This window comes from Notamacropus eugenii, chromosome 4, assembly GCF_028372415.1.
Source record: "Notamacropus eugenii isolate mMacEug1 chromosome 4, mMacEug1.pri_v2, whole genome shotgun sequence".
NCBI classification, from domain to species: domain Eukaryota; kingdom Metazoa; phylum Chordata; class Mammalia; order Diprotodontia; family Macropodidae; genus Notamacropus; species Notamacropus eugenii.
Window position 1 is genome coordinate 258,052,256 of NC_092875.1, and position 72,089 is coordinate 258,124,344.

The 72,089-nt window shown below is 36.7% G+C and overlaps 1 protein-coding gene across 1 annotated transcript; it reads left to right on the plus strand.

The window, feature by feature from the left end:
- The first annotated feature begins 3,996 nt into the window (after positions 1-3,996).
- On the plus strand, positions 3,997-39,709 carry DSG4 (desmoglein 4). Its single transcript, XM_072606610.1, has 16 exons — positions 3,997-4,067; positions 5,344-5,419; positions 5,725-5,856; positions 9,717-9,872; positions 10,764-10,908; positions 18,186-18,352; positions 18,665-18,799; positions 20,374-20,559; positions 24,833-25,104; positions 26,504-26,643; positions 27,987-28,205; positions 29,345-29,656; positions 31,288-31,427; positions 31,637-31,700; positions 33,697-33,914; positions 38,945-39,709. The coding sequence occupies exons 1-16, from the start codon at positions 3,997-3,999 to the stop codon at positions 39,707-39,709; spliced, it is 3,198 nt and encodes a 1,065-aa protein (XP_072462711.1).
- Positions 39,710-72,089: the final 32,380 nt, after the last annotated feature.

Here is a 72,089-nt window from a genome sequence, read left to right on the forward strand (position 1 = left end):
AATGCTGTAAAGCAGTGAGTCACTACAATGATACTAAGTGTAAGAGGTCGTTGTACTATTGAGAAGACAAATGGAACATCCAGGAGTAGGGAATGACGCATTTCTCCCTGTCATATGTATCAGTATGTATATATAATACCTAAGATTTATATAGTACGTGAAGGTTTACAAAGCTCTATATATATGTGAACTCATTTCACCTTCATAACAACACTATGAGGCAGGTGTTATTATTATCCCCATTTTCAAATGTAGAAACTGAGGCTGAGAGAGGTTAAGTAACTATATTTAAGTCACCAAGTTAGTAGGTATCTGAGGCAGGAATTCCATTTGGATCTTCCTGATGCCAAGTTCAAGTTCACACTATCAACTGTGCTATAAGGGAGAGGCCATTCTCAAATCAAGAGGATCCTAGGCTGTTAATAACAGAAAACTACTTTTTTAATCCAATCATATGACTGACTATATAAATGAAAAATCATTTATCACACACTAACCATGTGCTAATAATCACTGATAACAAATCGAGAAAGCAAAACAGTTCCTGCTTTCAATAGCACAAGCATCATAGGAAGTTCAGCTGCAGGAAATATGGAAAGTCCCAGGAAGTCCTAAGGGGTACTGTGGGGCAGGGCCAAGGCCCAAAAGTCCTTAGAGTACATAAGTAGGTCAGATAAAATCAGGGTAAAAAAGGTAAAAAAATCAGGGTAAAAAGGAGGGCAGATGCTGATGCCTGGTGTTCCTACATCTCCTTAGGAGGAATACAGCTGTTGATTCTCATCTCATCCAAGGCCTTTGGACAGTTATGCAACCAAAGCAAAGGGTGGAGGGAGCAAAGGGAGAAAGCATGGTAGGTAGGGGTAGTGGCAGGTCTTTCTTTCAGCCATTCTGGCCACAATCACATGGATTCTCCAAAATGTATTATTCTAGAAGGAGTTTATTGATTTCAAGTGATTATAACCTTATTTCAAATATATACGTGAGTGTATGTACGTGCGCATGATGGTAATAAAGGCATTATTTCCACTTCACAAAGAAAATAAATTGAAATCCCTTTCTGAGGCATATATAGCAATATAATACACGTGCACACACACACAAATACATGAAGGATCTGTGATTTCATCAATATTGAAACTCCCTCCTAAAAGCACATTACCACTTGTCTATAACTCATAGATTCACAAAACTGTTGACCTAGAATAGAAAACCATGTAGTCCCATCCTTCATTTTACAGATAAGGAAATGGAAGCTCAGAAGGTTAAGGGACCTTACCAAGGTCACATAGATAGTAGAAATCAGAGGTGGGATTTCAGTCCAGGTCCTCTGAATCCAGAGGCAGTGTTCTTTCAGCTGTACCATAATGATTTCTTATGTAAGTGCTAGAAAATGACTTGAGGTACGTAGAAGTTAAATGACTTCTCCAGGTCATAATTAGTTAACAAGCTCCTACTATGTGTCAGACACATTGCTCAGCACTTAGAATACAAGGAAAGGCAAAAGACAAGCCCTGCCTTCAATGAGCTCACAATCTAATACTTCTCAGAGAAAGATCTGAATCGAGGTCTTACTAGCTTCAAGTGAGCCCTCTCCTCATTATGCCATACTGCCCATCTCTATAGTATCTGTCACATAGCAAGTGCTTAATAGATGTTTTTTAAATTCATTTTAGATTGATTTATACTCACACGTATGTACATACACAAAAGATCCTAAATTTATTAACTGCTACTTTCAAATTATTTGAAATATAATTACATGATCATGTAGAACTCTCACCTACACACATAACTTCTGCTGGAATGATAGACAGCAGAAAAAGACATATCAAAGGTACACAAAACTAGATTGAAGGCCTTTTTATCTGTTTTTAATAAGGCAGGAACCTATTGATTTGGAATTTTTTCCTTAAAATGGGTTTCTAGCATACAGAAAAGGCAATTTTGTCCCCCAACCTTTAAAGAAATCTGAAGAATATAGCAAGAAGCAAAATAATTTTGGGCAGATTCTCTTTCATATGACTAGCCTAGATCAAAAGAATTATAAAGGTTAAGGAGAACATAGACAGATACACACAGATACATACATACATACACACACACACACACACACACACACACACACACACCCTTGCACAGTTAGGTTAATTTTGTTGTAGGAGATTCACCTCATCATAATGTTTTATTTGTCAAATGCTGAAGAACTCAGTAGTCACTGAGTAGATAAGAAAGTAAAACTGAGCCCTAAATACCCAGGGAGTATGTCTATGTAATTGGGAAAGAAAGATTTTGTTTTTCTGTTCCCTTGGGTTGAACAGAAAACAATAATATGATGTAAGGTAAAAACAGACCATGAAGCTAAAAAGTAGTATTTTTTTGCTTATATTAATTGAAATGCATGTTAAATGGGAGAATACTCAGGAGCTGAAAAATGATTCCATTTTGTTGTGATATATTTACAGTATGGAAATCTATGTGTAAATCCAGTGGAGTTGCGCCATGTTTGCAAACCAAGAGAAGGAACTTCACTGTGCTATTTTCCTTATAGAATAGTGCTTGCTTCAGTTAGTTCATGGATACTGAGAAGTCATTGTCCATTAACATTTTTGGTTTAGTGAAAGAGAGGAAGAAAAGAAGAATGTGTCTGCCCAAAGAGAGGAAAATAGAAAAGGGGAGATGAGAGAAGGGGAGGGGAGGAGAAGGGAGGAGAGGGGAGGAGAAGGGAGGAGAGGAGAGGAGCAGGAAAGGAGAGAAGAAGGAGAGGAGAAGAAGAGAGGAAAGGAGAGAAGGAAAGGAGAGTGAAAGAGAGGAGAAGAGAAAGGAGGGGAGGGGAAGAGAGGTGAGGAGAGGAGAGGAGAGAACGACAATGGGAAATATGAAAAGAAAGATATGTATTTGGTGTAGAGTTACCAAAATTATTTCAAATGCCACTCAGCAATACATATGCCTACCACATTTAATTATTCATTTCAATTTAATTATGCTACCTGAGATTGTATATAGTTCTCATTGCTTATCTTTTCAGTGAATGGCATATATTTTTCAACCATGAGCATTCATACTTAACAAAGAATTATACAGTTTGCAGAATGCTTTCCTCCCTATAAGATAAGTAATGCAAGCTTTATAATCCCTATTTTTATAGATGAGGAAACAAAATACATCATTCAAGATCTTTGATGACATGACTTCGGTCTACCCTTCTGATCTTCTCTATCACAACTATACCACACGTCAAATTAAACATTTTTACCATTTCTTGAGAATATATTCCATTCACCCCCTCCTTACCTTTCCCTTCCCCTAGAATATCTCCTTTTAGCCTGTCTTTACGTGTTGAAATCATACTCATCCTGCAAGAACCATCTAAAATTATCTCATCTATGAAACCTTCCTTGATGCTGCCACTAAGTAGTTCTCTCCTACCGAGCAACTATGTCACCTTGTTCATACCTCTCTTACTGATCTGATCACATGATACCTTGTATTATAGTTATTGGGTATGTATCCTATTTTCCCTATTCAATTGTAAGCTCTTAAAAGCAGGGATCATTCCTTCTTAATCTGCATTTCTCACAATGTAAACATAGCAACCATTCACTAACTATCTGTTGACTGAGCATTGCCAATATTTATGATTTTATACACTTTTCAATGCCCTAGTTTGTATTAACCTTCTGTATCCATTCACAGGTCATGGAAGAGGTTACCAGTGAATTCATTGTGGAGGTAAAGTATAATAAAATTATTCCATTAAAGTTAATTTTTAATGTATAAACACTACAATTCATTAATCAGTCGGGTCAGGTTGCTATCACCCTTAAGTAATACAGAACACAACCAGAAAACAAACACTTTGAGTGATTATGAGGTTAATCTTAAACTCATGCTCTGAATGACTTATAGTCAATCTACCAGGAAGGAGAGCCCAAAGTCTACTGACTTTCACCATCACACAATTTTAAGATTAAGGACATAGTTTCTAAATTTAGAGTTATGATTGGAAACAGCATGCTCATTGGAAGAGAAAGGACTGCTAGGGACAAGCACCCTGATATCACTGAAAAGTAAAAGTGCCTCTTAACAGAGAAGTGATGGACTTAGAATGGTAAATAGATGAATATTTTTGAATAAAACCAATATGGGTATTTATTGTGCTTGTATATGCATATTTCTGACAAAGGCTTAGTTTTTCTTTCCCCATCCCCCAGTGGAAATGAGCAGAGGGCAAAGAAGGAAAGGGTGGCTTTAAAAAAAAAAAAAGAAAAGAGGGTCACTGGAGGATTTTTTTCAATGCAAAAAAAGAAGGAAAGACAGAAGAACAAAGAAGCAGTAATATTTTTAAAAGCTGTTGGTTGAATCTATTATATACTTTAAGAACAAAAGTCTCCTGCACATAATAGAGATCTGTCATTTTATGTACAATCTTCTTTTTCTATTCTACTATGAATATGTCTATTTTATTTGGTGTTTGGTTCAGACTTTTTATATTAAAAAATATGTAAAAAAGGAAAAAAGAAGAGTGAAAATGAACATGAATAGAAAGGCTAAATCTGAGTTCTGAACTATAATATCAAAGGAATTTAAGGCTAGCATTTCATACTTCAAATAATTTAAATTAGTAAAGATAATATGATGTATGTATATATACTGCCTACATATATGCAATGACTTTCATCCCAGATGCTTTTTAAATGTCATAGAATCATAAATTTAGGGCTGCTTGTGTAAAAAAAATTAAGATTATTTTAGCTCTTATGTTGAGTTAGCTTTGATTATATTGAAAATGCACTCGAACATTTCAAAGATGCTGGAAAACACTACTGTACATAAGAATATATATGTGTATATCAAAATTTCTTTAACTTCTACTTTAGTAGTCTGACATTCTTAAACACCTATCCGAAAGATACTATTATCAGCCTACAATTGAGGATAACATAGCCTAAAAGCAAGCAAATAGCATATCACGAGAGGGTAGATAAGTAGTCCCAAAGCAGATAATTTGTAGAATCATAGATATAGATATATGTTTAAAATATCATTAGTATATTAACTAGTCTTATTAGCATTGAATAATCAAATTATGTTAATATTGAATAACTGATGTAAATTGATATTACTAATATAAATCACTATGCCTTTGTTCTCTGCCATATTGTAGTTGGATATCTAGAAGAAGCACTGTTCTCATGCTAAAATATCTCTTGCTATTTTCCATAAGACCATGTACAAAGAGATGAATAAAGTATAAACCAGGTGTGTTCAGGTATACCAGTTTACCTAGCCCATGTTCCAGGCACACCTATGTGTACATTTAAATATATGACTTATTCACTATAGAACTCAGGGCTGTGGTGCACTAGCAACTGATTGGCTTGGGCACTCAAAAAGTCTGGTCAGAGTTGAGGATGCAAAGGTGAGTAGGGTAGGAAACAGGTTATATCTGGCAACTTTTTTTAAAATGCTAGGTACAGTACCACACACTTTGGTAGTGCCACCATTGGTATCATCCTCATAACCATATCATTAAATCTAAACAATCTTTCCAAAGATAATTTGGTTGATGGTATCTAAATTATATTTATCAACATATAAAAATTAGGCATTACCTTTTTTTGTCCACCAAATTCAATAAAATTCCTCTCTTCAAAGCTTCTTTCAAAAACCTTTTCAAACTTTCTTTAATAAATATGTTTTTAAACTGGATCTTTTTTGCCTAAGGTGAAAGAGCTAGACAGTGAAAATGGAACTGCAAGATGGCAAACCGTCAGACGACAAAAGAGAGAATGGATTAAATTTGCTGCTGCCTGTAGAGAAGGAGAAGACAATTCAAAGAGGAACCCAATTGCCAAAGTAAGTGAGTGACCAATGAGTTGATTATGTACTGAAGCAAACCCTTCCACAGAGTTAGGGAAACTTTCTACAGGACACATTTGTGGGAATCTTCCTTATATAAAGCCATAAACAAAATGTAAAGTATCAACCATCCTCATTACAGTCCAATCTATAATGCATAATTATAAGGCTTGAAAAAATGTTAATTAAATATGATAACAATCCAAGTGAGGAGGAAGAAGAACAGGAGGAAGACTAGATGAAGTAAGAGGGCAGAAAGAAGGAATGAATCTAGCCCTGTTCAATTTCTCTTCTTTATCTCAGCTTCATAAACTCTTCTAGGCTCCTGAGCAAGAGTTGGACTACAATGATGCCTTAAAGTAATAAGGAGGAGCTCATTAAACTCTATTCTATACTTCAAAACACACATACATGCGCGCGCGCATACATACACACACACACACACATACACACACCATAAAGACCAAGGTATGTATAAAAATACTTTTTACCCCTAGTTCAGAAGAAGCAAAACAAATAATTTTTCTAAAAGACTTTTTACACAGAATTCAGTTTAATTCAATGAGAATTTCTGAACCATGTATTATATACATGTGAAAATAGTAGGTAGCACAATGTGGAGAACTTAGAAAGGCAGACAAATGAGTTTGAGCTACACTAAGCAGGCCAAAGAGAACCTCCAAAGATTTCTGAATGTGTTGGCAGGATCAAAACGACATATAAGGAAGATCACTCTGGAAGATGTAGAAGACGGACTGGTGTAAAGAGGGAGTGTAGACAGGAAGACTTGTTAGGATGCAGTCACACTTGTCTGGGCAGGTAGCAATGATGGCCATGTATTAGACAATAATTACTAGGCAGTGGGAATTGGGAAGAGAGGATGGATGAAAGAGATGGAGGCAGAATAAACAGAACTTGATAACTGGTTTTGAGACATGAAGGTAAAGGAGGCATCAAAAATAGAACCAAAGTATCAAACATGGAAGTTAGTGGCAAAGTTAGTGGCAAAACCAATGAAGTAATAAAGTGGAGTTTATAGAAGAAAACAATAAGTTTGCAAAGGAACATGCTGAGTTTTAAGAGTACATGCAAGTGAAGATGCAGGTCTAAAGCCCTGGGGATGTAACTTGAGAGACATCTGTATAGAGATGAGAGTTAAAGCCCTGAGATTAAATAATATTGACAAAGTACAGTTTAGTAAAAGAAAAAAGGAGAGACAATGTCTAAAAGCAGAATAGGGGGACAATAAACATGAAATCTTAGAAAGAGCATAATTTTCATTGACGTCTTTTTATTCAAATATAAATTATATCCTTAGATTAGCTTGGATAGTGTAGTCTACAAAGCATCCATCCTCCAATGCTTGTGTCAACTTTTTCTGGATATTACTATAGGAAATGCATTTAGGAGCATAGACTTAGAGCTGGAAGAGTCCCTAAACATCAATTACTTCAATTCCCTCATTTTAGAGATGAGAAAATTAAGGGTAAGAAAGTTTAAATGGCTCCACCAAGAATGTATAGATAGTAAATAAAAAAACTAAGGTTCAAACCCTGGTCAATTGACTCCAAATCTAATATTCTTTCCATTGCCCCACTCCTGCTTATCACCCCAGACAGACTTCAGTTGATGCTACTGTCAGAACTGTTAAGATCTCCCCAGATGCCACTTCTCAGCTTTGCCACTAGATAAGCCTCCTTACTTTGGCCTTCCACTGTACTTTTACTCTGTAGCTACTAATCTGAATGTAACAAGTTAGAAGTAATCGATCAGTCAGTGTGCTATGTGCCAGACACTGTGCTAAGCACTAGAGATACAAAGAGAGGCAAAAATTAGTAACTGCTCTCAAAGAATCCATAGTCTTATGGAAGACACAACAGGCAGAAAACTGTACAAACAAGAGGTACACAGAATAAACTGGAGATAATCAAGAGGAAAGACTCTACCTTTAAGGGAGATGGGAAAAGAGTAGTCTACAAGAATTCTATCATTATAAATCTGAACTCCAACACATCTTAAATGCACAACTATTCTAGACATTTTCATACAAAGCTTTAAGAATGTTTAGTCTTAAATCTGCAATATCGTCACTGACATCATTCAGCTGACCTCACTACTACATCACCCACATGATATCACTGGTCCTCTTCTAGAACAAAGGACAAACACCAACAACCTAGCCTTTAACCACTGAACGGTCATTGTCTCAGACCAACTGAGACCTGGGAAAGATCTTAGCTTAAAAGGCCAGGGTCTCCCACTGCACCCAGGGCCATTGCTAGTCATCATGACTTACATCTTGCCCCTAGATTCTGAAGACTGTGGAGGACAGAGTGAGGCTGATGACTTTGCACAGCCCTGACTCACTTAAATCCAATTCACTTGCAACTCAAGACATCACCTTCCTGATGTCATTGGTCCTTGAGAGCTAAGGACGAGCAACATGTTACTCCAGTGCTATTTCTGCCTATCCTCTGATTTCAGGGGTTTTTCCGACTTGGGATTAATTAAATGATGTCTTGTGGCCAGATAAGAAGAAACTTGAATAGCTCTACCAGCTAGGTTACGTAGTGGATAGAGTGATGGACCTGGGGTCAAAAATATCTGAATTCAAATCCAACCTCAAACACTAATAGCTATGTGACCCTGGGCAAGTCATTTAACTTCTTTCTACCTCAGTTTCCTCATCTGTAAAATGAGGATAATAAAAGTACCTACCTCCCAGAGTTGTTGTGAGGATCAAATGAGATAATCTTTGTAAAGCAAAATGCACACTGCCTGGCACATAGTAAGCATTATATAAATGTTACTTATAATAATATAGTCATAAATTATGTAATTTGGGGGCCAGTAATAGTAATATTTTATGAAATCACATTCTTCATAGCCTTTCCATGATCATTCCTGCTCTATGGTCTAAATAGTCATTACTAAAATCTATAACATTTGAAGCAGAAGATGTTAGGTACAAAAAATGTATAAACAATCATGAGATTGACACTTCTGGATTGTGGATCTATAATGTTTGGTTTTGTCTGGGGAGGGGAGGCATTAAAAAATATCCAGAGCAAGAAAGGACATTAGAGATTATTTTGTTCATTTCATTTTACAGATGAGGAAACTAAGGCTTGGGGAGGGTGGGGGGTGAAGTAAGTTATCCAAATTCACAAAGGTGGTAAGAAACATATGTTCTTGTGTTTTGACTTCAAAACAAAGCAAAGTAAAACAAGGAATGCTGAGACAGTTTGTTCATGATTCTCTTTTCCTTTGCATAGTTGCTCCTGGCATTCCCACTTCAAAGGCTAGTCAGGCACGTGAACTACATAATATATCCTATTTTTAAAGGGAAGTAACAGAACTGATTTGTCACACTGTGTGTGTACATGTAGAATAAATCAGAAAATTGAGACAATTATGCAGATCACAAAAGAAAGAAAGAAAGGGAGAAAGGAGGGAGAGAGGGAGTGAGGGAGGGAAGAAAGGAAGGAAGGAAGAAAGGAAGGAAGGAAGGAAGAAAGGAAGAAAAGAAAGAAGCCTTTGCTTCTCTTCCCTGAATATACCAGAAGAATCACAGCTTTCCATTCCTCTACCATTCTCTTAATCTCTAGACAGGATGGTCAATTCAAAACTACACATTCATTGGGAAAAAGAGCCTTGGTCAAAGTGATTTATTTGAATCAATTCTCTCCCAAAGATAAGGTGCCAATTTTGTATAATCACAGCCTGTCTCATCTGCACTTCCTTCTAAAAGATTCAAGTTATCAAGATTTGTATTAGAAGGATGGAGTAAGCACATCATGAGTTATGTTGATATATGTGTTCTATCAGAAATCACAAGCATAGCTCTTTTCTTACAGATTCGATCAGATTGTGAAGCTCACCAGAAGATTACATATCGTATCTCTGGGGTGGGGATTGACCGGCCACCTTTTGGAGTCTTTACTATTAATCCCAGAACTGGAGAAATTAACATAACATCAGTAGTTGATCGAGAAATAACCCCAATGTTCCTGGTAAGTCAAATCACTGTGCTTTGGATTGTTTGTTTAAACTTTCCTCACTAGGGTTTTCCCAATACCAATGAAATCATAAGTCTGTACCAAAACAGAACAAAACAAAAATTCCCTTTTTACAATGTAATTCAGACACATTTTCTAAAGGTCAATTCTGAGTGATAATGTTTCACTCAGAAATTGAATAAATAGTCAGCAGTAAAGGAAGGTGTAAAAATACAGGAGAACACACAATGAGGACTTTCTATTCTACTAGAATGCAAGAAGTCAAGTCATTCACCAATATATAAATTACTGAACACAGAGAGTCACAGAATCTCAGTTTTATAAAGAATTTCAAAGGTTATCCAGTACAACCATGCCTGAATAGGAATTCGCTCTACAACATCTCCAAGAAGTAGTCATTCAGTTTCCAGTTGGAGACTTCCAGTGATTAACTTCTCTGTCACTTCATTTCATGATATTTTTCCCTAGTATTTCATTTATGCATTCATTCTTTTCTCTTTTTAAAGACTGGGTCCCCATATCTCTCTCAGGTTGGAAGTACAGCAGTCACACAGGTCCAGCCCCATTGCTGGATCAGGGAAACTTTGACTTGCTGTTTCTAATCTGTTCTGGTTCCCTCCTCTTTATGGAGTCTAATCATCTTCTACTCCGAGAGGATCCCCAGATCAGTTCCAGACTTAATACAAACACCCAGTAGGCCCTACCACAGCTCAGAACTCCCAGACTCAAGTGATCCACCAGGCTCATCCTCTCTAGTAGCAGGTACTAGGTACACACTCAGTCATTCATTTATTCAGTCAACATTCTATAGGGAAAATATTATGTTGTGTTTCATTCACTTCCTTTTCTCTTATGAAGAATTGTATTTTATTGCTTTGGACCTAGATCTATTGCCGTGCTTTGAATTCCCGAGGTGAAGATTTAGAAAGACCACTTGAGCTTAGAGTCAAAGTTATGGATGTAAATGATAATCCTCCTGTTTTCACACAAAATGTATATTCTGCTAGTATTGAAGAACACTGTGCTACAAGTAAGTATAATGATGATTTTCCTGCCTTGATTGTCTTTCCTAGATATTATTTTGGCCAGAAGTTTTAAAAGATTCTATTTCTTTCATCTTAAAGGTTATAATTTAAGTGGCATAAAGTTGAGACAGAATGCTAAGTTATGGAAGAAACTCATTGTTTCAAATGGTATCTGCAGTGACCCTAACTTGAAAAGAATGTCTAAACAAAGTTTTGTGAGATGCTGCTTAGCATGACTTTTAAGGATGTTCCTGGAGATGTGTTCAAGATAGTCAAATAAACAGAACTACAGTTATAAACATTAAGAACTCTATAAAAATTTGCCTTTATGAATGGAAATTTGAAACAAATATAGACTTAGGTTAACAGGTAAAGAATACCAATACAAGTTTCATCAGTTTGTGAAATGACTAAAACACTGGAGTTCAACAAGATATTCTATATGACCTCTGCTTTCTCTGTTTCTTCCTTTTTTTCTTCAAAGATCCATGATTTCACTATATGGTTATTTCCTTTATCAGGGTAGATACAATCTGTTCCATATATTAGGCAATTTTTAAAATAATTTATTATAGTCAAGAAATTACATCACCTGTTGGCTAAGCATTTAGTGAAAAGATTCTCTGCACTTAGGTAGACCGGTTTTGAACATATACCATCCAATCACTCCAAATCTTTCCAAGTTGTTTGTAATAGGATTTATGTTCCACTGGTATAGACTTCAAGAACCCAGCATCAACTTCATGACAGAAATATCATAATAGATATAAGATATATTAAAAAGATATATTACTTTTTAATTTTCATACTTTCTTTGTATATCTCTTCTTCTTGATTATCTTATTTTCAAACTTTATAGGTTGGATCAGACAACAATGGAAAGTAGAGAGAGTACTAGATTTTAAAGTAAAAGAACCTTGGATTTTAATCCCAACTTTCTTGCTAGTGGTGTGACCATAGGACAATCAGTCATCCCCTCTCAGCCTTAGTTTCCTTGTATGTGAAATAGGAGTCATGAAATCTGCAATGCCTCATTCTCAGTGCAGCTCAGAGGGTAAAATGAAATATTTAAAATATTCTGAAAACTTTAAACTGGCATTCCTCCTGTATGTCCTTCATTCTTCTTTCTTCCCATCCCCCTCTCTTTCTTGCCCCCTCTAATCCCCTTCACATGACCCAGTATCCTCTGAAGCAGAGATTGGAAAGTAGAGAAAAATAGGAAGAGAACTCAGAAGCAAAGACAGACAGCTGAGGGATGGGTGGTTCAGAAAGAGGAAAGAAAAAGAAAGGAAGAAGACAGGAGAGGTATGAAAAATAAGGAAACTGAAGAAACACAGGAGAAAAGTGGGGCACAAGAGGACAAAAGAGAGAAGACATACGTAAGGGGAATTTAACTAGGGCACAAAATCATATGCCTCCACTAAATTATGTGGTAAATAAGGCTACATGCAATTTAAACCTATTTTACAATTAAAATGGGGGGGGTAGAAATAAGGCCTGACAGGAAACAAAAGAGTGACAGAAGAGGGAGACAGAATAACAGGCTATTTTACCTCTTCCAGTAAAGGAAAGGGAAACTCAAAATCACATCATTTGCAGTTCTTATTAACTGCACTTGTGGTACTGATGGCTCCCTCTCTGTTCCCATCCACAGGATTGCTGCTCAAAAAGGCAGGTGGCAATCTCCCTGACAGCATGTGGAGCAGCACTTTGGGATAAGGATGGCAGTGATTATGGTCACTAACATTTATCCAGGGCTTTAAAGTTTATAGAACAATTTACAAACATTTGTACAGGGATACATTGGAACCAGCTCATATGGATTTCCCAGAGCCATTGTTAAGTTTTCAGTTTGCACCTTAGCAATTGACAAATGCTATAAATCAGGTGCCTGATTTATTGTTTTATTGATTATTTAGACTTAAGAAACTGACGGAGAACTACAAGGTCTATATCCCAAAGAGATCATTGAAAAAAGGGAAAAGAATGCACATGTACAAAAATAGTTACAGCACCTCTTTTTGTGGTGGCTAAGAAATGGGAGGGGATGCCCATTAATTGGGGAATGGCTCAACAAGCTGTCATATATAAATGTAATAGAATACTATTGTGTTATAAGAAATGATGAACAGGAAGACTTCAGAGAGGCCTGGAAGGACCTATATGAGCTGATGCTGAGGGAAAGGAGCAGAACCAAGAGAACATTTTACACAGTAATAGCAACACTGTGCAATGATTAACTCAGATAGACTGAGCTCTTCTCAGCAATACAATGATCTAAGACAATTCCAAAAGCCTCATGATGGAAAATGCTATCCACATCCAGAGAAAGAACTATGGAATTTGAGTGCAGATCAAAACATACTATTTTCTCTCTTTTTTTGTTTTTTCTTTCTCATGTTTTTTTCATTTTGTTCTGATTCTTCTTTCACAACATGATTAATGTGGAACTATGTTTAATATGATTGTACATGTATAGCCTATATCAGATTATTTGCCATCTTGGGAACGGGGAAGGAGAGGTAGGAGGGAGAAAAAAATTTGGAACTCAAAATCTTACAAAAGTGAATCTTGAAAACTAAAAAAAGTGATAGAGAACATTTTAACAAAAATTAAACTTTGAAAGGTGCTACATTTTTTGTGTGCCAGTTGTTAAATAGTTACTAGCAGATACTGTACACCTCATTTGATTATGAAAACAACCCTGTGAGACAATTCCTATGGGTATTATTATCCTCACCCTGTGGAAAATGAAAGTCATGCTGAGTACAATGAATGAAATGTATTGCTCATGGGAAGAGAGAAGGGAAGAAGAGTTTATATGGCATCTATGGTAGGCACTATACTAAGCACTTTTTTTCAAATATTATTTCATTTAATCATCAACAAAAACCCTATGGGGTAGAGATTATTTTATTCTCATTTTACAGTTAAAATAACTGAGGCAAATATAGGTTCAGTGACTTGTCCAGGGTCACACAGCCAGTAAGTGTCTTGGGGAGATTTTGAACTCAAGTCTACCTGACTCCAAGTCCAGTGCTCTATCCGCTGTTCCACAAGCTGCCATGCTCACATAGGTTAGGAAATGGATAGAATAACTGTCAAAGCAAGGATAATAACCCATGACTTCTTAATTCCAAGTCAGAAATCCTTTTCACTGTCTCATCCTGTATCAGGAGCCAAAGATCTGGGTTCTAGACCTGGCTCTGCTGTAAGTCTGCTATGTAATCTAGGAAGTCATTTCACCTCAGAACCTCTGTCTCTGCAAAATGGGGATAATGATATTTGCACTTATATCTCACAGGATTATTCTGAAAATCAATCCAATTCATTAGGCATTTAGTAAATGACTACCATGTGCATAAAGAAATAAAAAGATCAACAAAATACAATGACTTTGAGGTAATGAGAAAAGCACTGACGAAGTCAGAAAACCTGGGGTTATGTCCTAGCTCTAACATTTACTAGCTGTGACTGAGCAAGTCATATAACCTCTTTGAGACTCAGTTTCTTTATCTGGAAAACTGGGATACTACTCCTTGAATCTTATAGAATATTTAATGAGGAAAGTGTCACACAAGCTGTAAAGTGATTTATAAAGGTGAGCTATCTTTATCTCATTCTGTTAGGTGTAATTAGACATGAATACAAATTATAATAATAAAAAATGGAACATTAGTGCATAAGATTAGATAGATAGATAGATAGATAGATAGATAGATAGATAGATAGATAGCTATAACCCTGATCTTTTGGCTCCTGATCTCTCTCTCTCTCTCACATATATATATATGTAAATATATGTATATGTATATATACATAGATGTGTGTATGTGTATATATGTATATGTGTGTACACATATGTGTTTATACATATGCATACATATATACACACATATGGCAATGTGGATCAAGGGCTTCACTGAGGACATAGCATTTGAGTTGTACCTTAAAAGAAGCATAAGCAGACATGGGGAGGGAGAACAGTCCTCACATATGCAGTTGTATGAAGAAAAGCATGGAGGTGAAGATTAAGTGATATGTATTCTTGAAAAGTCACTTGAAAGTTACTTGAAAATGGTCAAGTAAGTGAAATACAGATGACATAAAGGGTAGAAATGTGAGGGAAGACTACAAAAGGTAGTTTATGACAAGGTTATGAAGGGTTCTGAACACCAAGATAAGGGGCTTGGAATTAGTCAGTCAATATACCTTTAAGCTCCTATTGTGTGCCAGGTGCTATGCTAATACTGATTCAAGGGAAAATAAAAGATAACCCTTGCCTTCAAGAAACTCACAGTCTAATGGAGGAGGTGACATGCAAACAACTCTGCACAAACAAACCACATAGGGGATAAGGCGGAAATAATCAACTGAGGGAAAATACTAGCATTAAGGGGGATCAGGAAAGGTTTTCTGTAGTAGGCAGGATTTTAGTTCTGTTTGGTATGTAATAGAGGACTATTTTGTAATAAAGTTTTTTTTTAAATAGAAGAGAGAGTGGCCCAATCAGAGCTAAATTATACAGTCAAAAATGCATAAGATAGGTTTGAGTAGGGAGAGAGGGGTAAGGAAATCATTTGATGGGTACTATAATACTTTAGGTAGGCAGTAATGATAACCACAGTAGAGTTAGTAGTAAGTGTGGAAAAGAAAGTATGTGTGCATCATTACAGAAGCAAAATCAATTAATTTTTGGTAACCTGTTGGATATTAAGGGTAAGAGGGAGGAATGTAACATTGAGGTTTCAAATATCAAAGACTAGGAAAGTGGTAGTGAAGGACCAAAATATAGTAATCAGGCAGAGAAGCAGGTTTGTGGGGAAAGATGGTGAGTTTAAATAACTGGAACTTTGAGATGGGAATGTGAAACATGCAGTAGAAAACAAGAGAGACTGCGTCTAGACATTTAAATTTTGAAGGGTTATTTGAAACCTTTGGAGTACATAATAAGATTCCCATGGGAATGATTGCCAAGAGAATTGTAAGATGGAAGAGATGTTTAAGTCAGTTCCACTCGAGAGTGTTGTACCCGCTAGACACTAGAAAAGAAACAAATTTAAGGTTAAACAGGTTTTCTGTGCTCACAGAATTTACCATCTAGTAAAGGAATATAACACACACACACACACACACACACATACACACACACACACAGAGTTAACCTAGTACAAAAAATTACACCATAAGTGTAAAACCAAATATTTGGTGAGATCCAAAGGGAAATGGCCATCACCAATGGATGGGATTCAGAAAGGGTATGGAGAGGAGATGGGATTTGATATTGACATTTTGGGCATTTAGTCAACCATGTCAAGTATTGCAGTGAGGTCAAAACAGATAAGAACTGAGAAAAGACCATGTTTCAACAGTGGAGGGCTTAGAAGCCAAAGTGCTGAAGATGGAGGCACAAGTCAGCAATGAGGAGATGGTATCACTCTGTACAGATCATCCTTTCTAAAATGTTATCCAAGGGTAGAGAGAGATGGTAATGGCTTGAGAGGGTGACAGGGTTAAGGGAAGAATTTTTAATATATTATAGACCTGACTAAATTTGTAGAGGGAAGGGAGCAAATGATGAGGAAAAGACAGGAAACAGAAAACAGCCAGATCCTGATTTTTTTAATGAATCCCATGAAATGTCTGCATGTATTCAAATTTGTAGTATTCAAGATTTATAATTAGAGAAACTGAGTGCAGCCCAATGGAAATCTACAGCTCAAATTCAAATAATGCAACCATTTCACAGGATTTATTGTTCACACTAATCAGGATCTAGCTGCAGTTGAAGCATAGTTGTTGGAGCAAGGTCACAGAGAAGATAGGAGAAAATTAGACTAAAGACACAGATGGATGGGATGTTACCTTCTTGGAAAAAGAGGAAAGACAATTTTTCCTCTAAAATGGAAGATAGCTAAAGACCAGAGAAGTTTTAAGGTATGAAGAAGGGAAACTTAAGGAACTTACATCAGATGACCCCAATCATCTCAATAAAGTAGAAAGGAAGAATATTTTCTGAGAGTGTAGAGCAAAAGGAGTAGAACTGGAAGATACTTGAAAAATAGGTCATGTTCAGAATACACACTAAGAAATTTAATAGGGTGTTGATATATGAGTAAAAAAAAATGCTGAAGAACAGTGAGGGTCCAACTCAAATAAAATAGCATGATTTTATTTGAAACATCATCATCAGGATGGTTTTATGATTTTCTACAATGATGTTTGGCAGAGCCAGGACCAGAAATGGTGAATATTTGGAGCTTACTGGGTATGAATGAGTTCAGGGGCCAATAATCAATACAAACATAGCCAAAAAGTCATAAGGTTGTATTATGTGGAGATTCTGGAAAACATTTGACCGAACATGTAAAATATCTGCAAATACTTGCAAAATTTGGAAGGAACTGTGGAAATGGTGGCTATCCAAAAACTACCTTGTGAAGAATCTGTAGGGAATACCTAATTAACTTAGACTAAATTTCTTTCATGACCAATGTGAACACCTTTGGTGAACACTTTTGTGTTTAAGGTTTTACTGAATTTTAAAATTCAGATGACCATCAAAAAAACTTATCTTTATTATATTTCTCAAGAATCTTTTATAATTTTGACAAATGCATGGGAGATACCTTGCTGGAAAAGTCTTTCTGGTATTACTTTTCTTCAACTATTTTGTGATGTCATTTTGTTCTTTCCATGTCCAAGTTTAAGAGAGATTCCCTGTAGATGATTATTATTTTCCAACTATTCTTATTCATGAAAGACATTGTGCTAATTGTATCTTGCAATAAATAATTGCAGGCTCTCTTGAATGAGATCCTTAATCACTTAATCACAGTTTGGCATGACTATCTACATAGAAAGAAAAAAACAAGCAGATGAAAAATGTCTATTGTCTAGAAGTTGTAAGGATAAACCACAGAGCTATCAAGTAGCAGATAAAATCAGATGCAGAAAACCAATTCTCTCAATGGTTCCTTCACAAAGGATGAGGGTGATATAACAATCCAAAAAGGTTTTCAGTAATGGCATCAGAACATTTAGAAAGAGTAGTTGTGCAATTAGTATCATCTCCTTCTGGTTCCATTACCAGGAGTCATGGAAACCAGGTTCCACTCATGTTGAGAAAGCAGAAGGAGCAGTTGAAGAGAAGACAGAAGTTCTGTAGGAATTTAATTTTGATAAATAAAATAGGCAGAAGATAATTTATAATTCTTCTGTGAATTCTTTGCATTAACCTAATCTGTTGAAAACTTTCAATCACTTTCTCTTTCATTCCTAGACACACTGGTGATAAAGTTAAGTGCTACTGATGCAGATGAAGAAAATCATTTGAATTCTAAAATTGCTTACAAGATAATATCTCAGGAGCCTGCAGGTTCACCATTGTTTATTCTGAACAGATATACTGGAGAAATCCGCACGATGACGAATTATCTTGACAGAGAAGTAAAGCCTTCTGCAAATAATTAGAATACACACACACACACACACACACACACACACACACACACACAAACACACTCCTTGATTTTGAAAGGACAGAAAATGATCTAGTGTGTCCATCATTCTTCTTGCCCCAGGGCAGAAAGAAGGTTGGGTGGGGGGAAATCATAAGTAGTACTTTTGAATAAAGTTCATATTCCTTTTCCTAATTGAAATCTGTCCTAGATCTATGAGAAGAAAGATAAAGTGATCCAAATTGATCTTTATCTAATATATGACCAAATCCATAAATTCTTCTTTTTCATCTTCCTTTAGGAACACAGCACTTACAACCTCATTGTAAGGGGCTCTGATCGGGATGGAGCTGCAGATGGGCTGTCTTCAGAGTGTGAATGTAGAATCAAAATTATAGATGTCAATGATAATTTCCCAATATTAGAAGAAACTTCAGTAAGTTTTGCTCTTGAATATATACTATCATCCATAAGAAGGAATTATGTATGTTTTTCTAGTCATCTCTGAGCCCGGCTCTGATAATAGGCATTTATTTAGAAGAATTTAAATTTTTCTGAATATTCCTTGGTATTTTTAATAGCATGCTTTATAATGCCACCTTCATTAATTCATTTAACCAATAACTATTAAATTTCTACTACATCCAAAACATCACACAATAGAGATAGAGATTCACTGAAATAGAGATTTGCTGAAATAATTCTATGAGATGTGACTGGAGAAAAAAAGAAGTTTTGTCTGTAAGCCACACAAGAAATCAATTTCCTCATCTTACAGACACATACTGAATAAAAACAAAATTACTTTTATCAATACTGCTTATAAAAACTTAACTACCATCTTTTATTTTACTTCATGGTAGAATGGTTTTAAGAGACTTGAATACAAGTCCCAGCTACAATATTTAAGAGTTGTGAGATCATAAGCAGAGTTACGACTGTAGAAGGATGAATGGCACTCTGCTCCATTTGTCACTGAAAACTAGAAGATGCAAAAGTTTCCAATGATAACTTTTAAAGATTGCTCAATTTTAAACATTATATTCATGTTTCTATCATGTGCACTCCAACAGAACAGAAACAATAAGAAAGAATAATAAAAACTAACAGATGTCATGTTTAAGACCACCCATCAGAGAACCTCTGTGACAGTGAATTCCTACCTACCACTCAACTGAATTTGCCTCACTCCATGAACCACAGAATAGCTTTAAGGAAAGGTTGGGCTTTTTTAACGATTTATTTAGTATTGTATTTTCCCCTAATTACATGTGAAGGCAATTTTAGTATTTTTTAAAAAATTTTTTACTTCCAAATTCTGTCCTCCTTTCCCCATCACTCTCATTGAGAATGCAAAGTATTTCATATAGGTTATACATGCATAGTCATACAAAACATATTTCCATATTAATCATGTAGAAAAAAGGCAAGAGTTCTTAACCTGGGGTCCAAATACCCCTAAAAGCTCTATTGATAGATTTCAGGAGGCCCATGACTTTTGATAGGAAAAAATAACTTTTTTATTTCTATGTAATTGCTTTCCCTTGTAATTCAATGTGTTTTATTTTATACTTTTTAAAAGCATTCTTCTGAGAAGAGAGCCATAGGCTTCACTAGACTGCCAAAAAGGCCAAGATAATAAAACAGTTCAGACCTTTTTTTTAAAAAAAAAAACAAAGTTTTAGACTATTAACTTTGGTTGTCAAAATTGCTAGTTAAGGATCTGAGGCAAAGTCAATTAATATCTATGCATTTCAGATTCTTCATCTATAAAATGGTCATAATAATATTTAACTATCTCCCTCACAGTTATTGTGAAGAATAAACTTTATAAAACTTAAAGCAATTTATGTTATCTACTACGTGGGTTTGGTTTGAGGAACGTGTTTCACAAATCTTCAAGTGAAATATAAATGTGAGTGAGGATGATGATAATTATGTTACAACATAGGTTTCCTTTTTTTGAAAACATTTCAGTTAATGGTAATACTGTTACTTCTGTCTTCTCAGTATTCAGCAAGTATTGAAGAAAACTGTTTAAGTTCAGAACTGATACGATTGCAAGCAATTGATCATGATGAAGAAAACACAGACAACTGGTTGGCAGACTTTTTCTTTGTCTCTGGAAATGATGGCAATTGGTTTGAAGTACATACAGACCCAAGGACGAATGAAGGAATTTTGAAAGTTGTTAAGGTACTGTATGAGTGTCGCCATATTTTGTTTCAAAGGTTTTGTTTTTTAACTACATTCTGCTGAATTATCTCCACTGTTCCCTTAATACACTATGTTTTACACAGTGTTAAGGATCAATCAATCAAAAACAAAAGATCACCTCTCCTTTTATCTCTCCTTCTGGTCTCCAGATTCCATTTTCAATAAACTGTTCCTTGGCACCAACTCCTGGTTTAAAAAGAAAAATTCACATGCTCCTGTTTCAACTTCAAATGAGACACTCATATGCAAAGAAGCCATTCTATGAATCAACACAAACATTTATTGAGAACCCACTATGTGCAAAACCCTTTAGGGGGATGGGGTTCTTATGAGGGAGACAAAGAAACCTAATATATGATCCCTATCCTCAAAGAACTTAGTCTAATTAGGGAGAAAAGTAAAAGACATGAAACCTGGATAATAATGCAAGAATTAAATGTCAATACAATCCATGCCATAAGGTAGTAAGTACTTAGCAATTGTCTAAAGGATAGTATGGCCTATAAAGGCTATGAATTTAAGGAAGATAAAGAAAGTGTAGGTTTAGCTTGGTATGGGAAGGCTTCATGGTAGGAGATGGGTATTGAAGGATGTGTAGGCTGTGGAGAGCCAAAAGCAAGAAGGAATTCAGGAGAGGAGGTAGGGAACAGACTGAGCAAAAGACAGAGTTTCAATGGAGGAAAGGAGATTGAAAGGTAGTTATGGAACATATTATGCAGGTCCTTGAATGCCAAGTCAAGGAACAGTGACTTCATTGCTTTTCTATTTGTATTCTCAGTGTTTAGCACTATGCTTTGCACATAGAAAGCATATTTTTTTCTGTTCATTCATCCTCATAGGCAATGGAATCCATTGGAGAATTTTGAAGAGAGAGAGAGATGATATAATAAAAATTGTTTCTTTACGAATATTAGTCTGACAGTGACAGAGAAGGAGATTTGGAGGGTTGTTTTTGTTAGAAGATAATTTTAAGTTCTCTAAGAGACTAAGAATAATTAATAAAGTACTAATATTTAAAAGTATGAAAATGATGAGAAAAGTACAAATGCATTAAATGTCTTTGCAATCCACTGAACAGAGGTGCAATGCCTTACTTTTTATCATGTGGTCTTACCATCTCTACAAATGTACATGTATGACATGCATCTGTTTCTACTTCTGATGATTTAGTATCACAGTCCCCAACAGAAGGTGGACCTGAGAAGACTGCCCTCATTAAAAATTTCTGCACAGTTTGAGAGAGAATGGTCTTTTCACTGTTTATTCTTAACCCTGCCCAAGCAATGGGCTTAAATACAGTCCTATGATCTTTTGTGTTCAGTCTTCCCTGACCTTAGACTTTTAATTGAGCAGTCTATGGTACTTTGATGTGGTCCTTTGGTGCATAGGTCTTTGAGAAAATTATCATTTCTATTAAAATAATCAACTCTTTACTAGTAGTAGATATTATATACTGTGGAAGTCAGTGTGTCATAATAGAGAATATGCCAGTCTCAAGAGTCAGGACAACCTGGGTTCACCGACTTGTGACTCTGGGCCAGTCATTTAACTTTCCAAGATACTCTCTATGCTATAATTTGCAGATTATATATCTATCTTCATTTACTCACTGGAAGTTCCAGGGCAAGACAAAAAAAAATGCTGTATATCTTAAAGGACCTTTATTATTCAGGGCCTCATTCAACAAAGAATAAAATACTCAACAAAGAGTCTAGCTTCTCAACAATTTTTAAAATAAGTTATGTAAGGGTGATCATATAAATACAGTATTTTGAGTATTATTTATGCCTAATAAATATTTGTTGAAATGAAAGGATTGGTCCAGATGTCCTCTATGATCACTTCCAGCTCTATGATCTGAGTGTTTTGGGGGCCCTAGATAATGAAAAGTTAGTCCCTAGAACTTACTCAATATGCTCTGCTTGATATCAATCCATGTGGCATCTTAGTAAGCCCAGTTTTGGAAATGTATGATGATGGGGCCCTTTCCCACCCTGATTCAGAGCATGCACAGGTAACCTCACTTTATCTTATTGGCTTAATACATGGAAATAAAAACCTTTTTTGCTGGCTTAACTGAAATCTAAGGAGAGAGCACTGGTTTGTCAACCAGTAAGAAACAAGGGTTCAAGTCAATTCCTGAGGGAATAGTCAAGTCTTGATGATGCCTGTGAAAAATTTGCCTTAATAGAATAAACAAAAATTCATGCCATCATGAAACTGCTTGAGGGAACTTGTGTCTTATCCAGGGGTATTGCTGAAAGACCAAATTTTTCATTGTCTTTGTTTAGAAAATTCATTAAAATCAATACCCAAATTAGCCACTTTGGTTCTCTGAAACAAAACCATTGATTAATCAGCCCAGTCTTCTTAAACCTCTTTTTCACTCCTATTTTCTCACCTGGCAGTTACTCCATTAATATGAAACAGCTTAAATTAACTAACCCAGTTCTCTGAAACATACATATTTCCCAATTGTCTCAGCTTCCTATTTATTTTTTTATTTCAATTTTCTACCTTGATCACAGTTACTCTTGCAGAGTAAGAGCACTAGGTTTGTAATTGAAAGAACTATATTCAAATCTTGGCTTGACTATTTACTGTGTGACCTCATTGGTCAAGTTGCTTCACTTTTTATGGACTCAGTTGCCCCATCTGTAAGATAAGGGGATTGGACCAGATGACTTCTGAAATTCACTTTCCAGCTTCATAGGATCCCATAAGTCAAATGGTACCACCTTCCTTTTGTCCAGGGAATATGCATCAATGGCCACTTCTGAAGATGACCCATTCCTTTTTGAGTGTTATTTTTGTGATTGTGATAGAGATTTTTGATGGAGACTGCTTGTCCAGTCAATGGAGTGACATGAAATCGACAGGCATGTATTAAATACCTACTATGCTACAAGTTAAGGATATAAAGACAAAATCAAGCATTTCCTGCCTTCAAGGAACTTACATTGTACTGGGGAAAATGACACCAGGTCTTCAGGAGGTTTTCATAAGACCTTATATTCATAAGACCTTCCTTCATTTTTTACCTTGATGACTTATTGACTGACTTTAAACTTATCAGTCTTCTTTATTCTGAAAATTGTATGTACATGCATGCATGTGTGTGTGTGTGTCTCAAATGTTTCTCCCTCTGGGGAAAACTGGAGTACTTTTTTACACTCTTTCATAGAACTCTAAGCCTATATTTTTTTTCCTTGACAAGAGAAGCAATTAAGAAAAAAAAATGTCTAGAATGTCCTAGCTCCATTTTACAAATGCAATTTGGAGAATGAAACACTTATCAAAAAAGTCCTTTCCTTAGTAGAGAGTATGTTTAGCCTTTATTATGTTTTATTTGAAATGGGGCAGTTAGGTGGTACAGTGGATAGAGCACTAGGCTTGGAATCAGGAAGACCTGAGCTCAAATCCAGCCTCAGAAACTTCTGAGCTGGGTGACTTAAGGCAAGTCCTTTAACCCTGTTTGCCACTAAAGAAGAAAATGGCAAACCCTACAATATCTTTGTCAAGAAAACCCCATGGACAGAGGTCCAGAAGGTCGCAAAGTGTCGGACACAACTGAAATGACTGAACAAAGGCATTTAGAGCTCTACTGAAATCTAAACACAGCACACAAAATAGTATATTCTTAAGAAAAAATAAGAGAGTATATACATACATATTAGCAAATACAATTTCCTTCTGTTCATTTCTTTCGTCTTTCTTTGCTTTTTGTTTTGCTTTGTTTTGTTTTTGGCTCAGACTAAGATTTCATCAGTTTAGGAAATTCTCAAGGAGGAATTTCTATCAATGCAGATTGTCATTATTATCCAGTCAAATGAGCTGAATGTTAGCCTGGTCTACATGGCTCCCAGGTTTTCTTACCCTAGTTTGATAGAATGCAAACCCCAAGAGAACAAGAACTGTCATTTTTTTCTTGATATCCCCCACACAAGCACAGCACCTGGCACATAGTAGGCATTCCCAGAATATTTGTTACTTGCTTGCTTGATTGATAATTCAACATGTGTGTATGGATTGTAAATCAAAAATTCGTTTTCCTCAAACAATGCTTTTTCTGCTCCAGAACAGAATCAAAAAATCACAAAATTTATGTAGTCAAAAGGAACTTAATAATCTCATTAACAAGTAAGGAACACTTAAGCAGAAGGATTAAGGAATGAGGTTGTTGACCTCATTGCATGTTTAGTGGTAGATGTGGTACCATATCTAATAAACTTCTCATATTTTATCATTTCAGATGTTGGATTATGAACAGATGCCCAATATGCAACTTAGTATTGGTGTTAAAAACAAAGCTGAATTTCACCATTCTGTTGCTTCTCACTACCGGATCCAAGCCACTCCCATCAGAATACAAGTTATTAATGTCAGAGAAGGACCAATATTCAATCCAAGCTCTATGAATTTCAGAATACAAGAAGGCTTAAGAGGAGATACCTTATTAAATTATGTCCTTGGACGATATACAGCCACTGACCTGGATACTGGGATTGCAGCCACAAATGTCAGGTACAATGTTCATCAATTAGTGTGGTAGACCATTGTTAGGTCAGTCATTCACTTATGCAGAACATATATATATATATATATATATATATATATATATATATATATATATATATGTATGTATGTATGTATGTATGTATATGTATATGTATATATACATATACATATACATATATATATATATAATTGGATTTTTTAGAAATATTATTGTATCCTTTGAAATCTTCCATTAAATTTTCAGAGGATGTGTTTATAAATAGCACCAATCTGAAAGTTATCTAAGGCTATGAACCAGAGATGACAGAAGATGGAGGAGAGATGATCTTAACTGATGCTATCTGCTGTTGGAAGTTGAAAGAGCCACCCAATTATTCCATGGGAGTCTTTGATCTTCTTGCAATTGAATGTGTCCCACAAGCACTGAAAGACCCCAAGAGCAGATGTCCCTTAACAGATTATTTAAAACCAACAACTTTGGCAAAGGCTTTGGTTTAACCCAGCTCATCTCAAAAGAAATGGCTAAGAGAAAGATTTAGGATAGGGATATTTCAGCAATATAACTAATTTGAAGAAAACTGTAACAAAGAGTGACAAAGAAGTAGTTAAAGTAACTGTGTTAAAAAAAATCAGCATTTATTGGATGTGCCTTGGCCATTCCTATGGTGAACTCTAGATAGATATTTTATCTTTAAATAGATCCCTCTTATCCTTTGTCACTTCCCTCACTCTCCTCTCTACTTAGGAAAGTCCTTCATTACATCCAACCAAACAATCAATCAGTATTACGTATCTACTCTGTGCCAGACACTGTACTAAACCCTGGGGATACACAGAAAGGCTAAGAAGCAGGTCCTTTCCCTAGAGAACTCCCATTCTAATGCAGAAGACAAAACATAAATGACTACTTACAGGAAAAATATATGCAGAATAGAAAGGGAAGATATCAGTAGTTTGGGGGATCTGGAAAGGTCTTCTGAAAAAAGTGGGATTTGAGCTGAGTCTTGAGGGAAGCCAAGGAAATTAAAAGGCAAAAGTAAATTTTTGAATTGTGTTTTCAATATTTGCTAGCTGGATGACTATGGAAAAATCACATATTCTCTGACCCTCAGTTTCTTTGTTCATAAAATAAGAACAAGTTAATATATAACTATTGAACTTTCTTCATAGAGTTCTTTGTATGGATCAAATGAAAAAAAATATGTGAAGGACATTTCAAACCTTAATACTATATATTCTTACTGGTATTTTGCTAAAACATGAATAGCTTCTGTTGTATGACCCTCAAAGAGTGCCTCGTCATTCTACTAAACCTACAGCACAATTTAGCACATTATCAGTTTTTGAAATTTAAAGTGACTGTGACCCTAGCATAATACTGAGCCTTTTTTCCAATCAAAAACAGATACGTCATGGGACATGATGCAGCCAACTGGTTAAAAGTTGACTCAAGGACTGGAGAGATACAGTTTTCCAGGGAATTTGATCCAAAATCAAAATATATTATCAATGGGATATATGCAGCTGAGATTCTGGCTATTGAAGGTAAGAAAACTGTCTCCAATTTGCTTTCATAGTCATTTTTTGGAAACTAAATGCAAATGCTAGCAATGGAACTAATGGTGATTTTTTTTCATACTAAGGAAGTTTTAACTGTAAAATTAAATGACATTAAAATTTTATGACTTCTCTCAGAAAACATTAAGAGGGAGGGGTGTCTCTAAACCATAAGAATCGAGCAGAAAGAGCTAAGAGTTAATGTGGTATCAAGCTCCATGATGATTTTAGTGTAACAAGTCCAAAGATGATGAACTATTTATTGTTAGAGTACCTAGAGGGAAGCCTGAGACCTCCTACATATCATTTTTAACCTAAGGATGAGTTTCATATCAATGTGTCATATTAATATCTCTAATAATAGTTGCTCACTTCTCAATTCAGATTCCACCTCTTCCATGAAAAATAATCCTCACTTCTCCAGACAAAAACGACCTCGGTACCTACCACAGTGCATGGAGTGCAGTAGCTACTTAATAAGTGTTTAAATAACTAATTTAACTCCTTTAAACTAGAAATATCATTCTCATCCTATCTCAACGGATGGTCACTTTGCATTTTTTTGTATTTACTTGTCTGAGTCCCTTATTCCCTATTCATATATAATTCCCTGAGGGAAAGAACTAAGACATCATCTTGCACATAGTAGGTGCTCAATAAATGCTTGTTGACTTGAACTGAAAAAAATTAACAATGCATCAAACAATAGTCAAATTTATCTTTTAAAGCAACTTTTAAAAGTCTAAGATACAATTTACCACCTTTACTTCTATTCCTTAACTCTTATTTACAAAGACATTAAGTTCCAAAATTCTATGATTTTGTACTCAGATCCCAACAGAACATTGCCAGGTCAAAAGCTTTTTCCCCAGAGAATTCAAAGTCCTTCAACCTCTAGGTGGCTCAGCATCAGAGTACCCCCAACCACTTACCACAGGAAATGTGATCTCTCCAAGTAATTACTTCTAAGTAGTAGGGTGATTTTTTTAATAGGGTAGATTTGGTCTATAAATATCCTTATAGCTCTATAAATATAAAAGGTATCTTACTACAGACTGAGAAAATAGCAGTAAGAAAATAAGTTTTTTTCCCTAAATTCCAAATGACCTAATACTTACCATTGAAAACAATTAGCCATCAGTTATATGGTCTATTTCAGGATTGTAAACCTTAACCTCAATTATTTCCAACTGAAAGATTCAATGGATTATCCATTACCTCTGAGAACCTGTTCAGTGCACTTCTGAATCTTGTAACAACATCCAGCAAGGCAAAAAAGAGTTGAAAAAGGGTATCACTTATCTGAATTATTTCTAACACTGTTGTTTCAGATGGCATTGGGAAAACTGCAACAGGGACAATATGTGTCGAAGTTCCTGATGTCAACGATTTCTGCCCCATAATTTTCTCTGACAGTAGACATATCTGTGTAGACTCCCCATCAGTCATGATCTCAACAACAGATAATTCCTTTGGCTCACCCTTTACATATTGTGTCATGGATCAGCCACCAGGGACAGCTGACCTATGGGATATCAGGTCAATAAATGGTAAGCAGAATGCAAGCTAGATGTCACCTTTAAATCCAAAAAATAGTCACTTCCTTCTCAAAGTATTTGATTCATCCCAAAGAGTTATATTAAAGTAACAAATATTGTACACATTTAGAATACTTAAGAGAAAGCTCAGAGAGACTCTTTCATTTGAAATAGAAATACAAATGATTTATCAATAAGGATAAGCTGACAATTAATACTTACATAATGGAACTGCTTTATAAGAGATAAAATCAGTTCTCAACTTAGAAGTGAACTAGTTTTAAATGAATACAGGTGACATGAACAGGGATTACATCACAGCACCATAGACCTAGAAGGTATCTCAGCAATCACCTTGATCAGATTCTTCATTTGCCATTTAAGGAAAATGTAAGATGAAATTATTTATCCAAGGTCATATAGTTAGAGATAAATCTGGGATTAGGAAAGCCATGATTCCTGAATTTTAAATCCAGTTCTCTTTTTATTACGCCACACTGCTTCCCATAAGATTTCGCCAGATCTCAAAATCTTTTATTCTTTTAAAAGTATGTGAAAAATTATAGTTTAACCCATTGTATAGCAAAGCCCATAAAACAAAATTCTTCCATAACACATGTATCTGATTACTTTGGATTAATGGCAAAGTTTTCATTAGTTTAGTGTCAAATTTGCTTTTCTTAAAATTCCCCTTGCATTGATATTTAACCCTAATCCAGAAGTTCTCAATTCAAATCCTTCCTCTACCACTTACCTATGTAACTTGGAACAAATCAATCAAACTCTCTGAATCTCAATTTCATTATCCACAAAATAAGATGGCTGAACTTGGTGACCTCACAGGTTTCTTCCAACTCAAAATCTATAATTTTAAGATGCAATATTTTAAGCAAGTGTTGCTGGGTAAGTAAATGAGAGTTATGTAGCCTGAGAAAACAAATAGTCTTTGGAATGATTCTAGATTAAAGTGCAGCACTTTTGAATGAATGACAAAAAAAAATTTTGCTCCTTGACAATGTAGCCGTAAACTTGCCATCAGAGACAAAATCTAGAGCAGACAGATGTCTTGTAGACACATCCCTTCTAACTCAAAATTATATGATTCCATTAAGTAAAACTAACCTTCCATTTCTTTTCTTCTTTTGTAAAAGCTACCTCAGCAATACTCACTGCTATGCAACAGTTATCACCTGGACTTTACCAAGTTCCCATCTTAGTAAAAGACACCTATGACAGAACTTGTGAATTACCACAAATTATAACATTAGAAGCTTGTGAATGTGATGACAAACACATGTGCTCTTACTACAGTACAACTGGCATCTACCCTGGGGGCTCCAGCATCACCATAGTTACTGGTAACAATTATGGGACTGTCGCTGGTGACAGAATTGGTGACGGCAATGTAGGACTTGGACCAGCTGGAATGGGTCTGATTATCCTTGGTGTCTTATTACTGCTACGTAAGTATTCAGTTAAGCTCTTTTCAGCAGATTTTCTAACACTAGAAAATGACCACTATACATTCTCATGATCACTTGACAACTTTAAAAATAACATGTAATTGTTTTATTCATTTATTCATATATACTGTGTATATATCTATATACATGCATATGGACCAATGTATGTCCATGTGTCCATATATACCTATACACATCCATTTTTGTGGGATGTCATTGTGATAACAAAGAAAAAAAAGCCTGGCAAATAGCCAATTATCAATACTCAGGCTTGGTGAGACATATCAGTTTAGAGACATCTGAGAGTCAGAGTCTGAGTGGTTGGCGAATTAGAGTATTGAAGCAGGTAAATAGATGGCAATCTAGATGGACGGGTGGCAGTATTAAGGTGCTCTACAACTGACCAGCATAAAGTCTGTCCTGACTGATAAAAGAGAGCCATGATAATTAGGAAGGAGGCATTGGGTAGGAGACAAATATAGCAGTGGGGGAGACCTGGCAGCAAGTAGTCAGGATCCAGCTACAAGGATCAAAAGTCATAGCATTTAGAGTTGAGATTCTGTGAGAAAATTATTTGAGGAAAATTAGCATTGGACTGGAAGTCAGAAGTGAATTCTAGTCCTAGTTTTTCTATTTTATGTTGTGAGATTTGGGGCAGTTTATTTAATATCTCTCAGACCAGAGCTTGACTTATAAAAAAAGAGTTCTGGACTGAATAATCCAGCATTTTAGCTCTGTCACTGGATGAACTTAAATCTTTCTGTGAACCTGCCACCAGAGGGTGGCATAAGCATACATATTTGACTAAGGAGAAGACCGTAAGTTAAATGATTACGCAAACAATACTGATATCCTATGATTATGGATGGGAAACTTTTTAACTGAATTTTTGACCAAATCCCTTTCTTAGTGAAAAGTATTGTGAGCAATGGTCTCCTGGTTTGCTAGAACAGCCAAGCTTAACTAGCAAAAGGCTCTAAACATGAGGTTTCATATTTGTTTTTTCAGAAAACAGCTTTATTACTCTTATGGGGTTCTGACACCACTTTAATTGTGAGCGGTAAAATGATTTCTCACATCAAGAATCAGGATGTCACTAAAAATTCTCAGTACTGTCCACAGAAGCTTGGGAGGCCAGGTCCTAAAGAAAAAATATGAAGATCCTCAATGACAATGCAAAATTTTAAGTGTTGGTTATTTTTGATGTCGTTTTTCGTTCATATCTGACTTTTTGTAACCCCATTTGGGGTTTTTGTGGCAAAGATATTAGAGCTGCCATTTCCTTCTCCAGCTCATTTTATAGATGGGGAAACTGAGGCAAACAGGATTAAGTGACTTGCCCAGGTCCCAATAGAATTTAAGATCCTTGGGATCAGAGATTGTTTCATTATTTGTTTGTGTCCCCAGTATTTGGTATTTGAGACATAGAAGAATCTTAAGGGATGTTTTCTGATTGAGTGATCAAGCCCTTGAAATTTTAGTTCTATCCATGACTCTGTATGCATACATATGTGGGGGAATGGGAGTTATCATTTTACATCTTTACCTCCCTCCTTAATTTTTTAATGTAATGCTTGACTCTGGAATTTACAGACCTTTTGTTAACTGTCCATCATCCCTTTTTCGATCAGTGTCACCACTCCTGCTACTCATTTGCTGCTGCAAACGAAAGACACCAACAGGCCTGGGAACTCGATTTGCTCCTGTACCTGAGGGGGGTGAAGGAGTGATGCAGTCATGGGGGATAGAAGGAGCCCATCCTGAGGACAGAGTGAGTTTCAATCTACTTCCCTTCATATATGAAGCATGGTGTGTACATAGAAATGGAGAGCTGAAACATCTGGGGCTTCTCAGCAGTTTTTCGACTCCTCCAAAAAAAATGAAGAAGAAAAAGAAATAAGGCAACATTGGAGAAGGAGAAGTTGGATCACAGTATTTATTTTTTACCTAATACTTTGAGAATGTTTTTGTTTCTTTCAGGATGTCTCCAATATTTGTGTTCCAATGACAGCCTCCAACACACAGGATCGCATAGAGTCCTCTGGTTAGTAGATATTAAGCTCTGTTGTTGTTTTTGAAGTGTAAAAGACTTAATTGGGGATAATACAATCACAACTCTAGAATAGGAAGGGGACTTCAGAGGCCACTAAGTCCAAATTCATCATTTTATAGATGAAGAAACAGGCCTAGAAAGTTTAAGCGATTTTCCCAAAATCACCCAGATCACAAGTGGAAGAACCAGGATTTGAACCATGAGATTACAAACTCCTTGAGGGCAGGTATGGTCTTTTGTCTCCTTTTGTACATTCAGGTTTAGCATAGTGCCTGGCACATGACAGAAACTTAACAAATTTGCATCGCTTGATTGATTAAGCCCAGGAGATAGTGCTTTGGCTGTATTCAGAGGGACATATGTTCTACCATATCAGGAAATCCCTACAATCATGCCTGCTATAGAAGCAACCTGAAAAATTGAGTTGGCCTGGCTAAACTCATGAGGAAGTTTCTGTTTGTCATAGCATACCAATTACAGGCTACAAACATGAGAACTATTCTAAGTTTGCTTAGAATTCATTCTTTTTTCTTCTCAGTCAGTCAGTAAACATTTATTGAGGGCTTTGTATGTGCTAGGAACTGTGCTAAGCACTAGGAATACAAAGAAAGGCAAAAAAACAGTCCCTGTCCTCAAGGAGCTCACATTCTAATTAATAACCTCCCAAAAATGTACATACAAGGTGTGAACATTACAGTGGAAGCGGAATATAATCTCTAAGGAAAACGTACCCCTTAGTATAGTATTAGAGCATTATTTTTACAATAGCAAAGGGAGAAGAAATGGGAGCTTCACCAAATAAAGAATTTACAAGTTCTTCTTGTACATGTGGACCCTTCATGCCAATCACCTGTGTGCCCAAGACTCTTTAGAAAAACCACTCAGGTTAATGGAGAGTATTAGGGACAATGAAAAATAGTTCCACAGATCTAAAACCTTTCACGATCCTCCAAATTGGGGAGCCAGTCCAAAACTGCTCTCTTTAGAATTCTAAGAACAGTTCTCCCAGGAGAAAGGATGTAACTTTGAGGCTGCCCATAGAAGGCAGGTCACTCACCCCACCAAGGGCAGAGGATCTACAAAAGTTTCTAGAAAGCATCAAAAAACTCACTTGCTCTGGTCAATATTCATATAGATTAAAAAGAAAACTCTTCTTAAGGAGGCAGTGAAGCTTGATAAGTCCACAAAGAGAAGCAGTAACTCTACCCTAGAAGTACCACTATCCCAGCTCCTGCTTACTACCTACCGTCTTTCCTTATGCTCTTTAGACTGGGCAAGAATTCAAGGGCCCAAGACGAGGCAGCTAGAAGTCTGAATTACCTGGATGCTCTCATATGAATTAGAAACACATATGCTTTCTATGTCCAGAGATGCCAGATAAACTTGGAATATTAGAAGCATAAGATCATAAATTGGGAGCTGGAAAAGACATTGGAATCTAACATTCTTGTTTTCAAGATGAGGAAACTAAATTTCTGATAGGTTAAGTGATTTGATCCAGGTCACAAAGTGCAGGGGTGGTAATTCAACTCAGATAATAGGATCACAGATCTAGAATAAGAGGGGATCTCAAAGTCACCATCATCATCATAGCTAACATATATATATATATATATATATATATATATATATATATATATATATATATATATATATATATATATATATATATATATATAGCCTGATATGCCAGGCACTATGCTAAGTACTTAATATCTCATTTGCTCCTCACAACAACCTTGTTATGTTATATGCTATTGTTATCCTCACGTTTACAGATGTGGAAACCGAGGCAAAAAGAGGTTAAGCAACTTGCCTGGGGTCCCACAGATTGGTGTACCCATTTCCCCTAGCTTTTATCTGCCAGTTTAATTTTCCTATACAACAGAACTTTCTCAGTCAACAAGAAAAGGATCATGGATGTACTTAGATGATGAAGCCCTACAGCAATCTCCAGCCATATAACATGAAAACGTATTCTTTCCAGAGATCTATACCAACACATACGCAGGTGGCGGCACTGTGGAAGGAGCTGCTTCTGGGGTGTCTGGCGTTGAGCTGAATACAGGAGTCGGAGCAGCACTAAGCCTTGGGGCTGGGGGACTTGCAGGAGCAGTGAGGAGACGGGGCTCCACCATGGGAACACTGAGGGAATACACAGAAACAGGCGTGAATATGGCTTTCTTGGACAGCTATTTCTCTGAGGTAATCCCTTCACAGACAAGAATGAGGGTTCGCAATTGGTGATATGTTCTGTTTGGTCTGGGGTCTCTTTGGTGTGCCTCTGATAACCATGATGCATAAAATGGCAGGGAGGACCTCTCTCATATAAAGCACCTCACTATCTCACTATAGTACATCACAGCCTGAGTGACACTGAGGTTTTAAATCCCATCCTCTACTGCAGGAGTTTAATGAAATTGTCACTATAATAAAGAAAAACATACTTAGAAGTGTTTTCCTTCCTTGCTAATAACCAATATTACTATAATTAAACACGATAGTCAGTCAACCTAGCATTTGGATCTACTGTGCACCAACACTGTCCTAAATGCTGAAGATACAAAGAAAGTTTTAAGAAAACATCCTTGCTCTCGAGGAGTTCACAATTGATATATGCAATATATAGTGTAGTGTAGTATACATATATACACACTATATCTGTATAATATATGTATGTATATCTGTATATATACATATGTATATATGCATGTACATACACAGTATATATAAATATATTGAGCATATTCATATTACATATTCATATTATATGTGTTGAGTATATAAAAATACATACATAATAGCTAGCATATATATAGCACTTTAAGGTTTGCAAAGCACTTTATAAATATTACCTCATTTTACCATCACAACAATCCAGGGAGGTAGATGTTATAATTATTACCGTTTTATAGATGAGAAAACCAGGGTTACATTACTTGCCCAGGGTCACACAGTAAGTTGAGGTAGGTCTTCCGGATGTCAGACCCAGTAGATCCATTCAGATCCCTTTATAAATCCAAGCTCTTATTTATAACATATTTATTACTTCTGTTCAACTGTTATAATAAACCTGGATGTCAGGAAGAGTTAAGAAACTCTAATTATTATTCCATTCATCCTCTTTCTAGTTTTTCCTTCTTTTGACTCCAATAACTACAAGATTCCTCTTCCTATCCATCCCAGTTTAGAGTTTTCTTCTTCTTTCCCCATCTCCCTCCTGGTATAGGGAGATCTGAAGGATCCTGACCAAGGCTGAGGTACCATTCCAAAGGAGGAGAAAATTACACAGGATACAAAGTGACAGCTTGCAATAGAACTCAGGAAGGTGGCACCATAAGCATGAAGAGGCTTGGATCTTCAATGAAAATAGGGCTAGGTGGGAAAAAAGGAGGAAAGCTAAGATGGGGCGGGGGGGAGGAAAGGAAGAAAAAATAATCAGAGGGACACAATGACATATTTTAGAAGGAAGAAAATCATATGAGGACATATGGGAATGTCCTTGTGAATTTGGGCCTACAAAGTACAACATTTATCTCAGTATTGTTAGAAATGCATCTGACTCCAAATCTCAGTGTCAAAGTAATTTTTACTGAGAAAGCCCAGAGGATGGACACTCCTGGCCAGAACTGAACTCTAATTCTATTTGGGAGAAGTGACCACTAAGTACAGAAGCAAGAAGACTTCTAAGCAGTTAGCTGGCAAAGTTCCTCCTTTCAGTCACCAGATTGGTTTGGTTTCTTCTGGGTTACAGACTTCATTAAACTCCCCTCCCATGTTCCTTCCTTCCTTCTTAAACATGTAACCCCTACCTCATCATACATCGCATGTTCAAAAATGGCAGCAATCTCCACCCTTAAGTTGTGTCAGTTAACATTCATGAAGCTCATTAAGCTTGCACAGTTATAGTCAGACCTAGTTACCAAGTTAGCCCTGATCAGTCTATATCTTGATTTTGAGGTTGAAGCAAATCCACCAGCTCTAATTTGATTGGCTATAGGCCTCTGCAAGGATATGATTTCTTTGTGCTGGAAAACACCTAAAACACCTACAGGTGTTGAACCCACAGTTGCTGAAACTTAATATCCCCCACAATAAAGCAGTATCTTCCAGGAACAGGAGGGAAGGAGAAAATATGAGAATGATGAAACAAGACTCAAGAGATTTCACAAAAAACTGTTTGCCCCGGGGTAATGTGCCTGAGCTTCATCTTCCCAGTCCATAAAAAGGGGATAAATACCAGTCCCAGGCCCACCTCATTTATTTTGTAAGTATAAACAAGATAATAAGCATGCGTACTGCTTGGAGCTCTTGAGACAAAAACTCCATATAAATTCAAGATATCATCATCCTTATTATTTCTCCAGAGTAGATAGTTTAACCATCAACTTATTTCTGGGACAGAACTTGTAAAGGTATTTTGGTTTTGCTTTGTTTTTAGCAATTGACTCATTGAACTTGAAAATTATTTCTTTGGGCATAGATTGGCTGTCTACTTCTAGGAGATTCCAGGGATTTACAAAGAATCCATTCAACAAACACACATTTAATATGTTGCATGGAATTGCTTCAGAAAGTGATTCTCTTTTCAGATAGCCCCTCTTGGCCTTGAACAAGTATGCAGTAGAATAGGGAGATGAGCTCAACTCAATCTAGGGACTTTAGTAGCCCTCAGAATTTAGCTGGGGAGAGAAGAGGTTGAATTCCTAGTTCAATACAATCATGCAAATCCATAAGAAAATGACTTGAGACTATAACTGTCAACAATAACCCCAGAGATACAAAAACACAAGGAATTCTAACACAATCACAGAACTTGTTTATAATAATTGATATGATGTCATATAGGGAAGGAGAGGCAGAGAGAGAGAGAAAAACTGCAAGAAAGGTAGAGGAAAGATAGAGATAAAGACACAGAGCCAGAGAAAGCAAAAATAGAGACAGAGATAACAAGTTTGAAAGAGAAGATCCAAAAGAAAACAGTATGTAGCCAAGCCTCTGCTGGGCCCCCCAAGAAAGAGAGTCTTCAAGACAAAGTTCTATGGGCATCCCATTCCTCTGTCCTTGGTTGGACCCCTTTAAATCTAACCAAGTCACTTATTCTCTCTTTTTTTGAATGTTTATAGCATGTTCCCCAAATCCCCCAAAGCTGGGAGACAAAATCACAATTACATTTTGAGATCCATGCTAAATTTGACAATCAGTTGTGGTATGTCTTCCCTTTTTAAGGGATAAATCTATTTTGAGTTAAGAAGGCCCCGTCCTGATAATAGGAAGCTGCAACTTTAGTCCAACTACATAATCCATTGCTGCCATCTTTTTTAAGACTTATTGTTTTTACTGGTATAGAGTGAATATTTAACCTTAGGAGTTTTGGGACATATATTCAAAAGAAATCTGATTAGCCAGATTAAAAATTCTTATTGAATTCAGATTAAAAATCTGATTAGCCTGATTAAAATCTGACTGAATCCAAATTCAGATTTTCCATCACTGCTGGTAAAACACCTTCTGCAGGGGGCAGGGGGGGTGAGGGGGGAGGGGAGAGGAAGGGGAAGGGAATCTCTTTTTAAATAAGGCATTTGCTCAGCTAATCTTTTTTAAGTAGCAATCTATAGAAGTTGGATAGTTCATAGTTTGAAAAATATCAAGAAATGAAGATTTAGAGGAAATACACAGGATCACAAAACTAGATGCAATCTTAGAAAACATGGAGTTCCACCTTGTCCTTTTACAGATAAGGAAGGTAAAGGCCCAGAGATTTTAAAGTGTTTTAGAACGATTCAAATGCCTAGTTGTTGGCAAAGACTAGAATACAGCCCCCAGAATCCAAATCTAATATTCTTTCTATGTCATAGTGCTGCTTGCAAAAGAAGTGATTGAACTTCCATGATCTTAGTAAAGAATCCCACTCTCACCCTAGCCAATCATTATATTAGCCTAATATTATATCATTAAACAGCAAATAATTCACACTGAGTTTTTCTTAATTAGTCTGACCTGTTTAATTAGCAGTTCATTTCAGCTCAGATTCTAATTTGCCCCAGTGTTTTATTATTCATGGGAATGGATGAAAGAAAAGGAGAAATTAATATGGCCTACACAATTTATGACCATGAATACTCTTGCAGAATCTGGCTGATAACATCCACTAAACCCAGCAATTAGAGGTGGATTCAGTTGCCAGCGCTGTTGAGTATTCATCAGGGAATGCCATCACTGAGCAGTAGTTTGATAGTATGAGTGAAATTATATTTAGCACAAAATCCCTAGTGGTGTGTTAAAAGAAGAGTTGCCCCTAAGGTTTATCCTTTGTTCATGAGTGGTTTTCAAAATGAAGACAATCAAGGACCCCCATTTTCTTATGTTACAAAACCTTATTGTTGAATCTACCAGAGATGGTGCTGGCTTAAAGAATCTGTTGACACCCATTGTCTTCTCTGAAAACCTCATTCTCAAATGTTCAATCAACTTTAGGAAAAGTTTTAAGTTAGGCAAGGATTGTCTTAGGCACCTCCCATTTCTCCATACAGTCCTCTTCATCTTCCTAGAAATCCATGCTCTCAAGCTAGCTACTTTCTACTCTAAGCAAAGGAACCATGTTCTCTCAGCTACCTGTCACTATAAAAAAGCTCACCACACCATTCCAGGGATATTCTCATTTAATCTGGCACAGACAACCCCTGAGAAACCTAATGAATTACTCTGTAATCTTAAAATTTAGACAGCTAAGTATATGTGGGCCTGGGAGCCTTTCTGACTCACCTAAATAATGTTATGGAAGTGACTATCAATTCTCCTTCTAGTAATTTCAGTCTTATACATACTAATTAAAGTTCCAGCATTTTGTGGTTAAATTTTCTTCCTAAGATTACATTGATTCTGTTTTATTTCTTCATTAGAGAAAAGGTAAATATTTTAATCTTCTCAGCATATGGATCATATTATTTCAGATATACAAGAGGACAAATCCCAAAGGTCAAAATTTAGCCTCTAAGTAGAATATGGAAATGATCATTAAAATCATTTCCCAAATAAAAGCATTCACAAAATGTTCATGCAAATATAATGCACCTGTGATACCCACCCACCCCCCTTATAAAAAGATCTTAGCCATTTATCAGCTCATTATTCTACTGGACCAAAAAAAATTCACAGAAGCATCATCGTTTACATTGTTTGATATTTTAAGAAGGGGAAACAGTTCTAATTCCCTACTTTTGCCCTACCTTTAGAAAGCCTACGCTTATGCAGATGAAGATGAATGTCGACCTGCAAATGACTGCCTTCTTATTTATGACCATGAAGGAATGGGGTCTCCTGTGGGCTCCATTGGCTGCTGCAGCTGGATTGTAGATGACCTGGATGATAGCTACTTAGAAACTTTGGATCCAAAGTTTAGGACTCTAGCTGAAATCTGCTTAGACACAGAAATTGAACCATTTCCATCTCCTCACCAGGCCTGGATACCAATCACTACTGATCTTCCCCTACTTGGACCAAATTACATTGTTAATGAACCTTCAGCAACGTCTCTCACAGAAGCTGGATTCCAGGCAGAAATGGCAATGCCTGATCCCATGATTCATGGTGACATTATAGTGACAGAATCATATAGTACTTCTGACCAATGTGTACAACCAACTACCATTATTTTTGAACCTCAGTTAGTTCCCAATGTCCTTGTTACAGAAACAGTGATGGCACCTGCCTATGCTGTGCAAGGAAATATTTGTGTACCTGCTGAGCTAGCCAACACACATAATGTGATCTACACTGAAAGGGTAGTACCAAGTCCAAGTATGACTGCCATGAGTAATAGCAGTATGACCAGTGGTTGCATGGGTACTGGGATGAGTGGCAGTGGAATGGTAGGCCCTGATATTCAAGTGACCCAAATGGTAAGTCCAGATGTTCATGTCTGCCAAACCATGGGTTCCCCAATGACATCCCGACGTAGAGTAACACAGCACAGTACTGTACAGTATTTCCAACAATAAGGTCCTTACTGATGGTGTTCTTAGTAATATTAATGACATATTCATAATCATCAAAGGTAACTGTCACAAAATCTAACAATTGTACTTTTATCACTTCGCACTGAACACTCTAAATTCATGCTCCCTCTTTTGCTGGGGAATTTGACCAAATATTTTGAGTGAAGATTTCTTCTTCCTGATTTTTAACGGAACACCAAAAGTCACTAAAGATACAGTATGTTCTTTAGCATAAGGCCTAGAAACTTAGTTCTAAAACAGAGTCACTAAAGCCTTCAAGTCTTCCAAACAGGTTATGAAAATGATCTGTCCTGATGCTTGAATTTTGTAGCAAGTAATTAACCTATTCTATATTCACCTGCCATTTTACAATACCCCTAAAAAGAAAATTGCACTAAACAAGAATTTCTTTAGAATGAATTTGAGTATTGAACAGTTTTATTTGGTTCGTGAAAACTATACATTTCAAGAGGGGGAAGAGAAGAGTGAATCTCTTCCTTAAAGAGGTCATCAAGACTAGACTTCTTCAAGGATTCTCTCAACTGTTAAAGTAGGTAGGATAAGCTTAATATAATCTGGGAAAAGGAATTTTATTGCTGAATGTATCAATGGTAAAGGTTCATTGCATGGAATAACATATGGAAACTATTCAACATGGATGAATTTTAATTGTACCTTATAATTTCATATCATTACCTATAAACCAATTTAAAATAACAAAATCAACTAAAGGACTGAAGGAATCAAAACAATTCATTTATAAGTATGAAGTAGAATGAGGTCTTGGAGAAATATTTCTTCCTTCCCCACAATGACTTTTCTCCCCATGTTTAACAAATTCTCTTAGTTCAAAACACAAATGAGATGAAATTAGGCTCATTCCGTTGGCCCTAAACATTAGCTTGAGTAAAATCTCTCAAATACCTCCTTCAGATACCAAAACTGAGGCACTCATAATAAGTAGGAAAAAAATCCCTTTTGTCTTATTATTAACTAATTAACTATTAACTAATTCCTAACCTTGTCATTCGTGTTGAATGAACAAAACAGAGAGCCTGCACTGCACAGCTAATCAGTTTCCGTCTGTGTCAAGACAACTGGTGGGGAGGGGAAGAGGAAGGGATTCAACAGGGTCGTTTTATTTTAATTCTGTAAAATATGTAAACTATATAGTAGTAACTAGTGTATACAGCAAGACTAAGTTGTAAATATAATAAAATTATTTCCAAGGCCTTGTTTCTTTTCTGATTGTCGTAACCAAGAGATTTTCACATTTCTGCTCCTTCTTTAATGACAAAAGGACCTTACAGATCATTTGACTCAACACCTTCATCTCAAAAATGAGAAGCACAAAAAGTTAATAATAGCTTGTTATAATTTTCTATTGCTTTATGGTTTACGAAATTCTTTGACCATCATGACCTCACTTGTAGGTTGACATAGTAGGAGTTGGAAGACCTAAATTTGATTCCTGACTCCATCAATTTGCAATTTTATGACCTTGGGAAGTCAATTAGCCTCAGTTTCCTTGTATGCAAAACAGCAATAGCAGTATTTACACTGTCTACTTCACAGTACAAGTACAGAATCTTTGTAATCTATAAAGAACTCTACAAAACAGAATGATTATTAATGATAATAATAATTATCTGAGGGTAGGTATTATTAGCTCCATTTTATGGATGAGGAAACTGATATGGAAAAAATAAGTGACTTGTCCAAGGTCACAAAGTTAGTGAATGACAAAGGAGACTGGAAAACAAGTCCTTATAAGTATATGTTCAATGATTTTTTAACTTTTCCTCTTTTGTCATGTTACCTCCCATAGGTTAAATGGTCACACAACTGCTTAACCACAAAGTTTGCCCTTGATAGAAAATCCAGTTCACTGCTTTTCTACTACACTGTCTTTAAGGGTTAAAAGAGTTGCATTTGATCTATTACTTGTAGCCTGGTATCATCTCTCACATAATCTGAAGAGGCAGTTAGCATCTCTTCAGGAAGGTAGGTTTAGGAGGTCTATGTGCGGACTAGCTAAGCCTCACATCACCTAAAAATTGTTTATAATTCCTGATCATTTCCCAAATCAGCTCCACTGTCTGATGCCTTCTATACATTCCACATTTATTGTTTTCACCACCGTAGCTTAAGGCACATTTCTCTATCCTGTAATTTGACAAAAATCATTTTCCATAGCCTGTTAAATAGCCAAGTTATATTAATGTCAACTTTTTTCTTTTAAAAAATTAGCTTGTTTCCTTTTGTTTTTACACTATAGATATTTCCCCTTCACTACTCTCTCCCCCATTGAAACCTTCCTTGTACATCCCCCAGAAAAATTTTAAAGAAAGTCGACTAACACAGCACTGACGTCTAACAGAGTATACTACATCCCAGATCCAGAGTCTGCACCTCTCCCCTAAGAAGAGAAAGGTTTATTTCCTTATTGGTTCACCAGGACTATCATTAGTCATCCAATTCAAATATGACCAAGTGATTTAACCTCTCTGGGTTCAGTTTCTTCATCTGTAAAATGAAGAAGTCAGAATATATTGCCTCTAATGTTCCTTCCAGCTCTAAGTGCATGATACTATGATCTATGACTTCTTTATTTTCTGGAGTCATTATTATTGACAGTATTGTAGTCATTGTGTCCACTGTTCTCTTCATTCTGCTATTTTTCCACTCTGTACCATTCGGTATGTCTTTCTCTGAATTCCTCTTATTCTCAAGTTATTTTTAGTAATCAACTAATGATTATTGATTGACCATCTTGACGATGCCAGAACACTGTACCGGCACACTAATGAGGAATGATAAAGTATCAAAGACAGACCCTGCCCCCAAGGAGCTTATTATAATATGGTTGGTGGGGCATGACTAACCCAATTGTTGAACTGAGTACAAACGAGCGTCAATTGTGTGGTTCTAAAAATGTGTTTGTAGTTGGGCAACAGGAATGGAGGATTTATTTGTCTCCTCATTCCACAGTGTAAAGTGAAAATTTTTGGATCTCCCCCATAAGTACTTAAGAAATTTATTTTAAAAGGAGAGAGACAGAGAAAAGAAGGAAGGAAGGAAGGAAGGAAGGAAGGAAGGAAGGAAGGAAGGAAGGAAGGAAGGAAGGAAGGAAGGAAGGAAGGAAGGAAGGAAGGAAGGAAGGGAGGGTGGGTGGGAGGTCTAGTTCTGGTAGGCATATCAGTGTGTGTGTCTGTGTGTGTCTGTGTGTCTGTGTGTGTGTCTGTGTGTGTGTCTGTGTGTGTGTGTGTGTGTGTGTGTGTGTGTACTCATCAGTCAATTGGCTGACTAGCCAATAAACAATTACTGGGAGCTTTCTATGCCTGCTAAGAGCTAGGTAATATGCTAAGCACTGGGAAAAGAAAAATGAACAAAAATCAACCCCTGCCCTTAAGGAGCTCTCTAATAAAGCTGACAACATGAAAACAACTATGTAAGATAAAATGGAGATAATCAGTAGAGGGAAGACACTAGCTTTCTAGCTTTAAGGGGTGTGTGTGTGTGTGTGTGTGTGTGTGTGTGTGTGTGTGTGTGTAGAGGTCTCCTGTAAAATTTTGTGTCAAGACAGGCTCAAGGAGGAAAGCCAAGGGTAGAAGCTTTAGTGTAGCTTCAGAAAAAAGTATTTTTAAATTGGTAGAACTAATGATCTTTTATTAAATTGGGAGAACAAACATTACCTTACTAAAGTGAAGAATATAAATTAAGAAGGAAAGTTAACAGAAGATGAAGTGCCAAATGCACATAGAGAAAGTGGGTTTTTCATTCTTCCTTTAAGTGAATTTTTCCTCTTTATTGAGTTGCATATTATATATCTGAAAAAAAATTAAGAGAGAATTTGTAAAAAAGGAAAAAAAACTCATTAAAGCCTTGTGAAAAACTCATTCAGCTATCTGATATAGATGCTATCTGCATCCAGAGAAAAAACTGTTAAAGAGAAGTATTGTGTAGAATAATTTTACCAGCTTTGTATGCAACATGACCAATCCTAACCCTCTACCCAAACTTTAATCATATGCATTATTAACAAGTAGTAGGTATTAAGAAATATACTTTCTGACTTCCCTTAAATATTCTGGGTATCATATAAAATAATTAGGCACAATTCTTGCCCAACATTTTAAATTATAAATGGAATGTATTATTAATTTGATGATATAACACTGGGGCATTCATTAAAGATTAAAAACAGCAAGCCTGCCAAGCATTCTTTTGGGGAACACCTGGCCTCGGAGCTGTTCTCTAAGTGTCAGAGTCAGACAAAGGCTAAGATAAGATGACTGAAGCCAACGTAATGCCTGGATTTGCCTTCCATTTTACTCTCAGGAATATAATCTAATAAGGTGATATATGACTCTTGTCATTTCAGAAGTCACCTTTTATGCTTAGCGAACTGCTAAAGGTTGTTTTATGGACCCCAAATATTTACTGAGCACCTATATGATGCTTGCTGCCACTTTCCATAGCTTTAGCATTGTTTTTCAAACATCCTGTGTCCCAATAAATCATAGCTTTATAAATAGCACATTTGCCAAAAACTGCAGGTTTTCAGCTGCCATTGTGTGCATTCAGTGAAACTTTAGCATGAAGTCAGAAGTGCTCAGCTAGTGTAGACATGCATTCTCTTTCCCCTTACTCTCTTACAAATGCTTTTGTCATACCTATTCCACCGGCAATCCTTTTTAGCAATGAGTAGATACAAAATTAGAAATCAGTGCATGTTCAGTAGTATAAGAATAATCACAGAAGCAAAGAAGACAACCATTAGAAGTAACCTTAGAGAACTTCTCATTTAACCCAAACCTAAACAGAAATCCCCTCTAGTTTACACCTGAGGACTACCACTAGGTGGAACCCATTGCATCCCGATTCCTCTTCGTTGTTATTGAGTCATTTCAGTGTTGCCCAACTCTTTATGACCCCATCTGGGGTTTTCTTGGCAAAAATACAGAAGCAGTTTGTCTTTTCCTTCTCTAGTTCATTTTACAGATGGGGGAACCGAGGTAAATGGGTGTAAGTGACTTGCCCAGGATCACACAGATGGTATATGTCTGAAACTGGATTTGAAATCAGGGAAATGAGTCTTCCTGAATTCAGGTCTGGCATTCTATACATTGTACCATCTAGTTGCCCAATTCCTCTTTAGGATAGTTTTTCTCATAACTAGATATATGTACCTCTATATAACTTCCTCTTGTTCTGTCCTCTAGACTAGAACAAAGAAAGGTAAATCTCTTTCACCTGAAAATCATTAAAATATTAAAACTATTCCATATCCTGTTACCCTTTCCCATAAGTCTTCTCTTCTCCAAGCTAAATATCCCTTTCTTTCAACTGTATAGCATAGTTTCACATTCTCTCACTTAGTCAACCTCCTCTGGGATCATTCTTAAATATGATATCCAGAACAAAATATAACAGATGTGTTCTTGATAGCTGACATCCAATGAGCTTGAAGTTCAATAAAATCCCCACATTTTCTCATGGAGCTCTTGTCTAATTTTGTCTTTTCCACTCTATATTTGTAGAGTTGATTTTCAGAGAATCACAAAGTCACACATTCGGTAGGAACCTCGGCAGATGTCAAGTCTAGGCCATCTATGAAAGAGTAGGGACAGGAGTAGGACTGGACCTATTAATTCATTAGTATAAAGAACTCCCAGGTGAGGAATCCCCTGCCAACATAGGTCATCATCTTCTCTGTAACTTAAAAGTCTTATGGAATTGATTAGAGTGCTGAGAAATTAAGGGATTTCCCAGAGTACATTTAGTAGCTATATGACCTTGACAAGTCACTCCTCTCAGCCTTTGGGGCTTAGGTAGAGAGGCTCCTGATCAAGGTTTAACACCTACCATAGGCTTTCCCATCTTTTCTTAGGTTTTCCCAAAAGATATGCTATGTGTTGTATGTATTTTGATCTAGCATTTTACTTAGTATTACATAGCTGACCATTAGTTCCTAAAATAATTTAAAACTAATAATGTCAAAAAATATAACTCTCCTTTGATACTTTTGTCATTCCATTTTTTTTGTTACAGTACCAGCAAACATGTTTGGAAAAGAATGATCTGGATATAACTAATTTTAATGATAACAAACAATCAATTTATATATATTTAATAGTATTACTTAAAGTAGTTGAGCAAGTTGATTAGGAGATTCTATTTAATTTATTTCACATCCCTTCCCTAACTCACATGATCAAATTATAGAAGATAAAGGGCATGGGGGAAAAAAACACTAAGATGTTATATAAGATGCTAATAAGTTTCTAAACAAAGAACAAAGAAGTGTCTGTACTTTACATAGATATTACATTTCCAGAGGTAACTAGACATTAGATGGTCAAAGGCTACTGCCCCTGCTAGCCCTTTGAAGAGCAAAACATTCTCTCTGAGGAGTCATTCAAACTGTATAAGGAGTTCTGTGAGTTGGGAGAGGGTCAGCCCTAGTTATCAAGATAATTGCATAAAAGACCAAGTCCAGGGAGACCAACTGACCAACTGAACAACCTGCCTGGCAGAGATGCTGTAACTCAGGGGAGAAGAATAAAAACCCCATGAGAAAAGAAAGATAGCAATGCCCTCCAGCATAAGAAGTGTGGCTTGCCTTGGTCACATGTATTGTTGAGATATGCTATTGTTAGTCAGCGCATAGTGATTTAAACTTCACAAAGTACTTTACAAATATCACTTCATTTTTATCCTGACAACAATCCACATAGCACCTTGAACCTAGGGTAAACACCCATTGGAGAATTCAACCTTTAAACGTAGCTGTGGGGCATACATCAAAAGGTACATTGTATTAATAATAATGACCCTCATTTCTACAGTGCTTTAAGGTTAACAAAAGACTTTGTCACAACAAGTTCATGTTATAGGGAATGCAAAATTATTACAGATCAGGAACCTGAGGCTCAGAGAGGGGAAATGACTTTTCAAAGTCATGTAGCTAGTAAATACTACAGCCAGGATTCAAATGGTCTATTGTTTCTAAGGTCAATTTTCCTTCTCCTGCAATTCTTCATATCTAGGTCCCAGAAACTGTAAAAATAATAGTAAATGCAATAATATTAACAATGTAATTATTTTAATAATGTAATCCTAATAATTGATATATATAACACTTTAAGGTTTGCAAAGCATTTTACAAATATCTCATTTTATTCTCATACAATTCTAGGAATTACGTGCTATTATTATTTCCATTTACTAATGTGGAAACTGAAATAGACACTGGCGAAATTGACTTGCCCAGGGCCATACACCTAGAGCTGTATGAGGCAGGATTGAACTCAGGTCTACCTGACTCCAGGACTCTCATCACAGGTATCAATCAGCCTCAGTTTCATCATATGTAAAAGGCAGTTAGGTGGTACGGTGTATAGAGTGTCAGGCCTGGAATCAGGAAAACTCATCTGCCTGAGTTCATATCTGGCCTCAGACACTACTAGCTGTGTGACCCTAGGCAAGTCATTTAACCCTGTTTGCCTCAGTTTCCTCATCTGTAAAAAGAACTGAGGAAGAAAGTGGCAAACCACTCTGGTATCTTTGCCCAAAAAAACCTCAAATGAGGTCACAAAGAATTAGACATGATTGACATGACTGAACAATAACAAAAAAAATAGGGATAATACTGCCTTTAATATTATCCTCATATTATTGTTGTAAAACTGAAATGAGATAAAGTATTCTGTAAATTTATATTATACAAATGTCAATTATGATGATAATGATGATGTTTTCTAGCTTCCTTCCAGCTTTCTGATACAATTTCTCCAAAAAGATGCTTAACAAAGAAAACTCCAAACTTGGTCATCCTCTGCCTAAATCTGTTTATTCTAAAATATTGAACATTTTTTCTTTTACTTTTTCATCACGTGAATACATATTTATGGAATAAAATGAGCATTTTCATAATAGTACAATTATAAAGGTGATTGTACATGAAGTTGCAAATCCACTATGCACAATCTGCTATTTCTTTCAAATATACAATCAAATTATCAAATATATTTCTTTTTTTTCTTCCCTCTCCCCCCATCCATCAACTTCTATTTATCACTTCTTTTTCTGGATACAGATAGTGACTGCATCTGATAGTCGATGACTTTTTAACAAATTCTTGAATGAGTTTTTTTTTCACAGTTCTTTCTGTATTCTCCAGATACAATATGCAACTCAATTACTCTTAAATAAAAAGGAAAAATTCACTTAAAGGAAGAAAGAAAAACTCTCTTTCTTTATGTGCATTTGGCATTTCATCTTCTATTAACCTACTTTCCTAATTTATATTCTTCAACTTAATGAGATGTTAGTTCTCCCCATTTAATGAAAGATCATTAGTTCTACCAATTTAAAAATTCTTCTTTCTGAAGCCACACTAAAGCTTCTAACCTTGACTTTCCTCCTTGATCCTGACTTCTCATCACTGATAGTTTGCAAGCTCCTGGTTATCTCTTGAACAACTGAATTTGTGACAAACTATTGGATGATAGAATTGACTAAGAGGGGTCTTAGAAATCATCTACGTCAGTATAGTACAGTAAAAAGAACCTTTGCTCTGAAGTCAGAGGACCAGCATTTAAATTCCACCTCTTACATTTGCATTGTGTTCTTTCGCAAGGTATTTAGTCTCCCTGGGATTTGATTTCCTCATCCAAAATTGGAGTCATCTGAGGTCTTTTCTAGCAATAGATCTAGGGTCCCTAACCTCTACTCTATTCTAGGCAGGCATAAACTGAGTAAAGATAAGTCCTGATCATTGTGGCATTTAAAACGTTCAAGAAACATAGTTTCTGGGTAATTTAATTATTTTATTAATAAAAGCATATTCATTAATTAAAAGATAATAATTTGGCCATTTCTCTTAGACCAAAGACCCCTTCTGGTGGTAGACCCATAGTTTATATGTCCTTGGAAAAGTAGGTATTCCTGAGGGTGGCAATCAATTCTGATTAGTTAACAATTAATAAGAGAATAAGCATTACAAAGAAGGGGTGGGCTATATTTCAATGAGGGACTTGAGGTAAGTGACTTGGATTCCCCAAATCTTGATCTAAGATACTTATCAATATACATATCAAAGAGGGAATCCACTTCTACCCTAGACCTGTCTGACAAAACACAATGAACAGGAATTCACCAATTCTCTCAACCTGGTCCCATAAGTTTTTGCCCAAGATTACCCACACTAGTGGATTCCTGGATAAGGAAGTAGAAAGGGAGGGAAACCTGGGTCCCAATACAATAATTAGTTATTAAATACAAGAGAATAATAATCATTTCTCTCATCTTTTAAAAATTGTCAGTTCCTTATTAAAATTAAAACAGGGAAATAGGGAAAACAAAAGATAAGATGCCAGTGAATAAGGAGACTGAACTAGTGATTTCTAAGGTCCCTTCTGTTTTTAAACCTCCATGATTCTCTGATCCTTTAAAAGAGAACATTGAGAATATAAAGACATATAGTAATAATGTGATTAATATCTAGAATAGATGGAGGAATAAAAACATTGAAAATAATCAAAGACATTAAGGCAGAAGAATTACTTAGATAATAAACACTAACAGAAATGGGAGATACAAAAACCAATCTATGTTTGAGATTAAAATGATGACAGAAGATGTCTGGAAACAATCCTAGAATGAATGAAAACATCACTTTGTGGTAGGCACCCTCCCAAGCACTGATGATATAGGTACATAAATGAGACAATACTTGACCTCAAGGAGAATACATTTTAATAGGGTTAGACAGAAGCTAGGGCAGGGTGATTTGGTCAGGAAAGTTTGAATTATAGTGGAGCTATAGGGTAGTTGGTTAATATTTCATATTTCCTGGTATAGGCTTCATTCTGGACTACAGGACATTTCAGCTTCCTTCTGACTTCACTTCTGAGGGTTCCTTCACCCACGAGAAGGGAAGGGAAGTCCATGGAAAGGGGAGAGAAGGGAAGTCAAGTCAAGTTTTCAGGGCTTAATTATTTCCCAATCATAGCAGTTTTTATATTACAAAGCTTATTTTATTTGTGACATTTGCCAAATGGAAAAGTCTAATGGAGACAACCTTTTAAGCAGAACTCACGCTTAAACATATGTGACTCGTGAGCTATTAAATGTCTTTTAAGAATTTTCATGAAAATGATGGGTTCTTTAAGACAAAGAAAAAAAATTAGACAATTTATTGATACAAACTCTAATCAGATGCTAATATTGGTTAACTACCATCTTCCTGTAGCTCATTTTTTTGTTGTCTTTTTTCAGTCATGTCTAATTCTTCATAACCCTATTTGAGATTTTCTTGGCAAAGATACTGGAGTGGTTTACCATTTCCTTTTCCAGTTCATTTTACTGATGAGGAAACTAAGGCAAAACCAGGTGAAGTGATTTGCCCAAGGTCACAAGTTAACAAGTTTCTGAGACCAGATTTGAACTTAGGAAGATGAACCTTCCCAACTCCAGGTACAGCACTCTATTCACTGTACCATGTAGCTGCCTTCCTATAGCTCAACAATCCTTTTAAAAAAATACTTCTTTGGTCTTTTAAAAAATAGTGATTTTTTATAGTCAGATACACATAGATATGTACATATATATACATATACATGTATATGTGTATATACAGATAAACATACACATATACACATACATAAACATGCACATACACACACATATACATGTATACATACACATATACGTATACAAAAGGGCCAGGAAGACCAATTCAACTTACCTTCCAGCAGAGGGCAGAGCTGCTTCCCTCACTGTGAGACCTGATATCAAAGCTTTCCTCACTCCGCAATATTAATGTGAAAGTTTGCCTCTTGATTTTAAGAGTAACTTAATTACTCATGGAAATTAAATTAAGAGATATGTAGTTAAGCTTACATGTGGTTGCCAGCATTGGGTGTACTGAGGATTTCAGAGATGTCAAATATTCACTTAACAAAGAGGAACTAAATGTATCTTGGGAAAGGTGTTAGTATAGGTTGAGAAAAAATCTGAGCACCTATGTGGTTAGTGTGGTTTTGTTCTTTTAAGTATAAGAGGAACCAAGTGTACCTTTAACAGAAAAATACCAAGCATGTTTAGCAACAATGTAGGAACTTTGGAATCAATGAGCCATGAACCACAGGATGAGACAAATATTTAAGAAAAGGCAGTTTATATATTAAAAATTCAACTTACTAAATACCATAGGTATGGCTGGTTGCTTGGTTGGTTGTTGTCCTTTCTTCTCGACGATCAAAATGACATCCATATGCCAGAGTCAAGTTTCAACGTGTCTGTGGCTGATCAGACAAATACGAGGTCAGAATGCTTTACCACAGGTCATGCACACATAGTCCAAGTGAACATTTGGGGTCAATTCTCTAAATTTGCGCATCTTGCCTTTCTTTTGAGTTTTCTGCTCACTCAAAACACCCAAAGACCAAAGCACAGAGCCAGAAGAGCAGTGACCACACCTCTCTTCAGATCATTCCACCTTGAAAGAACTGAAAACTTACAGACCCCCCAGAACTAGCTCCAAAAACAGCAGAATAAAAAACCTGAAGCTTGGGACATGCCCCTCCACCCCAGAAGCAAAGTTCAACTTTACTATAAAATTAAAAGTCAAGAAATAGGCTGGAAAAATGAGCAAAGAACAACAGCAATGAACCTGACCATAGGAAGTTGTTATGGGAACAGAAAAAAATCAAAACACAAACTCAGAAGATGACAACAAAGTCAAAACTGGTCAACTGTGACTGAATTAGCTCTTCCCAGAAATATAATGATCCCAGACAATTCCAAAGGATTCATGATGAAAAATGTTGTCTGCCTCCAGACAAAGAACTGATAGAGTCCAAATGCAAATCAAAGCATACATTGTAAATTTTCTTCATTTTTCTTGTTTATTTTTTTTCTGGTTTGTGTTTTTTCACAAAATAACTAACATGGAAATATATTTTGCATGAGTGCACATCTATAACCTACATCAAATTGCTTGCCTGCTCAATAAAAGGAAATGGGAAGGAGGGAGGGAAAGAATTTGGGACTCAAAATTTTTTTAAATGTTTATTAAAAATTATTCTTTCATGTAATTGGGTGTAAAAAAAGAAGCACTTACTAGGAAAAGCATAGTGGATAAAGACCTGGCCTGGAACTCAAGAAGGCTAGGGTTTAAGTCCTGCCTTAGACACATAGGCTGTGTGACTTTGGACAGGTGACTTAACTTCTTAGTACCTTCAGGCAACTCTCAGTCTAAAACATTAACTTGTAGAGAAAGTGTCAATTTGCAATGGTAAAGGGCAAATTTGTTTGGATTCAGTCAGAGGTCCACACTTGGAGACCTAGGGGCCCACATGTGGCCTGGAGTCACGATTTCCCACTCCTGGTAAAGGGAGTTGTCCTCAGCCTGAGTTTCCCCCAGACTTGCCAAATTCATAGCCTATGGGACTCAAGAGTACAACTGAACAAGATTAAAGTGATAGTGGGAAATGTTTAACAAATGAAATAAAAATACAATACAACCTAGATAATGCTAATTTATGGTTTTCACAGTTGATATATAGCTGGCAGTCATCTGTTTCTATTTGAGTTTGACACTACTGCAAATTAAAATCACAAGTCTAGAAAAAATAAAAACTGATACCTAATGTTGCTAAATATCCTAAAGAATTACTTAAGTAAGTACAGTCCCTAAAATCAATGTCATATGTTCAATTAGCATGTTCAATAGCATGACTATTGGTGACCACAAAATGTATTCAGTTAATGATTTAATGGAAACAGAAGCCTAGCTGCCTGTATTCAGATACTGGCCACTGACCACTGATTATATATGTAATATGTACACATGGTTAATATACACATGGAACCAAAGATGGGATGCATGAGTTTCAGGCAAGTATAAGTTTATCAGCTGACAATCTGAACCTAGATGAAGCTCCATCAGTGTTGGTTCAATGTAGGTCTGACAATCAATGCCTAACTGGAATCTATGGTATGCCATTATAAGCTGACTGGGCAGGAATTACATCTTACTTATCTGCTTCCCTCCCTTCCCCACTTCATTAGACATTAAAAAATGAAATCCAAAAACATACAGGAATTTGCCAGAGGTCAATCAGGGAATAAATAGCAGAGGTATAACTTAAACTCAAGACTTCAACCCAGCTCCACTGTCTTTTACACGGAACCACGTAGCTTCTCTAACAAAGACACTTAACAAAGGCTTAAGAATAGAATGAAATAGAATGTAAAGACCTGAGGACTGTGCCAACCATCAGCCAAGAAGGATTCATTCATTTTATCATGTAAAGTCTACATTGGGGGAGCAAAGATGGTGGAGTAGAAAGATACACATATACTAGCTCTTCCCCCACAGCCCATAAAATACATGTAAAGAAAGACTCTCAACAACTTCTAGAGCAGCAGAAACCAGAGAACAATGGAATGGAGGAGATTTCCAGGTCAACAGGAAAGATCTGTCACACCAGATATGGAGCGGAGCCTAGCCCAGCATTGGCCAAGTGGCATGGTGCCAAGAGGAAGACCTGAGCAGGCCTTGGGGGTGGAATCCCCAGTGGCAGTAGCAGCAGTTTGCAGATCCTTCAACTCACAGGTGCCAAAAGGTCAGTGAGAGGGTTTTCTCAGCAGGCCAAGAAGGGAGCAGGGTCTTCCTATAGCTCCAGGTTCAGGCAGCTACAGCAGAGGCTGCATCAAGAGGTGTCAGCAGCTCCCACAGCAGCCTGCATCCATTGTTGGATCAAAAAACCCCTGGGGGAACTGAGCAGCTGATCCTTGCCTCAACCCTATATGGGGGCCCTGTCCCCAACTAAAGCCCCTGGGGCAACTGAGCAGCTTATCTGAATCTCAGCCTCCAGTGCTGGCTTGGTGGAACTGGAGGCCAGGTGGTTGTGGAAAGGAAACTCTACTACTCACAAATTCTGGGCACAAAAGTTTCTTGTTGCTCCCAGACCAGTGTCACCTTGGAGGAACTGAGATCTTACAGATCCCCAGAGTATACCCTATTCTTGACCAAGAACCCAAAAATCAAGTAACTGGTTGGGGAAATGCCCAAAAAAGGGAAAAAAGTAAGACTATAAAAGGTTACTTTCTTGGTGAACAGACATCTTCTCCCATTCTTTCAAATGAGGAAGAACAATGCTTATCATTAGGGAAAGACATAAAAGTCAAGGCTTCTGTATTCCAAACATCCAAAGTAAATATTCAATGGTCTCAGGCCATGGAAGAACTCAAAAAGAATTTTGAAAATCAAGTAAGAGAGATGGAGGAAAAATTGGGATGAGAAATGAGAAAGATGCAAGAAAAGCATGAAAAGCAGGTCAACAACTTGCTAAAGGAGACCCCAAAAAATGCTGAAGAAAATAACACCTTGAAAAATAGACTAACTCAACTGGAAAAAGAGATTCAAAAAGCCAGTGAGGAGAAGAATGCTTTAAAAAGCAGAATTAGCCAAATGGAAAAGGAGGTTCAAAAGGTCATTGAAGAAAATAGTTCTTTCAAAATTAGAATGGAATAGATGGAGGCTAATGACTTTATGAGAAACCAAGAAACCACAAAACAAAACTAAAAGAATGAAAAAATGGAAGATAATGTGAAATATCTCAATGGAAAAAAAAACTGACCTGGAAAATAGATCCAGGAGAGACAAGTTAAAAATTATGGGACTGCCTGAAAACCATGATCAAAAAAAGAGCTTAGACATCATCTTTCATGAAATTATCAAGGAAAATTGCCCTGATATTCTAGAATCACAGGGCAAAATAAATATTGAAAGAATCCACCAATCACCTCCTGAAAGAGATCAGAAAAGAGAAACTCCTAGGAACATCAGAGTTACCTCTGAGTTACTGTATCAGTAACTGTATCAGAGTTACAAGGAGAAAATATTGCAAGCAGCTAGAAAGAAACAATTCAAGTATTGTGGAAATACAATCAGGATAACACAAGATCTAGCAGCTTCTACATTAAGGGATCGAAGGGCGTGGATTATGATATTCCAGAAGTCAAAGGAACTAGGACTAAAACCAAGAATCACCTACCCAGCAAAACTGAGTATAATACTTCAGGGGAAAAATGGTCTTTCAATGAAATAGAGGACTTTCAAGCATTCTTGATGAAAAGACCAGAGCTGAAAAGAAAATGTGACTTTCAAACACAAGAATGAAGAGCAGCATGAGAAGATGAACAGCAAAGAGAAGTCATAAGGGACTTACTAAAGTTGAACTGTTTGCATTCCTACATGGAAAGACAATATTTGTAACTTGAAACTTTTTTCAGCATCTGGGTAGTTGGTGGGATTATACACACACACACACACACACACACACACACACACACACACACACACACACATATAGAAAGAGAGACAGAGAGCACAGGGTGAGTTGAATAGGAAGGGATCATATCTTAAAAAATGAAATTAAGGGGTGAGAGGAATATATTGGGAGGAGAAAGGGAAAAATGGAATGGGGCAAATTATCTCTCATAAAAGAGGCAAGAAAAAGACTTTTCAATGGAGGGAAAAAGAGGGGAGGGGAGAGGCAAAACGTGAAACTTACTCTCATCACATTTGACTCAAGGAAGGAATAAATTGCATACTCATTTTGGTATGAAAACCTATCTTACAATACAGGAAAGTAAGGGAGAAGGAGATAAGCAGGATGGGGGGATGATGGAAGGGAGGGCAATGGAAGGAGGGAGCAATTAGAAGTCAACTCTCTTGGGGAGGGACAAGGTCAAAAGAGAGAATAGAAGAAATGGGGGGCAGGATAGAATGGAGGGAAATATAGTTAGTCTCATACAATATGACTACTGTGGAAGTCATTTGCAAAACTACACATATATTGCCTATATTGAATGGTTTGCCTTCCCAGTGAGGATGGGTGGGGAGGGAGGAAGGAGGAGAAGTTGGAACTCAACTGGGAAACAAGAAATACAGATAATGGAGTATAGAAATCTATCTTGTCCTACAGGACAAAAGAGAAGATAGGGATAAGGAAAGGATGTTAGAAGGGAGGGCAAATTGGTGGTAGGGGTAATTAGAATGCTCAGCACTTTGGGGTGGGGGGAGGGGAGAGATGAGGAGAAAATTTGGAACTCAAAATTTTGTGGAAATGAATGTTGAAAACAAATAAATTTTAAAAAATTAAAATCAAAAATCAAAAAACGTCTGCATTGGACCTCCACTGTATCAAAAACAGAAGTGATTTCAGATATATGGCATAATGGATAAAATGCTAAGCCTGGAATCAGGAAAATCTAAGTATGAATCAGACCTCAAACACTCATCAGCTATATGATCTTGGACAAATCATTTAATATCTGTCTGCCTCACTTTCCTCAATTGTAAAAATGGGAATAATGTAACAGCAGCTACCTCCAAGAGCTTATATAAGGACCTAAGGAGAAAATAATTATAAAGCACTTAGTAAGTGCCCAGCACATAGTAGGCACTACTTAAATGTTAGCTTATATAAGGACCTAAGGAGAAAATAATTATAAAGCACTTAGTAAGTGCCCAGCACATAGTAGGCACCACTTAAATGTTAGCTATTATTTTGATTAGTCCAGTAACTAAAGTACCACATTAAAAGGAAATACATTACTTGAACAAGCTCATACCCCTAAGCATGTGTGATACCTTTAGACTAAGCACTTTCATAACAAACTGGAAGGCAAATTCTCCTAAACAAATGACCTCATAAGCTAATTAATCCACCATAGCATTCTGAGAAAGACTTATTGTTCAGGCAAGCCTGTTGCCCTTGCATATTTAAAATGCTATACTACAAAGAACAGAAATGTTCCCATCGTCCCGTGAGAGACATACTACCCGATGTAATTGAATACAAAGAACCCTAAAAGAACTCAGTAGCAGAGTTGGGAAATTCTGTTCTAAGTTAAGTGGCACATATCTTGAGGCCAGTTAACAAAAGTTAATTGGTCCTCATATAATGCTTTAAAGTATACAAAGCACTTTACATACTTCTTTTTTATTTGAGCTGCTCAACAGCTCTTTGAAAGAATTACTACAGGAAATAGTAACCCCATTTTAAAGATGACAAAACTGAGGTCTACATCAACTAAATGTTTTTCCTGTGATCATTCAGTTAGAACATGTCAGAGGCAGGACCTAAATGCAGTTGTTCTTGATTAATTTCAGCACTTTAGTCCACACTGCCAAAATTTAATTTATGAAAGACAATAAATTAGTTAGAGAAGGGAAAAATCACCCACGTGGGTACATTCTGACAACCTGAACTAGCAGGGGAAGAAATTCCTACTACCTTCTTCTGTCTCCTATCTTTATAGTTAGTATCTCTTTGACATAGTTGGAATAGAAAGTAAGGGGAAAGAGAGGGAAGACGAGATGAGACCTAGAAGAGAAAGAGACTCTGTCTACCTACCATGAATTCTGGTCTCTCTCAATCTTCCTATACACAGGAGGAAGTTGTCTCTCATCCTCTGTCTCTCCCACACTGTAACTGGGCCCCAAAGCAGACATGAGAGTGGAGAGGCATCAGCGGTCTGGGCTCCTCCCCAAGGTTCTTTCTTCTGTCTCCCTTGAGGACAAACAAATCAAAGGAGAGGAGGAGACTGAGAACACAGAAAATCTCAATTTCTTACTAACTGGCATTGTGACTTTTAAAGATGTTGCAAAAAAATGATGAGGTTTTCTTTGTCATGTATTCATAAACCAATGAAAATGTAAAAAGTCTGTTTCTGTGGAACAAAAATCTTGTTATTTGTATGGAAACCAGGGTGTGCCAGTTAGCTGCCACACAGTTAACAAGAGCACTTACTGTGCAACATTCTTTCAAGATGCAGTGGTAAAAGGAAAACATGCTGCTTCACAGGAGTAATGAGTTGAGAAATTAAATCTGAGGGTGAAATCTCAGATTTTCCCATTATTAAGGAAGCAGATGAAAAGGGAAAATCTTGATGACTTTGTCAACTGAAAATTATCATCAAAACTAAAAACAATGATAAAAAACAAAAATTGAGAAAAGAAATAAACACATAATGGAGAACTTTGAGTCTGGGAACCATTTTTTGGTTTTGGTTTTGGTTTTTTAAGTAGGGATAGAACTTTTTTTTACTTTCCTTTATCACCCAATTTATCAAAAAAAAAAAATCTTCATAGGATCTCTAGTGTTGAGGCAGGTAGGTGGTAGAGTGAATAATCTGAGTGCTAGATGTGGAGTCAGGAAGACCTGAGTTCAGATCCAGCATTAGACACTTACTAGCTGTGTGACCCTGGGTAAGTCCCTTCACCTGTGTTTGCCTCCATCTCCTCTTCCATAAAATGGAGATAATAAGAGCACCTACCTCCCAGGGTTGTTGTGAGGACCAACTGAGATAATAATTATAAAGCTCTTAGTTCAGTGATAGTACATGGCAGGTGCTTAATAAATGCTCATTAACTGATTGATTGCCTAGCACATAGTAAGTGCTATATAAATGTTGGTTATTATTGTTTTTGTCTGACCCCCTTTTCTTCTCTATCTATTGGGATAGCTTTGGTCCATGCACCAGTCATCTTCCCCCTATAGTATTGTCACTTTTTTCTAAGGGGGATGACTAGGTTCTAGGCAGGATGGAAGGCTGAAATGTATACCTGGAAAAGGATGGATTTAGTTCATACTGTCATGCACATATTATTACCAAATCATGACACTCCTACTGACTGAAGGAACACATTTTGTGAACCATTTATTCCAGTGAAGGCATGAGACCAATTAAAACTGTATAAATATAGTCAGAGGACTACAGGGCATTAAATATTTAATCTGTAAAATCATTCCAGAGGGAGATATTTTAAGCACTGTTCTTAATATATCACATAAGTAGTTACATATCCCAGAGGAGTGGCAGTCATCTACAGCTATTTTAATTTACAAAAAAAGGTAACAGGAATCTGGCCTCCAACTGGAAACCTATTTCCTCAAATACCATAGGTAAAGTCTATACTTCCTTCTTGTCTGAAAGACCCAATGATTGGAGTATGAAAAATGGACCCATCCGCAGGAATCAAAAGGGCTTCATGCCTATTGATGGCTGCAGCTGGCAGAACTTCTTCCTATAGTCTATATTGAATGAAGCCAAATATAAAAGGAAAATGTGTGAGGTGGTCTGACTCCATCTAACCAAGGCATTCGGCTCAGTGCCTGACAGGACAATACATCTAGTACTAAAATGGGTCAGTTTACACAAAGAGGTGACGGGTGTTACAAAAAGACTTTACCGGGACTATAGGACCACACCAGAGACCACCTCACACCAGACATCAATATTCAGACATGGGGGAGGCCTTGGGCAGCTAGGTGGTACAGTGGGTAGAGTGCCAGGCCTGGAATCAGGAAGACTCCTCTTCCTGAATTCAAATTTGGCTTCAGATACTAGCTTTGTGACTCTGGACAAGTCACTTATCCCTGTTTGCCTCAGTTTCCTCATCTGTAAAATAAGCGCAGAAGGAAGTGGCGAACTACTCCAGTATCTTTGCCAAGAAAATCCCAGAGTGACTGAACAACAATGTGGAAGGCAGGTTATTCTCTTAGCCCTGTAATTTTTTTTGGTAATTGTTTTACATTTACATACAAAATGAGGGAAAAAAACACATTGCCATATACACATTAGACCATAAGAGAGGATTCAACATAAAACAAAAAATTCCTTTTCAAGAAAAACTATATAATAAATACTACAGATTGTTTTCAAAGCTGCCCAGCTTTTCTTTGCTTCCTTGTTGATTTTCTTCTGTTCTCAGCTGTGTACTTCTTACTTTTTTTCCTCTCCCTCCCCTCCCTCACCCTACAGAAGGCTACCGTTAAGAGCTTAAGAGGACCAAAAGTGTGTACTTATTGACTGATGACCTCATACAATACTCCTCATAAAATTACAAATACAGAATCTGGGGATCTCAGTAATGTCTGAAGAAAAGAGCTTTTCTTACCTTTTAATCCCCATGGGATTCCACACCGCAAATTCTGTGAAAGATGTCACAACTAGTGTGACTACAAATAGACCTTGGGGACAGACCTAAACTGGTTCTTTGGCAGAAAATAGATATATAGTAAATACTTTCATCTTAATCTGCATCTCATTCCACTTTTAAGAATGGCACGGTCCCCAAAACGTGCCCTCAAACTCTTGGACAGAACAATTTTAAAAGATGCCAAGAGGTGGATATATCTCCCTCCCAAAGAACCAGCTTCAAGTCCCTATATCTCTCCTATGAAATGCAGGTGAAGGAGGAGGGAAATGAACCTGCTACCACTAGTAATAGCATCAGACATCAGTCAGATGGCTTGTACAGTGAGTCTTCTGGAATCAACTGATCTGGGTTCATTCCCCCACCATTCTCTTAGTGATATCATGAGGAACAGAATTAAATATTATCCTATACCAGAAGACCCTACTATTTATCTACATGGCTCAGTGAAAGGCAAATTCGAAAGTAAGAGCACAGTAGCTTTCCAATATCTGGTCCCGGTCATGAGTAACCTCCTGACAATTGTCAGCTAAAACCCCAAATGAGTAAAGTGTTAAAAAAAAATGCTGTCTTGGTACTATGGTTGAATGACAGACAATCTGTTGGCCCTAGAAGAAAAGGGGTATTTGAAATATGTTCTAGGATATTATTTTCAACAGTAGCTGATCAGCAAACCCTGTCAGGGTAAAGTATATTCTTTCACCTCAATAACTGTAGTCTCAAAAAAATATTTTTAAAAGAGGGAAGGATCTTTTACCCAATTTGTGGACTGATGATTGATTCACAGAGACAGACTGGATTGTAATCCACTGAATGGGAACAGGAAATTTGACTCTAGAGACAAGCACCATTATTGGTGGAGGGAATCAAATGAAACACCCCCACTCATCCTCTACTGCTGTGGTCCTCAACTAAATGGACCAGTTACCCAATAATAAGATGCTATTTTAAATAGACTCATTAAAGCTATTAAAGTAAAAAAAAAAAAAGAAACAAACAAACTGAGATTTGGGTAAATTTAACAGTTCTGAGAGTGGAAGAGACCTTAAGACAAGATTTAGTTATCTTGGATGATAAGAACTGCAATTGCTACTATCATAGATATTAATTACCATTTCTTTTTAAAATAAAATTTGCCTTCCAAATAGCCATAGCTGAAAAGATTGAGAAATATCAGCTAGTCTGTTAGCATCCAGCTATGCTGTAATTCCTCTGTAGTGAAGGCCCTAAGGGAATAGGATCCAGTTAATAATACTGTGTTATTTAAATTAAAAATCAATCCAAGGTATGCTAGCTTGATGAAGAAGTTGATGGCATGGGATTCCATCAGATGGTTCAGAAATATAAACATTAAATCTATACTAGGAATTAGGCACTACTCAGAATGAACTCATGGAAAGATTATATGAAAAGTAATTATGTGTATTCATTTATATTCAATGTATAATAATGTCTTTGGGATCTATCTTATAATTGAATTGTACATATGTAATATTTACTTCTTTGTATTTCATATTGCATTCTTAATATTATCAGGTATTTATTTATCCCTGTAAAATGGAATATGTAGAGATAAAATCTGCCCATAAGTCTGTTTCCTTAAACATTAGATGAATAAAGTAAAAATATCTTGACTCCAATAGATCCAAGTAATTTTGATCCTAGTAGAATTTAATAGATGTAGATCTGTATCATAGATCTAGGGCTCAAATATCAGTCTCTGTATTTTGAAGATAGGGAAACTAAGACCTAGAAAAATAAAGTGATTTGTCCAAGGTCTCCCACGTAGTAAACACCCGAGGCAAGATTTTAACCCACTGACTCTGGAGTTAGTGACATTGCCCCTATAGATGTTACTTCCACTAATCAATACCCCTTGGCTCCATTCAAAGCACTGCTACCGACAAAATTTATATCAGTAAATTCTAGATATTTTTAAGTTTATTTTAATTAAGGAGATGAAACAATTGATACCACCCCCATTTTGCCAATATGGAAGTTTTCGTGAAATAATGTATGTAAAATATTTTGCAAACTTTGGCTCAATTTCAGATATTATCATGACTTCCCCTTATTAGACCTCCCCCATAGGTGCCTTCCAAGAAAAGTAGGTTCTAACGTGTAAATACTACCCTGAAATTTAACAACTGGCTCTCCCAAACTGGTTAAAGTTGACTATAATGCACCCCAAGTGTACTTTAGAAAAAGACTGGAGTATAAAAACAAAAGGCTTCTATCTCCTACACTTTAATGGACTATGATATCAAAGAAAGCCCTGTGTAGGCTGCCAAGACAAACACAAAGTCTTGTTAAAAACCTGTTATTGACTCATTTTGAACTCTTCATGGCCCCATTTCAGGTTTTCCTGGCAAAGATACTGGAGTGGTTTACCATCTCCTTCTCCAGCTCATTTTACAGATGAGGAAACTGAGGCAAACATTTAAGTGACTTGCCCAGGGTCACACAGCTAGTAAATGTCTGAGGTCAGATTTGAATTCTGGTATTTCTGACTCCAAGCCCTCTGCTCTATTCACTGTACCAACTAACTGCCCTTAGTTGACGTATTGAGTTTTTCTAAATGCTATCTGACCTATCAAACAGAAGAGAATAGAACAATGAAATCAAAATGTGAAATGATCTAGTCACAATTAGAGTTTTGTCCTATTTACTTTGGCACCTGAGCTGTCCTCTTTAACTATATAGTCACACCAGAAAGGAGTATGTAATGGGTGATGATCAATTTGATGTTTCCCCAATCAATCTGATCAGTGGGGCCTGTGTGGAAGGAAACATTTTTTATGGAGCTAAAAATAGTCACCAACTCTTTGATGATGGCACCCAGGAAATTTCTCTGATGGGTCCCCATGACCCAGATACTTCCCAACGATTGGTTGCTGTACTCTGGTCTAAGGAGCTGCCCTCCCTAGAGGGAACTGTGAAATGCATCTTCCCTTTTCACAGCTTTCCCAGCTTTTTTTCTTCTTGCTTACTTTCTCTCCTTTGGACTTCCAAATTAGAGTAATTTCATTTAAAAGAATATAAACAAATAAGGAATGCAGACTATGAACAACCGTAGAAACTGTTCACATTCACTAATCATCGGAGAAATGAGTTGATTGATGTCCAGCACCTCATCTATCTCTGTCAGGACCAGATAAACTCTGACTGCCACAATCCATTACATCCATTACTGCTGCCCTCCCCCCCTCCACTGACTTCTCTTTTTGCTCCCTCCCCTTCTCCCCTGCCTGACACATAAGATCCACATAGGCTGTTTGACTTCTCAGATGGCTTGGATAAGATAGATGCCTTCCAGACATTTCTCTCCCCTGATAAATCCTGAGAATGTGTGTTTTTCAGCTTTAGGAGTTAGCTCATGGATAATCTTAAGTTTGAGTTTCACCACTTCAAGAGTTACAGAGTTCAAGAAACAGAAACTGACTTTCCAGAGAGAGGTTTTCTCAGTAGAATGCAATTTGGATCCTCCTTATCCAGCTGCAGAACCATGCCATGCCTTGGCAAGGCAAAATAGCGGAATCTTCCCAAGCCTACTAAATAGTGCTGTGAATTGCTTGGATGGTATAGGCCCCAGGTAAACAGGAAATACTTGTTCAGAAGTCCTACAGAGGATCTTTACCTTTTCAGGGGAAACTAGTTAATCTACTGAGTTATTTAAATGTTTCCCATTTTCTTTATTTCTTCCCGTGAGTCTTTTGTGTCTTTCACATTTTCCATGGTAAAGGAAATAAAGGTCTGTATCCATATTGAATATAGCACTTTTGTGGGAAGGGATTCTGTCACACATGTAGCATCCCTTCTGGAATATCCCATCACACTTAGAGGCTGGGTCCCCAGGAACCTCTATCTTCAGGTCCAAGGTAGTGTATGGATCTGAATTTCTAAATTAGCCCTGCCTCCCCATCCCCATCAACTTTTAATAGTTAACTAGTAGATGCCATTACGTTCTAACCAGAAGCTCCTCTGATACATGGGCTATACAGACCCATTTCATCAATATGTATATAGGCAATTCTTCAAAAGGATTTCTCCTAAGGACTACACCACATGGCTCTGGGGTGCTGGACAATGTGCTGAACTGGGATTTATGAGAGACCTGACCTTGAGACTTTCCCCAATATTTACTATCTGTGAATAGCAGATTCCAGCAGGAGGAATTTTTAAACAATGACATCATCGCCAAGGTTTGACCACACTGAAGTTTCTTACTCCTCACTCCGCTGCAAGAGGAACATTGCCTATACCAGGCCCTACCAGAACTGAGTCTTTTGGCAAAACCTATTTCCCAAACCTGTCTGGGGGGAAGGGAACAAAGGATACTTATTTAAGTAATTGGCTGTCTTTGAGTGGCATCCAACTCTACATGACCCTAGGGATTTTGTCCATTAGGTTTTCCTGGCAAAGGTACTGGAGTCGTTGCTCATTTCTTTCTCCAGCATGTCCCCATTTTGCATATGAGGAACTGAAGCAAATAGAGATTGTGACTTGCTCAGGATCATACAACTAGCAAGTGTTTGAGGCCAAATTGGAACTCATATCTTCCTGACTCCGGGACTGGTGCTCTAAACACTTGTATACCCTAAAGGCCCTAGAGAAAGTTATAGTTCTTTAAAGTATGGAAGGGGATGTGTGGAAATGAGGGAAAGAATATCTTTATTTTGCCTTTTTTCTATACTCCTATTGCCCCTATATACTTAAGGATAAAAAGGAAATTTACTAGATAACTGCATAGTCACATTTATTAGCAAAATTCAGAAATACTAATTTTATGATCATATAGATTGTACTTATAGCTTCATCATTTGCTTTGACTTTTTAGCTTAGGTTATCTTTGAAAGGAAAATGACTTGCAGTTTATGACATAGATGAAAAATAAAAACAAGTTTCCTCCTGAAATCAGAACCAGAAGTAGGAAAGGAATCTGTCCTCATACAGCAAAGAAAGGATTTTCAGCTCCATTTGCTGGAGTTTGTAGAAACTGGGCTTCTTAGATTAGACAATCCTGCCTTGTGCCTTAGTCAATAGAGTAGTTTTCCTCAAGTGGCTTTGCCACTGGTTACTTAAGACAAGTCTCTGCTTTTAACTTAGGAGAGATACTTAGAAGTTAACAAGCCTGAGTGTCTATAGTTTTAGGGAGAGGAGGAAAGATAGAAAGAAGCAAACCTACAAAAAAAAGAGGAAGAAAGAAAAAAGAGAGGCTGAATGTGCCCCATTTGGTCAAGAATGAAAGCTTTCCTACAGTGTAAGCAGGAAAAAAGTTTTGAGCTGCTTTAACAGGCACACAACCTTTCCACCATAAAGAACCTCCCTATCAGTTGGCTGTTCCTTGCCTGGATCTGTTAGTATGGTGAGTCTCTGAATTCCTATGCCCAAATTAACTTCAGTGATCAGTGAATCAATGACAATTTCTTAAGAGCCTAATCTGTGTCAAGCACTTCATAAAACTCTGGGTAGAGTAATATTACATTATGTCACCCCTTATCTCACAGCGCTGCCTCAGTAGGACTGTCTGTCGCTATGATTCTAAGAAATACTATCTAGAATCCTTGAAACTATTCTGGGAGTTATTATCTAATATTTGAAAACTAGATGTTCCCAAGGCCGTAGATCCTGAGAAACTAAACTCTAAAAGGATAACAAAATCCTGTACATACAGGGCACATGCAAATGAAGACAAGATAGTACTTTTTAAAAATCTCCTTGAGAGTCCAGAGGAGGTAGAGCCTGTTCTAGTGGTCTATCTTAACCTCTAGTACTTGCCTGCTGACAGCTCATAGCTGCAAACACCCCCATCTATGAGGTACTGAACAAAAGCCCTGAGGAAATGTTAACCTGTTTGCTGTACCCATATTGCATGATTGCAAGGGTGAGGAACCTTTGTTCTTGAGGCCACATGTGGCCCTCTAGATCCTCAAGTGCGGCCCTTTGACTCTAATCAAACTTCACTGAACAAATCCCCTTAATAAATAATAAACAAATCCCCTTAACAAAAGGATTTGTTTTATGAAGTTTGAATTCAGTCAAAGGGCCACACTTGAGGACCTAGAGGGCCACATGTGGCCTCAAGGCCACAGATTCCCCACCCCTGGTTAAAGTCTGAAAACAGCTCAGAATTGAGTCATCAAAAATTCAGTCTATGGACAAATCCAATGGTGCATTTGTTTTGCCATCCACTTAACTCTGCATCCCTTCAGTGTGAAGCCCATGATCCAAACTTCCAAAGAGCTTTAATTGTCAATATTGACTATGAACATGGAGGACTGGACACCTAGTTCCCTGGGAAAATGGTGTGCTGAATTCAGCCAAAGCCATAGGAACCAGTCACCACCTCTATGTGACTGTAGCGAAACCTGTGATTTCATTGGTAGAGGAACAAAGGTTAGAAACCTTTTTTAAGTGCCTACTATATGCCAAGCAATCTCTCAATTGTTGTGAAACAATCCTGCCCACTTCACTAGTATGGTGAGTTATCACAAAATTGCACATCAAGAGAACATTTGGTATTAAATGGTGTGGAAAGTGAATGGGAGGGCTAGATCACCCCTTATTTGTCCCCAAAGCCCCAACAAACCCCCAAACTAACTCAATATTCAAAAGTGTATACTAAGTTTCAGAGAATACATTTTAAAGAATTCAAAGAGTTCATAGGTAAGATCCTAAGACTAAGGGGAAATCAATTGAAGAGGAATGGGAGGCTTTTAAAAACAATCTGCAAACAAGCTGGGGATCATATAACTTGGTTAGGCTAGTCCTCAAACCACAGACATACCTTCCATCGTCAGGTATGTTCAGTGCTGTGCCAGAGAGAGCTGTATGGGCTCCAGAGTATTAATTGCTAGATTTTCAGTGTGAGTATTTACACATCAGAAATGAGCAAAAGCTACAAATCAGGCCTTGGTTTATTGCTTTGTTAATTATTTGGGCTTAAGAAAGTGCCAGAGAAAACAGCAATAATACATATTCAACTTAAAAGTTTAATGTAAAGTTAATGTAAATCCTATATGAAATTGCACACCATTTTGGGAAAGGAGGAGAAAAGGGAAGCAGAGAAAATTTAAAACTCAAAAGCTAATGGAAGTATATGTGGAAAACTAAAAATAAATTAATTAATCTTTTTAAGTTTGTCATATATAAGTACATATATGCATATATGTATGTGTCTGAGAAAAAAGAGAAAGAAGATAGAAATACAGATATATGTGTATGTATGTGTCTGGGAAGATAGATAAATAGATAGATATTCCTAGAAAACCAATTGTTAAACATTGTTAAACACACTCCTGCCTATATATTTAAAGCCTTTCCAGCTTGGCAGAAACAGCCAGAATTACACTCTGCTTGCATAGTCTTCAAGACTCTAGCTCACAATTAGGCATTTGAGAAAATAAAATATATTGGGATAAATATAAAGTTCTGAATTTGAGCTCCAAAATTCAACTCTACAAAAAAGAGAGAAGAGACATGGCAAGTAAGCAGTTCACATAAAAATGGCCTAGGTGACTGCTTGGGCCTACAAGATCGATATGAATCAACAGTGGGATGCAGCAGACAAAAAATTTACATAATCCTAAGCAGTATTAATAGAAGCATGAGGTCAAGAATGAAGGAGGTTATATTCTCACTATGTCTGCCCTGGGTAGATCATATTTGAATATAGAGGCCAATTCTGGAGACCATATTGTTAAACTAGATCATTCCAGAAGAAGGAACATAAAATGGCGGAGAATTCAAAGTCATTCCAAATGAGAACCAGTTAAAGGAACTATAGGCATTTAGCCTAGAGAAGAGGACACTTACACAGACTTAAGATAGCTGTCTTCGAGTAGCAGAAGAACCATTAAGTGGAAGAGGTATTAGATTTTTTTCTTCTTAGTCCCTGGGGCAGAACTAAAGTCAGTGGGTCAATAATCTAATGAAGAAGATTTTTGGCTCAATAAAGGAGAAAATATACCCAAAACCAGAACCATCCAAAATAGCTAAGGTTGTCTCATGCTGTGGTAGATTATCCATCATCAGAGATCTTCAAGTAGAAGCGATATGATCACTTTTTAGAGCATAATGCCTGGCACACAGTAAGTACTTAAATTCTTCACTCATTCCCTCATTCATTTATCCATTCATTCATTCATAGCATTCATAAGTGTTGGAGCAGATGACTTCCTAAACTGAAAGACTACGAATCCCTGATTCTTTGGTGACTCATTACTGGAATATCATTCAGGGTTGGCGGGGAGGGCTTGGATGTCCAGCCTCCTTCTCACTTTAATACAGTAAGAATAATATTTCCAAACCAGTGGTACAAACTGTTTCATTTCTACTTTAAAAAAAATTTTAGTAATGTTTTCTTTGTTTGAGATATAATTTCTTTAAATTGTAAGTCTATGTCTACACTAGTTCCTAATAAGACATAAATACCAAAAATCAAATTTTTCCAGAATTATTTATGTAATAGAGTCACATGGTTCTAATAATCTACTCCCATTCAGGGCAAAATACATGACTCAAATCTAAGTAAAGCCTCTTCTTCTTCTTCTCCTTCTCCTTCCCCTGATGGTAAGAAATAAGATCATTTTATCCTTTCATATCTGGGAAAGTACTTTGTACATATTAGATATTTAACAAATATTTGTTGAATTTTTATTTGAATCTTAAATTATTGAATAACAATTGACGTTTATATAGGACTCTAAGCTTTACAAAATGCTGTCAATACATTATTTCATTTGGTCCTCACAAAAATCCTGTGAGCCAGATAACATAGGTATTATCATCCCCATTTTACAGATAAGGAAACTGGCACACCCAATTAGCAAGTGTCAAAGATGGATTTGACCCCAGACTCTAAATCAGGGATTTTTAACCTTCTTTTCACGTCATAGCCCAATTTGGCGGTCTAGTGAAGCTTATGGCTCTATCCTCAGAATGATGTTTTTAATGCACAAAATAAAATAGATAGGATTACAAAGGAAACCAATGTTGAAATACAATTAACCAAAATTTTAAAAAGAAAACAAGTTCATAGACAAGTTCACACAAAATCTATTCATGGACCCCAGATTAAGAAACACTGCTCTTGACTCAATTCTCTTTTTAAAATTTTTATTTCTATTTATGTGAACAAGATAGAAAGATACAGGGTAGGTAAATTCCAAAATGGTAAAATAGCATATCCAAAGAGTAATTATAATGGTTCTATGTCAACTTAGAAGGAGGTCTTCTTTGGAGTGTCACTGGAATCTTTACTTGCCCCTATTCAGTTAAACTTTTTGACTTCGATAAAAGTTCCAATTCTCTTTCCATTATACCAGTCAAGGCAACAAGAGAGTAGACGTAAAAATATTCAGAGACCATTATTTAAATCTCAACACATTCAAATGCTTAAAATGAAGTTTGGCTAAACCAAAGTATTACTGGATCCCAAAACCATTACACTCAAGTGAAATGAATCACTTTCATTCCCAAAGGCATGACAGGTTGTCTAAGCAGGAATCCATCCTGTCCTATCACACCCAAAGCTTGGGGTATGGGTCAGTCCTAAAACTTGGTGTCACTGAAACTGTTTAGCACTCATAAGCTAAATTAGTTTTTGTGACTAATAGAGCAAAATGAGGGTCCAGTTGACTCAGCAGACCTGTTGCACTAGGAAGACAGGCTCTAGGTTTCCATGCCCCTTTGTTTCACTTTGGGTGGATCCTTCCAGGAAAAGCCTGAACATGCCGTCACTGCCTGGACAGCCTTCAACCAAAGGACCACAAATCCAGGATGTAGAAGTTGACATGATGGGAAAGGCTACCTACTTTTCCCAAGAACCCACAGTAATCCTGAAGTCTCTTTAAAGAAAAATGAAATGGGATTAATACTCAAAGAAAGAAAGCAGCTAATAACATAAAGCAACAGAGCCAGAATCCTCATTGGCCAAATAATACTTTGATTGAAGATTTGAATTATTAACAATTTAGAGCTGCAATGGCTTCTAATCTACTACTGTATGTCAATGAAGGAAATAAATGGTGTTTATACAAAGGTAGACCAATTAAACATGCCCAAAGCTGTAGAAAACATGTCTCTGTTTTTGAAGTGAAAGAGGATTGTTTCACTGGGCACTGCTTGAACACCAACGAAATGCAACTGAAATGAACAATGTCCTTCTGCCCTGAAGAAACAACTACACCAGAAGGCATTTCTTTCCACCTTTCCTTCTAATTAACATTAGGGGAAGATTTTGAAACTATTGGAGATAACCCCAATGCTAACAAAGTTTGCAAACTGTGTGCAAGTTTAGCAGGTTTCCCAATTAAAATCTTTTTTAAATCATCACAACACCCAAGTTTTCTGACCACACATAAAGATGGTTGGGGTCATAGATCCAGGAATTGTAGATTTAGAACTGGAGGCTGTCCAGTCCATACTAGAATGTCTTTGGAGTGAGTAGAACAGCAAAATATGAGGGGTTCTTTTTTTTTTTTTTTTTTTGCTGGTGTTGTTTTGTAGAGAAGCCAAAAATGGTGCAAACATGAGATATAAAGATTAATTGATTGTTTTATCTTTGGAGATTTCTGCTGCTAGAGCTTGCGTTTGGGAACCAGAATATTTACTAAGAACCATGACAAGCCGCAAAAGCTCTCTTGTTTTTTGTAAGAGAAGACTGATCTCTGTGTTAGTCTATGCTGCAGTTATGTCCATCAAACAGCCACACCTCATTATCTTGCGGTTTTGAAAAATAGGTAGAGGGCACCACCTCTTATTCCACCCTATATATGGGTGGGGTGGAAAGAGAAACAATCATCCAAGAAGCCATTCTCCTTCAAAGGTACTACCAAGAATAATTCTCTTACAATATGATTGCTAGAAAAACAAAAGGCATCATTTTCCCATTACTTTAAATAAGAGAAAACTTGCATGTGATTTCTAAAAGAAATACAAAGAAAGATTAAATAAATATCCATAATAAAATCATTTGAATCCTAGAATCACTAAATGTTATGGTTAGTGATCATCTAATCTAAGTACCTCATATTGGTAAGTAAACCTGAAAAAGTAAAGGAATCTCTCCAAGGTCACACAGCAAGGAAGGGACAGAGACAGAACACAGCTCTTCAGACTCCAATTTTACATTTTCATGTCATCCCATCTTGGCATTTTTACAGTGTATTCAGATATAATAATTACTAGCAGCAATAACAATGATATAACAACATTTACACAGTGCTTTAAGATTTACAAAGCACTTTACAAACAATATATCATTTTATTTTCACAACAACCCCAGGTAATCAGTGCAATTACTATTCTCACTTCACAGGTGAGGAAACAGAGGCTGAAAGGTTAAGTGACTTCCCAAAAGCTAATAAATATGAAGGTAGATTTGAACTCAGGTCTTCCTGAATCCAAGTCCAACATTGTTATCCAGTCTCTCATCTAGCTGATTACAAAGTGCTTTAAATATATCATTTGATCTCACTTGGTCAGAGATTTAGAGTTGGAAACCTTGGATCTTCAACTTCAATGGTCTCATTTTATAGGTGACAAAACTGAGGCTCAGAGACTTGCCCAAAGTAATTAGAAGCTAAGTCAAGTGTTTACCCCATTTCCTCTGACTTCAAATCCAACAATCTCTTCAATAGCCATATTGTCTCTCTGGCTTGAAGTGAAAGTCAGATAAATAGTGTATATGGCCAGGCCAGATAGTATTAGGCAAAACTGTGAAGTAGGCAAAGATTTTCTTAGGAGCTCTGGCCTCTCAATTCTATGATGTTCACCTTCCTTTCAGTGATCCCATCTCACTCTGGGAAACAGTAACATCTTAATTCCCCATTCTCTCCTCTCAGAGAAGAAAGTAATCTAAAAAACCTTGGGACCTAATGTGTTACCCCTTCCAGGAATATTAATTAGCAGTTTAAAATAATACCTCTGGGAGACAACAAAAATATCTACATAGCACAATACCCTCCTAATTTATAATACGAAGGCAGTAATTACCAATGATGACATTTCAAGCATCAGTGAAAGAGAGGAACGTAGTATATTGGCTGAGAAGCTTTGCTCAAAGCTATTAAAATCATAGCAAATGAGCAACCACTTATTCTATATAGTATGGAAAAAATGGTATCACACAAAATGGTGACTATTATTTAACACATAGGCAAAATGGGATAGGCTGTGTTTCATCTCAGTTAACTCATACACAGAGTTGAGATCCCAAGTCAGAAGGGAATACACCCAAAAGCAATTGTACGCTTAAGGTTCTTTAAAGAAAGGAAAGCAGGAATTGCAGAAACAAATGAAATTAGGTCACTTACTTCCTAAGTGAAAATCATATAATTAGGGCCACTAATTAAATTT

Bases quoted from the DNA above. Each gene is read 5' to 3' on its own strand.
- DSG4 (XM_072606610.1), top strand. From the start codon at position 3,997: ATGATTGGAAACAGCATGCTCATTGGAAGAGAAAGGACTGCTAGGGAC. The intron at 10,909-18,185 runs GTAAGTATAATG...TTTCATTCCTAG, and splicing joins TGAAGAACACTGTGCTACAA to ACACACTGGTGATAAAGTTA. The intron at 18,353-18,664 runs GTAAAGCCTTCT...ATCTTCCTTTAG, and splicing joins CGAATTATCTTGACAGAGAA to GAACACAGCACTTACAACCT.